General features: G+C 40.4%; 2 protein-coding genes across 11 annotated transcripts; both read left to right on the plus strand.

Moving 5' to 3' along the window:
- The first annotated feature begins 8625 nt into the window (after positions 1–8625).
- Positions 8626–23620, plus strand: Zfp455 (zinc finger protein 455). Of its 2 annotated transcripts, NM_173314.2 has the most exon segments (5): positions 8676–8746; positions 15296–15422; positions 15915–16010; positions 21749–23065; positions 23068–23620. In NM_173314.2, coding segments are annotated over 4 exon segments (1546 nt in total). In that variant the 5' UTR covers positions 8676–8740; the 3' UTR covers positions 23068–23620.
- Positions 23621–30023: 6403 nt separating this feature from the next.
- Positions 30024–58643, plus strand: Rsl1 (regulator of sex limited protein 1). Of its 9 annotated transcripts, none has more exons than XM_087634058.1 (6): positions 30043–30103; positions 32462–32520; positions 39489–39615; positions 40094–40189; positions 50504–53959; positions 57617–58643. In XM_087634058.1, the coding sequence occupies exons 3-5, from the start codon at positions 39492–39494 to the stop codon at positions 51895–51897; spliced, it is 1614 nt and encodes a 537-aa protein (XP_087490184.1). In that variant the 5' UTR covers positions 30043–30103; positions 32462–32520; positions 39489–39491; the 3' UTR covers positions 51898–53959; positions 57617–58643.
- Positions 58644–72089: the final 13446 nt, after the last annotated feature.

A 72089-nucleotide genomic window follows, 5' to 3' on the forward strand; every position in this document is an offset into this window, starting at 1 on the left:
GAATGCCAGCAGCAAACCACTGAACTGAGAATAGGTCCCCCGTTGAAGGAATCAGAGAAAGGACTGGAAGAACTTGAAGGGGCTCGAGACCCCATATGAACAACAATGCCAAGCAACCAGAGCTTCCAGGGACTAAGCCACTACCCAAAGACTATACATGGACTGACCCTGGGCTCCAACCTCATAGGTAGCAATGAATAGCCTAGTAAGAGCCCCAGTGGAAGGGGAAGCCCTTGGTCCTGCCAAGACTGAACCCCCAGTGAGCATGATTGTTGGGGGGAGGGCAGTAATGGTGGGAGGATGCGGAGGGGAACACCCATAGAGAAGGGGAGAGGAAGGGGTCAGAGGCATGTTGGCCCAGAAACCAGGAAGGGGAATAACAATTGAAATGTAAATAAGAAATACACAAGTTAATAAAGATGAAGAAAACAAAAAACAAAAAAAAAACCCTAAGACATGTGGGAAGCCTATGTCTTAAGTGATAAAGCCTAGTTCATCCTGATAACCTTACTAAACACATGATAGTTCATGCTGGAGTGAATTTTTAAAAGGTTTATACTTCCTCAGCTCTTAAAACACTTCTGTGCTGCCTAGTCTTATGTCAGCTTGACCCTCAAACTAGACCTGTCTGAATGGACTGAACTTCAACTGAGTAAATGTCTCCATAAGACCCAGCTTTAATTGTGTTCTTAGTTAGTGATTGATGGAAGGACCCAGCCCATTTTGGGTGGGGCCATCCCTGTACTGGTAGTCCTGTATTGTATAAGGGAGCAGGTTGAGCCCCAACTCCGGAAAAAAAAAAAGAAGAAGAAAGCAGGTTGAGCAATCCTTAGGGAACCAGCATCCCTTCATGGCCTCTGCATCCTCCCTTCAAATTCCTGCCCTATGTGAGTTCCTGTCTTGACTTCCTTCAATAATGGTCTACAATGTGGTGGTGTAATCCAAACCCTTTTCTCCCCAACTTGCTTTGGTATTAGTGTTTCTTAGAAGCAATAGGAACCCTAATTGACTGACTAAGGCAACATTCATTCTGACTACAAACTCCATGAGTGTGTGGAATACAGTAAAATGTTTGCTAACAATTCAGATTTTATCCTATTCGAAAGAATCCACAGTGAAGACTATTAAGTGAATTATTTTTTGAATGTCAGCACAAACATCTTACTTTCACTAAAAAGGGTAAGAATGTCATCAGATAACAGTAGAGACTTCTGTTCGCTGTAACCTCCCCACCAGTGTGTTCAACAATGTGGTTGAATATTTCAGGGATTGCGGAGTTTCTTTCCTCTATAACTGTATATATTTCAGGAAACTGTTGCCATGCTGTAACTTGGTCCTTTTGGTGCTGGAATCTGATTTGTGGGCTGTGGTAAAGTTTCTGTTGTTTTCCTCAATGGGGTCACTTGAAATCACTTATTCTCTGGGCGTGTGAGAAGCTCCATAAACTCACATTCTCACAACTCACAAGGTGGACTTTAGTGAGATTATCTACATTGGATCCAATCTAAGCTGGATGGGCATTGGTGTTTGCCTCTCCAGGGAAAAAACCACATTGTTGGTCATATTTGGTTTCAGAATGAAGAATCTCTCATTTCCTTTAAATTCTAAACAGTGTTTTTCATGACTTCAAGTGTCATGTCATAGAACTTGGCCAGATATTGAAATAATAACTAAACCATATGCACTCACTCAGAAGAAAGGATGTATTTGATTAGTGTGTATGTGATGTCAGTAATGAAACATTGTAGATGCAGTTCTTTACTATTGATATAGATCCAAAAAATGATCTCACATTTGAGTTGTTTAATTTATATGAACAGTTATATCAGGGTAATTAAAACCTAATAGTTAGCAGTCATTGATTTATAAATGATTAAATATCTCTAATGTGCCCAAATTTTGTCCTTAGTCATGCTAAGTACATGAACTTCATTAACCAATAGGAGGGATAGGCCAGTTTATATGTGCCATTTTATAGTTTTCTTTATATGCTATTAAAGTACATCCTAAAACATGTAACTTAAACAAGTTTAAAATAATCTCAGTTTGCTTAATATAACATAAAGTTTAAGACTGAGTGTAATTATATTTTTAAAAAGCTGGTTTGGGAAATAGAGGTAAAAGTATTATATTTATAGCACCTTTGCATGGCAGGGCATCCCCAAGCTCAAGAAACACCATTTCCCTTGGATGTGTCATAGACCCTATCAGAGGGAATTGCCTACTGGCCATATTCTAGAGTAAGCATATAAGGGGACACAAGACATCTGTTGATCCTGTCTCCCTTAGCTTCTAGGCCATATCATGAAAACCTCCCCTATATTTGTATACATATATACATATGTATATGTGTAATTATATATACATATATATATACATACACACACACACTATATATATATATATATAGTGTGTGTGTGTGTGTGTGTGTGTGTGTGTGTGTGTGTGTGTGTGTGTGTGTAAGATGAATAATTCCTCATGTCTCCTATGACCATGAGATGGATTTACTTCTCCAGTGGAGAAGTCCACCAATATCCTAAATTTCTCAAGCCTCAGAGAGGCAAATACCAATTATTCTGCCTTCAGTGTCTCTCTTTGTAACTTATTAGGATGCTGTAACAAGGGGAACCCTATGTCTAACTAACCCACTAGCCTAGTGCCATTGGATTTATATCATAGTTCAACTGGTTGTGACATTTCCCTGACATTCAAATTTGTTAGGAGTCCCAAGGAAAAGTTTAAGTGACATAAGACAGAGCTAGCCAAGAGAACAGTCAGCACCCAAGGCTAAAGTCTGGACACTCATTTAAACATCAAGCAGCAGTTGCCATCCAGTGAATCTACCATGTACAGCTAAGAGCAGAGCACTGCCTGGGGAGAAAGAACACTGGGCTATGAAAGTGCAGCATGACCAACCTCTTGGAGAGGTTGATCTTCCAGAGAAGATGGAACCTATTCTTCTGTCCATTCCCTTTGCAATCCTGGAGGCCAGAAGCTTGAGATATTCAATGTGGTGCTTGGCGATAGAGAAGACTATGGCTCTTCTCCCCTGTGGATTCATCAATATTGGCCATGCTTCTGTTTTACTTAGGGTTGTCATTGTTTGATAAACAATGCAAACCAAAGCAATTTGGGAAGGGAGTCATAACAGGGATCTAAACAGACCAACCTGATGGCAGGAGCTGATGATGCAGATGCCATGAAGAGGTACAGCTTAGTTGTTTGCACTTAAGGCCTGCCCAGCCTTAGAGCAACAAGGTGCAGCAGGTCATGGGTGAACCCACTTGAATAAACTGGTTCCTCCCATACTGATTTCTTGTTTAGAAAATGTCCTATAGCAGTGGTTTTCAACCTGTGGCAACTACTTTGAGGGTTAATAACCCTTTATATAGGATTCCTTAAGACCAACATGCATATCCGATATTGACATTGTGATTTATGACAGCAAAAGTACAATTATGAAGTAGCTACAAATTTTTTTTGTGCGTTTTGTGGGTCACCACAACATGAGGAATTATATTAAAATTCACAGCATTAGGAAAGTTGGGAACATTGCCTTATAGGTTTGCCTACAGTTGGATCTTATGGGGACATTTTCTCAATTGGGGTTCCCATCCTAAACGAATAGCTTGCATCATGCTGACATAAAACTAGCCACAATCATTTTCAATACAGCTAGCCACAGCAGTTCATTAGGACTTGTCTCATATTTGAAGGTTTACTAACTAACTGCTACATCTAATGACCAGGTCCTGTTTAACTAACTGGTTATTAAACTCTTGTCAATTGATAGCCTCAGGAAAAAATGAAACCAAGGGCCTAGTCCTTGGCCTTTCATAAAAATCAGATTTCTATAACTAAAAGAAGTGGGGGAATGAAGTGACTTGGGCTAGGTCAGGGTATCCTGGCATTATGCCTCATCCCTTTTGCAGTCTCTTCAAGCAAGTAATTTGTGTCTCCCATTTTCTGAGAAAGGTAGGAGTGGGTCTTCCTTACTGGGAGAGGATCAAGAAGTATACAAAAGGTCTTCTCAGAGAAATAGTCTTATATAATGTTACACAGATTGAAGGGTCCCGCCCTCTTTGCTTGAAAAACCACAGTGAAAAGAGAAAAAGAAACATAATGTAATACCTCAGTGTACATCTCTGATGTGAGTATAGATTTTCTTTTACTTGTAAAATCCTAGCTTTCCTTGCTGCCTTACTGAATTTCTCTGAGGTGTGACACTATACATGGTCATCTGTAGTCTGGACTGGCTTTAATAATCATTGTAATTTCACATATAATTTACTTACCACTTTAAAGTAAAAGTAGAATTCTAATGTTAAGAATGGTAGCTGTTAAAATTAGGTGGTAGAAAGATAGAAGATTCCTCTCTAGCAGCTAGTGTTCGTAGTAGACAATCAAGGTATGGTACGACAGGAGTAACAGTTGTCTTACTCAGCCTTGAACCCAGGGAGTAAAATAAATGTCATGGCATGATGTGGCATGGAGCAAAAGTGACAGCAAAGTTATGGGAGTGACCAATTATCTTCTGGTTGAATTTAATGATCATTCCAAAGGCTGTACATAATTAGTCTTTTTAATTGAGTGATTTGTACCAAAGGCCAGGATCGGTTTGGGAAGGAGTTTTGAGGAAGGGGTGTTCACAAGCAGCAAAACAAATGACTTGAAGTCAAATTGTGGGTATAAGCTGACAGCCTCTGTTCTGCTCCAGACAGCTTTCCAGATACAATGTAGATCTTTGCTTTGTAGCCTGCTTGAGATTGCTTTCTGGACAAGACAACTCTCTGTTCCAGAAAGCTCCCTCTTGTAGACAGGTCCCCCTAGAGGCAGTTCTCTTCTCGACAGTTCTCTTGTGATAGACAAATTCTAAAAGCTCTCTAAATAACATCTGGTTTTCTGACCAAAGTCAGAAACTTCTAAAAAAAAACTGTGTTCACTCTCCAAGCAGCATTCTTTGGCTAGAAAACAATTCTTGGAGGAGTTAGAGAAAGGATTGAAGGAGCTGAACACCCTCATAGAAGCAGGGGAGGCGGGATGGGATAAGGAGTTTATGAATGGGGAAACCAGGAAAGGGAATAACATTTGAAATGTAATTTAAAAAATATCCAATAAGAAAGAAAGAAAAAGTTCTAGCCCTCTTTGGATAGCAAATCTCTTGCAGACCAAAAGCCCAGTCTTCTATTTACATATCAATGGAATCGTCCACCTCAGGTTCCCTTTTCATTATCAGCATCCCCTGACCTCAACTCCCTGATTTGTAGAAAAGAACAGCAAGTAAATTCTTCTATTTTTTTTTATTTTTCAGCATTGCAAACGAATTTAGAGATATGCCTGCCTTTCTAAACACAGACAATAAGTTTAATTGGGTGAGATCCTATTCTGAGATTACCATTCCCACCATGCCTGGGCCCTGATCTAAACTCACTTGGGTCCAGGCTGACTTTGAACTCAGAAATCTGGTAGGAAGTAATTTGAGGTAAATGAACTTGGAGGAAATTTGAATAAAGCACATTATTCATGTATTAAATTCTGCCCAAGTGAATACCATTTTAAAAACTTCAATTTGGAAATACTCAAATTATCCTGTTTCAGCCAAAAATTACAGAACATGACTCAGGCTGTCACAAAAATCAAACAATGACAGCATCTTCCTAGGAAGCTACCATGAGCTTATATTTTAGTATTGGTGCTGCTCTTTGGGATTCAGGTGTTTTTCTATAATGTCTCTCCTGGGCTGCTTCCTCCTGGCCTATCCTTTCCTGCTCCTCTGTCTCCCCTTCCCTTGTCTAGCAGAAGTCTAACCCTATTCTCTCTTTTGCCCAGCTGTTGGGTGATCAGCTCTTATTAACAAGTCAGATGATAAATGTGGAGGAATGTTTATACACAATTGAGAAAGGAGATGCTTAAAATAAGCACTACAAGGCCATGTCTAGATTGCATCCCTATATGGGGGCAGAGAAATCAGCATATGAATAATACAAGGATAATATTTACACAGTGCACAAAAGCAATATGCCTACAACATACTGTACCCGCATGCAAATTTCTTCACATATATACATATAGTACTCTCTAGATGAAATACCTAGAGGAAGAACATGCAGTGTTTACCTTTCTAAGACTAAGTAATCTCAATATCATATATACTATGTCCATCCATTTTTCTGTAAATTTTATGATTACAGTTTCTCTGAGCTAAACAGCATCTCTTTCTCTCTCCCTCTCCCTCCCCCACCCTCCCCTCTGTGTCTGTGTGTGTGTGTAATACACACTTATATCTATTTTGATACAAATTTTTTACTTTTGGGAATAAAGGAGCAATAAATATGGGGACACAAAGACCTCTACATACAGTAAATTATGAGGTCTTCTGAGCATACTCTTAGGATTGAATTAGTAGGGACAGTGCAGAGACTATCACCCTGGGTCTAATAGAATGAGGTCATTATGGGTGTGAAGTATTGATCTGTAAGGTTCCAGTGTTCACTGCAGCACCCATATAGTATATGCTGTTGTAGTCTCAGAGGCTACTTTGGGTCTGTGGCTCTGTCTTAGTTAAGGTCTCCATTGCTGTGAAGAGAAACCATAACCAAGATAACTCTTATAAGGACAACATTTAATTGGGGCTTACTGGTTAAGAGGTTCAGTCCATTATCATCAAGGCAGGAGCATGGGGTTCAACATCTTCATCTGAAGGTGGCTAGTGGAAGACTGACTTCCAGGAAGCTAGGGTGAGGGTCTTAACGCCACACTGACAGTGACACCCCTCCTTCAACAAGGTCACACCTCCTAATAGTGCCACTCCTTGGGCAAAGTATATACAAACCATCACAGGCTCTAACCACAGCCTGGAGATAGTAAACTGCACTGCATCTGAAGTTTAGTACCGGCCTTTAGCAGGTTCACAGGATCTAAGAAATGGTCAAGGATTTGGCTTCATGTGATCACCTGGCTGTGTTGTGAGCAGCCCCACCACTCACACTGATTTCTGAGGCATCTGGAAGGAAATCATTGTTGCGGGCTACTTTCCTATGGCTGTGAGGGTGGATACCATTTCAAAATGTTTGTACTCTGTATACTCTTGTTTCCATAGTAAAACTTGAAGTCTTGTGTATTTATGTCTGAACTGCAAACTACACGTTGGAGAAATGACTGGATATGTGACCTGCTTTTATTACAGACACCTTTATACCAACAGATAAACAGTGGTAGTCTCTGTTGGACATAGGAAGCCTGTGAGTTGTTCTTACTCAATGCTTTCTTTGGTATTGATTTCCTTTTCAATGTTTGAGAGTCAGGGGCATTATTAATTCAGGACAGGAGATTTAGAGGAACCTTAGAGACACACATGCTTGGGTGTGACATGGGTATGCCAAATTTTAGCTTCAGAGTCAACTTTCTCAGTCTGTTTAAACAGCATGTATTCATGCATGTGTACTATTAGCAATACCCTGGGGCAATTGTTTCTATATATTTGAAAAGTAGAAACGCAAGAGTATACGAGCTTGTTGGGGCAGAAACTGAAAGATCCCCGAAGGGAGACCCTCACTCAAGTCTTGGGAAGTTGCAGACCCCAGACATACGAGAGACCAGTCTTGATGCAATACGCAGTGGCAAGGTATATTTCGGAGCTCAGGGTCAACACATATCCCACACAGGAGACAGAGGGGTTGACCCTGAGTGTCTGGGAGAAGGGTTATTTAAAGGAAGAAGTCACAAGCCCCAGGAGATGAGGGGACGTCAAAAGGAAATATAAAAAATGTCACAAGGGGAAACTCTCAAAGTCACAGAATTGTTCTTAATACTCTAGGGTTTGAATCAGGGGAAAGGTCAAGCCCTCATTCTCCTGAGAACAGATCTTGATTCCTGTCCTTTAGGGTAAATGTCAGAGTTGACGAAGCATTTGCATCTGATACACATCTGGTTAGGCTTAGGCCCCGGTTTCCTGGAATAATATCTGCAGGACATAATGGCTGGAACATTATCTGTAGGGCACAATGGGGGCTTGAACAAACATCACAGGGGCAGAACAGAACCTGTTACTCATTTACTACTCATGTCCGGTGACATCCGGAGGGTCAGTGAGTCAGCACCAGTCCTCCTGCATTTTTAACTATCTGTCTTCCTGAGTCAGATCCTGTTGCTGAGTTTTGAGCTAGTTTAAAACTCTATCTCTCAAAACCAAGCTAGCTTTGTATTTCCAGTCCATTTGTTAGAAGCCACTGAGGATCTAGAAGCATAGTCAGGCACGCAAAGGCTGGTTTCAAACATGATCTTAAAAGGTTAACCTTTCCTTCCCATATTCATTAGTGTATTGCTTTGTTATTTTAATTAAGTAAGTCAACATTTTTTTTCAGAAAGTAGTAATACTAAAATTACCACTAGAAATGACTTGTAAGCCAAATGTTTCTGTCAAAGGCTTGACTCATATCCATACTTCTGTTGTGGTTCTGGGGTCGGAAACCAAGCTCATTACCCATAGTTGTTATCCAGATAGAGCTTTGTCTTCCCACACTCCAAGGCGGGTTACAATCAGCAAATGCGGTGAAGAGAAGACTTGTACCCTGGGTTCCGGAATTTCCTTCGCACAGACTTCTGGGAGATGTAGTCTACACCACTGTGACCGCAAGGAGTCTTCCGGGAAATCCCGTTCTGACTTCAGGTCTGTACTCGTGGGTCTTTCTCAAAGTTGGCGGGAAAGCGTGTGCGGCTGTCCATTTCTGTTGTCCGATACATGGAGGTTGGTCCGGGGAGCAGCGTAGCCTGGGGTTCGGGGAGCCGGGCTCTGTCTCGGAGGGAGCAGATCTGGGGGTGAGAGGGCGGAAGAAGCTGCTTGGACTTGCTTTGCTGACCTGGCTGGGAAAGTTGAGGCTGCAGTTTTGGCCTGAGGGCGTTTGGGATTGTGCCCTGAAGGCTTCCTAGGGCACCGCGTGCAGCCCGCGTCTGCCTTGGTGCTCTGGTACACTGGAGCAGCTTGGTAGTGGGAGAATAGACAATAATGCAAGGGCCAGTATTGCAAACTAGTGGTCAATTGACTACTTGCTCCCAAGATAGTGCAGGAACTCTCAGACCTTCATTGCTCTAAGCACACTTCCCTGGCTGCCCCATTCTCACCTATATGATGTCAGATTCCTCAGTGTAAATGGTGTTTCTGCCGCCCCCCCCGCCCCCCCCCCCGTGTACTCTGTAGCCAGTTTTTAGTAACGGCCTTGAGGTTCGATTGTGTTTACTTTCTCTGTTAAAGAATTAAGAGGAAACAATCCTAGCCACAGCAGGTGGCATGCTGGGAAATTCTGGAACACAGCCGACAGATTTGCCTGAATCCACGAACTCTGAAAATCTTTGACTAGGGATGAAGAAACACATGCATTGGCACACAGACAGGAACCTCTATAAGGCAGAGTGGGAACTGGAGGAGCTCACAACATATTTCACCTTGAGGGCTGTGTTTTCTAAAACTTTTGACAGGACCTCCATCCCTAAATTGTAAAATTACAGTTGAGTAATTTTTAAAAAAGAGAATGTCTGCTTGGCCCACAATGGTTGTGGTCAACATGACATTATTAGGGCTTGAACTTATTGAGAAAGTTTATGAGCAGGGTATTAGGAGCTGGTGAAAAGCTCACATGACCATCTTTGTTTTAGGGGGTCAGGCTTTTGTGTCAGGTCAGCAGGGTGAGGGAGAACTCCCAGACAGGTGTGTATGGATGTCATTTAGAGTAAACAGAACTGTGATAGAAAAAAAACTTGAGCCTACTCTGAGGCACAACCCAGTCATCTCTGCATTTGTGAGGGGGTAGGGGGACAGGACCCCCTGGTCATCCCCTGCTTCATAGCAAACTCAAGACCAATGTAGGCTACCTCAGTCTGTCAGAAGACACTTTAACATACTTGATGCACATAAGAAATACTTTCTGTGGTTCATTTCATGTCTCCCAGTGAGTGTCATGGCAAATCCCTGCAATCAGCACTTTGGTGATTTACAATCTGCATGTGCTTCTCTTCTGCTGACACATCCCACATATAGTTTAAACTTTTTTCGATAACATACTGTTGTTAAAGACGTTAGATTTGGGTGATTAATTGCTTGCATTTACTGTGTGAGGAAGAATTCTGCTCTTTCCCCTGCTTGAATATTCTGCCTGTTTGCATCGAATTTCCACTCCTTTTGGACAGTAGAGTTTGTGTTAGATTCTGCCATGACCTGATGATGCTTTCTTCTGGTCTTTCCTGAATTCTTCCAGTTTCTTTCTTTCATATCTAAGCAGAGACTCCATAATTTCTTCATTTCCTTTGTGCAGTTCTTGACTGATGCAGGCTGCTGTGGTTTGTATCCCTGTGTCTTTTTCTGCCTTGTCACCTGGCACGCCTTCCCGTGTCCCTCCTCCAGAGGTTCAGCTGTGTGCAAAGGCTTCTTACACTTACCAGGAACAAAACGGCTTCTTCCACTGTCCCTCACATGTGTACTGCCATCTATAACAGTAAAGCAGACTGCTAGTGTGGGACACCTTCCTCTTGCACAGGTTTAAGCCCAGGTCCCCTTGGTGTGTAGTTCTCTCACTCTCCTCCCAGGGTTCCTTCATTGTATCCTAATGTTAGTACGAGGGGAGGAGTTCCTTGTCTTTACAACTCAGGCTTGAACCTTGCTGTGTTAGATAAGTAATAGCTTGGAAACTGGATAAGAGGTGTGCTGGGTGGTGACATTCAGATCCTGCTGATACATATGATTATGTCAGAGGCTATGAAGAAAAATTACAGAAGAGTCAAACAGTTGCCAAACACATGTGCAAGTAATAAACCTGAGCAATGCAGATCCTCATTGCATTGTCATTTTCTGTTATGAAAGTGTCTATCTTCATAGGGTCCTTCATAGTCCTTTTAAAATAAGGTGACATGTTATGAGTTAAAAGCTATGTCTGCTTGCCTGGTCAACTCTTTCGTATTCTGTATTCCATCATTCTCTTCTTTCCAGGATCTATGTAAAACTAAGTCATCAGAGTGCAAATTCATACTCTTTGATGAATATACTCCATTTACTGGTGCTTTAAAAAGACTCATAAACTATATATAGACTATTAAAATCCAAAAATACATCTAGAGCCCTAATGTATGGATCAAACATGGTATTTATTTTAAAAGTAAAATTCTCATTATATAATCCTTACTTTCCAAAGGGGGAAAAAAACCATCACCTTTGGTCTTTCACATTTTTCACATTTTATTCCATTTTCTGAGTCCTATAATTGCAAGATATTGTAGCTTGAAGCAAAAGGTAACGATTGTATTCTGCCACCTTTATGCTATTAAAATCCTGGGACAGAGACCTAGTGTGGGGGGCCATTTGCCTGCTCTTCTGATGCAGAAAGAGAGAGAAACCTGTCAGGCAACTTCATGGCAGGTCAGAACCTATGGGTAGACTTCCTGGCCCACTGAGGCATTGAAGGAGAGGAGGAGGTGCACCCAAGTGTCAAGGTGAGGAGATGAACATTGGATTGGCCACGGTGGAAGGAACAGGGAGGCCTCTGTTTAAGAACAGATGTATCGCGTGTATTTCTGCAATTGTTTCTGTTTCTTTATAGTGTTGCTTCCCATGGTACTATGAGGTATAAAAAGGCTGTGAAAATAAACTCAATGTTGCTGCCTGCTGCCTACCTGCTGCCTGCTGTGGTATTGACCTGCAGTCATCCCAAGTCTATTTCTTGGCTCTGCATCTCTTTTTTTTTTTGTTCTTTTTTTTCGGAGCTGGGGACCGAACCCAGGGCCTTGTGCTTCCTAGGCAAGTGCTCTACCACTGAGCTAAATCCCCAACCCCTGCTCTGCATCTCTTTTCTGCCTTTTCTATCTTTAATCCTCTCTCCCCATTCTCAGAGACTGTTTGACTCTCAGCACCACCTAGGAGTTGCTGCTTCGGGATCTGTGTTGTATGTATGTTGAGCCCTATGCAGTATTGACAGACAGGCTGGCTATGAATGGAGACTCCGTATTGTTTGGAACCTGATCAGGAATCCAGCCCTCTCTTTACATCTCACGTTGACTTCCCACCAATGTCCTGGACACTGATGGGAGGCGCAAGAGTTCTTAATATATCCACTCTGTCCATTTTGTTGCTCTAGCCTTCCTCTTGGACTGGCTTCCATCCAAGTAGAATATAAACATCGACCTCCCAGTTACTGTAAGAATATGTAATCTGTGTTAACGAGTGACAGTGTTCCTGCCTGAGGTCAGACATCATTTGCTTTCCTTCCCCATAGAAAGTGAATTTTGTAAGTCTCTAATTCCCCTGGAATGTTTGCTGTTAATTGTACTGGCTAAAATCCCTACTAAGTGGTATGTCAGGTCCACTGACCTCTGCCCACAGTGTCTCACAGGAGATTGTTCTCAAGATAGCAGACACTTGTCATAGCCAGTGCGGGGCAACATAGAGTGAGCCTCATAGTTAGTTCTCCTTTGCAAACATGCTCTGTTTCTCTCACAGAAAATTGTTTTCATCTTCACTCTGCTCTGGGCTCTCATCATTCTGGTTTTCCCACATACTTGGTGATCCTGTGGTTAAAAAGAGTGTAATCCGGTTTTTCTCATTTACTTGTCAAGACAGGAGGATACTTCTCTACTTACCGTAAAGACTCTTCTAAGACATTTCAATTTCTTTTCCCTTGAGAAACTTCTATTCACCAAAGTGCTTCATTCTGCTGGTGCTTTGGAGATGTACTGGCCTCCTCATCGATGCTGAACTCTGCTCATGAAACCAAAGACTATTTTTTTTCTGCAGTTGTTTCTTTAAAGAGAATATATTTCAGTTATCCTATAAAGTCTTGTGACAAAAGCTATTCCCTTCTCTCCACGGTGAAAACACCTTACATTTCAGACACAAGACTTGGGATTGCAGCTGGATCTGTCATGAAGATCTACAGAAGGATGCGTTGTCCATAGTGATTGAAGGTGCTTTGCCAGGTTCCAAGGGAGAGAAGCAATAAATAGCCTCTTATGGCAGTGGGCCACAGCAATGTCCTGTATGGCATTCTATCCCTAAAGAAGCCGCAGTGCCACTCAATATCTTGACATGAGTAGAAGCTGTCCAGTGGGACTTAAAGCTTCATTAGTAGAAGTTACATCATGCTTGGAAGCTGATACAGGTGACTTGTTAGGTTTAAATCTTAGAGGAGAACATACTAATGATATTTTACTAAAGCATCGTAAGTGCTAACTGCATTCTGAATACTTTTCCTTAGACCTACACATAAGTGTGCAGCTCTTACTGCTCAAAGCACTTCTAGCTGCCGCACAGAGAGCATCACAGAAAACCAAAACTTACCAAAAATGCAGAGAACTATGGATGATCTGTGATCTGACCCAATAGGTATGTCTACACTGCAATTTCTGCACATAATAACCAGGGGCTATTTCTGGAGCAGGAGCAGTTTGGTATGAGGACTAGAGGTCCATGTCAAAACCAGAGGTTTGCTGTGAGTCTGTGCCTCTTAGGAAGAGAAGGGAAGCTTGATAACCCACCATTTTGACTGCCTGAGCAATGACATCAGCACGTGGTGCCCTGCACGGAGAATCTCCTAACTAGATGAAGAAGTATGGGCATCTAAGTCCTGCTGAGAGAGGGAGAACTGATGTTTGCCAGATATGAGCCCACTTTGTGTTCCTCCAGTAACAAGGGTCAGTTCCGAAAACATAAATACAAGAGATGGAGAAGAGAATCAGCTGTTCTTATTTACATAGCTATGTGTAGATGTATATATGTATGTGGGTGTATGAAATAATAGTAGAGAAGAATATACTATGTATTTGTGATGGAGTGTTGGACAGGAGAGATATTGCAATGAGGAGATGGATGGGAAAATGATGTATTTAGTTTTTAATCAAAAATGTGTCAGAGAAAAAATAGTCTTGTCATTTGTATCAATGTGGGTGAACCTGGAATTGTGTTCAGACAGATGAAGCTAGACAACACATGATCTTATCAGTTTGTTAAATGTAACTCATAGAAGTAGGAGGTTTAATGTGTTTTCCCGTTGACTAACGACATGAGGAAGCCAAGGCTTGGGGACCTCTTGAACAGTGGATGCTCTGAACCAGCTTCTAGGGAGAAGCTCCCAGTCCTGTTGCCCCAAATGCTGGAGGTGTGTAAGGGTATATTTCAGAAGCCTGGAATATTGCAGAATATTTGGTCACATTGTGCACCCCCAAGATTATGTTGTTTACTGAAAAACCATGTGTCTGGTTGTAGTGTGACTCAGGCTTAACACACACCTTTAATCCCTCTGGCGGGAATACAGACATGCTCTTAGTACATGCCCTTAGTATCTTTAATCCCACACGACGAAGGTAATGTTGGTTTGTAGAAAGAAGCATCCATGTTTGAAAGTGATGTCTCATTGGGTAGCAGACAAAGTGATGAATCAGATTTTATAGAGTAGGCTATGTCCAACTCTCACGAGAAGAGAGAAGATAGGGAAGCTACTTCGGAGAGCAGGACAGAGAGAAGGAAAAAAAAGAAAGAGGCCTTTTACTGGGATAATTTTACAGAGACAGGTTGCAGGGAGAAAACAAGCTAGACACAGGTGAAGACAGAACAAACCATAGAATAAGTAGAAGCTAGGAGATTACAGTAGATTGACAGTATGAGGGCAAGCTTCGTAACATAGGAGAAGCTGAAAAAATTGCCAGACTGCATTAGTCAGCCTGGAGAGGATTTTGATTCACAATAGCTGAGTTTAATCAGCCAGTTAGAATTCAGGAAGAACTAGAAACAGTGAGATTACTCAGCAGCAAGTCTCAGAGACTGAAAATGTTGTAGGCCTAGACGAGCTTCCAGGACTAGGCCTTGGTTAGCAGTAAGCCTCAGAGACAACAATTACATCATGCAAATCAAAGTTACTTTTTATGTCAAAGGCAGTGATTGAAGAGGTGAGCTTATCCAAATTGAGAAAAACAATCCAAAGCTTACTCATGCAGTTACTACAAAATTGCCCATTAATACATAAATTGCTGATATTTTTACATTAATTAAAGGAAAAACAATGACTTTTTTTCAGTGTGACAATCTAGGACTGTATTGAATAAAACAAACAACACCCCCCCTCAATTCTGCCATTAGATACTTTTGAAATAATGAAAATAGCATCAACAATTATATTTTTCAGCTATGGCACACCCAGTGGATCTTGGTATTTATGTTATTAATGGTTTTTATCAATTTTATGAATGGTTTAATTAGTTTATATTATTAATGGTTTTAACTAATTAAAGGTGTGATCTCATTCATTGGTCTTTATTTCAGGAAATGCTGTCCTTCTGGGATGTGGCCATTGATTTCTCTCCAGAAGAGTGGGAATGCCTGGAGCCTGTTCAGTGGAATCTGTACAGGGACGTGATGTTAGAGAATTACAGCAACTTTGTGTTCCTGGGTAAACATTGATCTAAAGTGAATTCGTATCTCACCATCAACATGTAACTTCCTCACTTTGGACAATATCTCATGTTGTATTTCAACAACGAGTTTCCTATCCTTCACGTTAAGGAAAATCAGGGAGGTGGCTCTGTAGCTAAGAAACATTTCGTTGCTTTTCCTTCGTGTGTTTGAGATGTCTGTGTTGGAAGCATGCCTCCTTTGTTCTTGTGGGACTGTGAGAAATGCACCAGCATGCATGGAGCACGCTTGTTAATGAAATTGTTTCTCAATTCAGTTTAAATGTTTTCTCTTTAAGGAGAGTCAGAATCAGGATATTGTACATTCCTTTATGTATTGTACTGTGTGTGTCAGAAACCATTTAAGAAGCTAATTGTCTGCAATTACTTATTTTATCATCTCCTTCCTTATAAACACTGTACTGGAAGGGATATGTCACTTTCCAGTGGAAGAACACTTAAACAATCATGTTCTCGTTTCCTACAAACAGGTCTAACTTTCTCTAAGCCATTCTTGGTAACATTCCTGGAGCAAGGACAAGGGCCTTGGGATATGCAGAGACAAGCAGCCGCCGCTGTGCACCCAGGTGTGTAGGAATAAGGGGATCAGGGGACAGAGTTCAAATCCAAAGATCCATCAAAAAGCCAGATGTTCTCATGTGCCTGGAAATACGTATTATGAGAATCATTCTTTAGGCCTCTCCTTCATATCTCTCAGACATTTATGGTGGTTTAAGTCTCTCAGGATTTATATTTCGTAAAGAGTGGCCTGTGCATGTATTTACAAGGACTTCCAAGGATTTGCTTTTTGTTAGGTCTCTATTGTAATGTCGTACTCAGGGAAATGCCACACAGTACTGGTCAGTCTGGGAGTCATTTATTTGCTGGAGTTAAGGGTATATTCATGCTAGAAAGATCTCTGTACTGAAGTGAACATCACTTGGTTAATAAAATCAACACCACATTCCCATGACATAGGGGCAGGCAGAAGCAGAGGGAGGGCTCAACAGTTTCAGTTCTGTTGATTATGACAAATTGGGGTGAGGAGCAGTAATAAAGTCAGACTAACAGGAGTCACTTTGGACAGTTCATTTCTCACTGATCTTAAGGAAGAATCAAGACATTGACTTATTGTATAAGATGTTGGGCCAATATGTCCAGTTGTTTAACAGAGACTGTTTTTTTATTCATCAAGGTTTTACTATCAGTTTATTACCAGGGCCAGACTATTAGACCTAGGAAGAGAAGGATGAAAGAACTTTTAAATCCTTTAGAAGTTCATCCATGGATCCCCATCAAACAGTCAAGTAAACCGTGATCGTGTGCCTCTTTCATGGCTCCATTTTTTTTTTTAGGGAAAATATTTATATCGTGTAAAAGGACTAAGTTTCATTTAAGTATATGCACAGTCATACATCATTTAAAAAAATAAGAAAACTTTATTTCTAAATCCAATGTTCCCAGATACATCTGAGGTAGTGAAGTCTTTTGTGTAGAGTCCATTCATGGGTAGCCATTGTAGTTATCCTTATAGGAACTATTATGGTTAATTACTATGAGTCCACTGGGAGGAAGAGATCTCATGGGCCTTTCTCTAGGTCTCCTGTGTGTATATATCCACTGGCTTCCCAGTTTGTAATGGAAGCAGGGCTGAGGAGCTGGGATGACTCAGAATGACTGTGCTGAGTGAATGTTCACAGTCTACATCTCTTCCTCCTCAGGCCATATTGCTTTCTTTACCTGGCTGTGGTGGGTTCACATGTGGCACATGCACCTTAGTTGGAGAGAGTGCCCATAGTTCAGCCTGCTGTACTGACTGGCCTCTCCTGTATATTGTGTCACACTCTTCTGAGGACTGCTTACACAATCAGGCATTGACTTCACGGCTCAGGGATTAGCTTTGTTAGGAGGATGAAGGAGAATTGAAATCAGGGATAGGACACGGCCATTTGAGCTTCCATGTAGTTCCCAAACCATTTGGGTGGCAAGTGTTGGTTGGTACAGGGTTCCTCTGTATACTGTATCCTCAATGATCAATTCAAGAGGCATTGAGTGCAAAGTAATTGCAATGAGTGTCTCCATTTAAGATTTTTAGACTCTGGGTGCTGAGTCGAGAACCTTCTCAGCATGAGCCTGTCCTGTGAAACAGGAAGAGTCATTCCTTTTCCCTGCACATAAGGAGTAGGAGTTCCTTACAGTGGCTCACAGGCCAGAGGGAGTCAGGAGCAGTGCTGGCCAGTCCTGATCCCCATGCATCCCTATCATGCGAGGCTAGCATGCTGTTTACTCCGTAGGTCTGTGTCCCAGTGGACAGTGTGCTAATAGTCAGCGTGATCATCTATCCTGGATGTGTCCTACCATGTAAGTGTAGTTTAGTTTTAGCTATCTTCACTCAAGCATTCAATTTCAGTAGCCAGTTTGTAAACTACACCGATTTTGTATATTGTTCCATATTGAGCAAACTGTAAGGTGACTTTAAATTTGTTTGAGTTCCCTGTTTTAGGCTAAACTTTGTCATGTAGAGAAGACTGTATAATAGAACGTAGGTATTAGTCAGTCAGTCCAGTGTCATCTCTATAAAAGAATTACATTTGTATTTAGCATGAATACAAACACAATTTGGCCACATTGATTATATTTAATCACTCATTAGGTGACTGATTATTACCAACTATGGCTTAATTATATTTGTTGTAACATTTTACAGTGAATTAATGGCTCTCATCAGATTAGGATTTTAATAAATGAAAGTCATTATCTCTATTAAAAAATTTCACTCCTCAAAATTACAATTGCTGGGACTGGAGAGATGGCTCAGCAGTTAAAATCACTGGCTTCTCTTCCAGAGGACAAGTTCAGTTACCAGAACCCACTGCTTATCAGGGGATTTGACACCATCACACAGACATGTCTGCAGACACACCTGCAGGCAAAACACCAATACACATGAAATAAAAAATAAATTAATAAAAAAAATTCCAGTTTCTGAACTGAAAGTCTTTTATCCCTAAGTAAACTGTAACGAAAACACACTGGAGGAAATGGGGACATCACTTTCCTGATCCCTTTGTGGTGCACCTCTCCACAATCTAGATCAGTCCTCCAGATCGTCTATGTTCATTGTTTTATTTCATCAGAAAATAATAGAGAAAAGACAATAGAATGGCTGGCCTTTTCAAGAAACGCATGTAAGAATGAAAAGGTATACAAGTAATTATGATTTCTTGGCATGACACCATTTTCCACATGTGTAAAGCTTAAGAAAGTTAGCAACGACATAGTGACTAGACAGACATCTTTAAGTCAGAAGTGTTTGCTAACATGAAGAGAATTTTATAGCTTATGGACATAAATAAATTTTGAGATTAAATCTCCTTTCCCATAAAACCTGTGTTAAATAGTCAGACCTAAGGTCTTAGCCTCGTGATTTTGTGCTTTTGTCCCCTTCTTTATTTATATAGTTTGTATTATCTTAAATAAGTTAGCCCCTTTATTAGAGATATACCTTCAAACATGTATACTTTGCATCTTCTTAAAATGATTACATTGACCTACACGGAGAAAAATTCTATGTCAGCAAGAGATTTAGAGATGTCAATAGACTTGGAAGAGAGGTCACCTTTTGTAAACAACAAAGATGGAAAGGGGAATCTAGCAGTTCACTTTGTAACTGACTGAAGAATCAATTGAGACACCTCACTCCCTTAGGCCCATGCTTCTGGTCCTTTTTATATATGCCATTGGATTAAGCAATTCCAAATGAGACAGAAGAAGTTTAACAAATAAGCTTAACATTTGATGTAGCAAGATGTCCCACGGGTTATGGGTGTGAGGCAATATTTATTTTCATGTGGGCCATTACTGTATATAACAGTTTCCCCAGGTTGCTGACATCAATCCTTCAAACCAGTTTTAGGTTTTGTGGTCTGTATACCCTCCTGTCTTTAGGAAACCTTGAAAGCCCATGCAATTAATGCCTCATTACACACAACTAGCTGAGCGGAGGGACTGGATACCCAGGTGAGGGTTCAGTGACCTTGACTGTAGCCTCCTTTTTTGAAGGAATGTTAACATTTAACCAGCTCAGTTGTGATGATTTTTAGCACACACAGCTAGAAGATGGTAGATACTGTGCACCATCAGCTAAATAAAAGAAGATTGCAAGCAATCTACACATCAAGGGTAACCTGATGAATTGATAGAACATGAGCACATACTGGTAAATCATCCTGACTTGACAGATTCCAGGGAAATTTTTTAGAAAAATCCAAGCTTTAGATAGCATGTATGTAGACTTAACATAAGCACTAAGTTGATGGTTATAGCATTTCTCAGAATTTAGCTATGATTTTGGAGTTATGATTAAGAGACTTTAGCATTGTGGCTCTTCTGTCCATTTTAAGGATCAGCATTCCATTAGCTGTTCTTATTCTACACAGCTTTCTACCATGAGGTAAATCATAGCAGCCTCTACTGGAAACAGTTCACCTCTTAGCTGTTCCCCAGTGCTTGGTATCTTTTCCCAGGCTGTCCTGTTGTCCTTCTGTCTCTCACAGAGACAGGGAGCCAGTCTGATCAAGGACAGAGGCTGTGGGAGAAACCTGAGCCAGTTATGTTTGAGCTTGAAGTGGGTGGGGTGCATCCTATCTCTGGAACCAGGTGTTCAGTGAGCTAAATCAGCATATGACAATTTATAAAATCATTCTCTATATTCAAAAGCCATTATTTCTCTGTAAGACTGAACCTAGTTATGTACCTAAGCATAACTTGTTCTGTGTCTTCAGTCGTGGGCAGAGCATCTCAGAAGCTCAATATGTATTTTCCTCTTATAAAGACCCCAGTGTTAAGAATAATATATGGATTCTATGAGCACAGACATATTGGCTGTTGTGGATCAGTGTCTAAGCTTTACACATATAAGTCCATGTATCCTTGAAAAGACACATTTACAGAAAGAGACCGTGAAAACTAGACATTTGAGACACTCAAAGTTCTAGAGGTAAAAGCAAGGGTATCTAGATTTGGTGGCGCAGAAACAAAGGGTGACATCAGTCATAAGGCAAAGGAGTCCCCAAAACACAGCAAAATGTCTTATCTCCATGATTTGTGCACCCAGTATAAAGGAGCCAACCTTGCTAGTCATCTCTAGTTTCATACACAAGCAGTTGTAGTCAAAGGATTCTCCCCACAGAAACACTGGATTCAACCCCTTATCCATGGTTACCTTGAGTACTAGCTCTACAGACTCCCTAGTCCCCTAGGAGGTATGAGTCCCTACTTTTGCCCACTGTGCAGCTCCTGGTCTGGTGGCTACTGCAGTAATCTGTGTTTCTCTTCCATTTAAATGCCCTATTCATTGCTTCTCTCCACTCAGTGCTCAATGGTTATTTACGCTTGTAAATTAATTAGTCTTAGAAATAAGTAACCTTGTTGCTAAGCCTGGTGCCCCAGTGCATTAATTGAGGCACTTGAGAGGCGGAAGCAGGTGGATCTCGGAGTTCAAGGTCAGCCTCATGTACATAGCAATTTCTAGGACATCCAGGGGTACAAAGAAATCCTGTGTCAAAAACAAAACAAACAAACAAAAAACAAAACAAAACAAAACAAAAAAAACCTAAAAAAGCAAAAAAAAAAAAAAAAACCCCAAAAAAGAAAACAAACAAAAGAAACTAATAGGTAATTGAGATAACTATTCATTGATACATATGTTACCCCAGCAAAATTTTTGTTATTCATAGGCAAACCTGAAGTTTATTATTATGTCTTGATATCTCTCAAGTATATCTTTTTCAGTCCTCAATATAAAGCATAAAATACTGTCCCAGATCCATAGGATATATGATTTAGTCTTGATGTAGAAAGTCTACTTCTTATACAAAATATCTTTTATACCTTCCAAAATAAAACTTTATACATAGGATAAAAATTTGATGTTCATCCCATCTCATACAATCACAATTAACTTTTTTTTTCCATGCTTGGCTACTTTGTAATTTTATGGATGTGTAGCCTTATAATACCCATTGCTTGAAAGGCTTATTTCTGGTAGCAAAATGCCCTTAGAACTTATTAGTTATTTAACTTTGATTAATATACCATTATTTCTTTGTTCTGTTTGATTGTGATCTTACTCCAGTAAAATTACACAGTTACCACTCACAGTATATGTGAATTTTTCTCAGTGCCTACAGGCATTGAAATATACTGCAAAGTTTTATTTATGGTTAAATATGTGTGAGGTAATATCTTCATTTTAATAAATAAGCCATATAAATATAAAGAACATTGCTTAACTTTTATTCATATCTCAACTTTGGCTCAACAGGAATAGCACTCAATGATCCTAACTGTTACAGCAAGACCACTAACTGTAAATCACTCCTTATTAAACGACGAAAACTTCATATAGGGGAGAAACCCTACAAGTGTGAAGAATGTGGTAAGGCCCTTGGTTCTCTTAAAACACTTTCTATACACCAGAGACTTCATACTGGAGACAAACCCTACAAGTGTAAAGAGTGTCATAAGGCCTTTAGTACTCGCTCAGCACTTTTTATACACATGAAAAATCATACTGATGAAAAAACCCACAAGTGTGAAGAATGTGGCAGATTATTTTACTATCCTTCAATGCTGAAACAACATCAGAGAATTCATTCTAGAGTGAAACCCTACAAGTGTCAAGAATGTGGAAAAGCTTTTACTGATCCTTCATTCCTTAAGAAGCATCAAAAAATTCATTTTCGAAAACATACCTACCAGTTTAAAGAATGTGTCAAAAGATTTTCTCCTCCTATACACCTTCAGGAACAAATCCATACTGGACAGAAACCTTTCAAATGTGGAGAATGTTTTAAAGCCTTTCATAATCACTTAGCCCTTAGGAAACACCAGACAGTTCATTTTGGAGAGAAACCTTACAAGTGCGAAGAGTGTGGCCGATGTTATTCCACATCTTTCTACCTTAGAAGACATCAAACAATCCACTCTAAATACAAGTCCTACAAGTGTGAACATTGTGGCAGATGTTATTCCTCAACTTCCTGCCTTAAAAGACATCAAACAATTCACTCTGAAGACAACCCCTACAAGTGTGAAGAGTGTGGCAAATATTTTTCCTCATCTACCTGTCTTAGAACTCATCAAACAGTTCATTCTGTGGACAACTCCTACAAGTGTGATGAGTGTGGCAGATATTATTCCTCATCTTTATCCCTTACACGACATCAAATAATCCATTCTGAAGACAATCCCTATAAATGTGAAGAATGTGGCAAAAGGTTTTCTTGTTCTGCAAGCCTTCAGGAACATCAAACAATCCATACAGGAGAGAAACCATACGAGTGTGAAAATTGTCACAAAGCCTTTCGTCATCACTCATCCCTCAGGAAACATAAGACAGTGCATACTGGAGAGAAACCTTACAAGTGTGAAAAGTGTGGCAGATGTTTTTCCAGACATTCCTGCCTTAGAATCCATCAAGCAATTCATTCAGATGGCAATCCACACAAGTGTGTGGAATGTGGTAAAACCTTTGTTAATGTTTATCGCCTTACTCGACACATGAAAGTTCATACTAGAGAGAAATCCTACAAAGATCTTAAAAAGTGTGTCCTTATTCAGGCCTTAAAAGACATCAAATAATTCATACTGAATAAAATTTTGTGACTGTGTGGAGTGTGGTAAAAATCTTTCCTAATCCTCAGACCTTATCCAACTCAAAGCAATCCATAGGGTAGACTATTAAGTGAATTAGTTTAGAATGTCAGCACAAACATCTGACTTCCACCAGCAAAAATGCTGAGAATGTTACCAGAGAACAGTAGAGACTTTGCTTTAACCTCCCAATCAGGTTCAATAGTGTGCCTGAATGTTGCTTGATTTTATGAGTTTCTTCTGTACCTATAGATATAAAACGAAATTGTTACCTTTTCATAACATGGGTCTGAGATCTGGGTCATATTATAGTTACTGGTGTTTTTCTCAGTAGGATCACCCAAGCTCCTCTAACAATGTTTCTCCCGGGCAGGTAAAAAGCTCTATAAACTTAAATTTCTCTTCTTTAATAAAATGGTCTGTTCTGGTTTTAACCTAGGTCGAATGGACTTAGTGTTTCTCCAGGAAAATCTAACCAGAGCACATTGTCAGTCATATTTAGTTCCAGAATAAAGAATCTTTATTTCCTTTAATTTCAAAACTGTTTCTCATCTTTTCCCACCTTTCATGTCAGAAACTTGGCACTGAATTGAAATATGGCCCGAAGCCACATGCACTCGCTTAGTAGAAGGGATGTGATTAGTGGATATGTGATGTCAGTCATGAAACATAGGTTCAGTTCTTGCTTTGTTACTAATACAGATCCTAAGAAGTCCTCTCAAACGTAAGTTTATTACTTTGGGTAAATAGTTATGTCACAGACAATTAATACCTAAACGTTAACAATTATTAATTTTTAAGTAACTAAATGTCTGTAATGTACTTAAAATTATAGTTTTCATCATGCTAAGTACAAGTAAAACTTATTTATGGAGACAAGATAGGGTGAAGAGACTAATTTTTATCTCTCAATCTATAGTCGTCTATATGTGCTATTGAAGGACATCCTGAAACACATACTTCAATACAAGTTTAAAATAAACTTAGTATATTTAATAAAACATAAATTTTAAAATCAACTGTAATTATATTTTTAAAAAATCTTGGTCTGAGAAATAGAGTGCTAGAGCTAAGATGTTAAGTTTACAAGATGCTCAGATGGCAGGACATCCCCAGGCTCCATAGTACCTATTACTCCTTTTGGATGGGAAACAGACCCTATCAGAGAAAATTGCATGCTAGCTACATACCCTAAAATGCCATGTTTGTAATATGAAAAGTCTGAAAGTCTGGTACTCTTGTCTCCCTGCTACACCTTGCCTCAAAATTGGGCCCTGATGAGTTAGTTAACTGGTTGCTAATTTTTTTTTCAAATGCCAGGTTTCTTCAGGAAAAATGAGACCAAGGGTCCAGTCCCTGCCCCTTCATAAAATTTAAGGATTTGAAAAGAAGTAAAAGAACTGGAGAATGACATGACTTAGGCCAGGTCAGGTTATCCTCACACAGTATCTCATACCCTCAGGTGCCTCTTCAGGGAAGTAAATCGAATCTCCCATTTACTGAAAAAGGAATCCTTATTATCTGCTGAAAGAGGATCTATGTTGTTGTAAAAGTATAACAATAAAAAAGTATAGTTGTCTTTTACCCGCTAGGTCCGCACTGTGGTGCCCCAAGATATCTCCTAGATATCTTGGCAGAAACACATCCCAGCCACACACTTTTCTACACTGAAACCCTCACATAAAAGAACACACAACACAATAATCTTAGATCCAATTGGTAAGATATAATTGCCCACTTAAACATATAAAGCCCGGTACCATCCATTCCTTGAGAACATTAATAACAACCTGTAAATACACAGAGCAGAATCTTAACATTACCTGCCATCTTGTCCTGCCACGGCTTCTCTCCTCTCTCCTCCAGTCTCTGTTCTAGTCTCCTCCTCTTCCTTCGAACTTATCTCCCACCCATCCTTCCTTCTCCTCCGATGACAGGCCTCGGAGCAGTGGAATTAGCATCAAAATACAGATAACTTCAGGGCAAACCACAACAGATCTATATGTATAGAAAGGATCTCTCTTGAAAATTGGCCATTATGTTGTGTTTTTTAGGTGTAAGGGTCCCACTTCCCAGATGTGGAAGGGTACAGTGAAAATACTAAACAACAACAAAAACTAAGCAAACATAACAGAACCCATGGGTGTTATCTCTTGTGATGTGAGTGCAGCCTTTTGACTTTTAAAATTCTACCCTCACTTCCTTCCCTAGTAAGAGCCTTTTTGGGTGGAAGCACAGTCTTGCTCACCTACATTCTTAAATGGCTTAATAATAAGGAAGATTTGTAACTTCCTCACATGGGTTATTTCATTTACCAGTTTTTGAAGTAAAGATTTCTCATTTTATGAACAGTGGCAGTTCATTCATACCATCAAGTGGTACTAACTTAGAAGCTTCCTGTCTACTGGCTAGCTTTCATAGTGGAGGCACAATCTAGCTATGCTACCATGGTAATAATGTGATAAACCATCTTACCCAGCCGTGAACCCAGGGAGTAGAATAAATGGCTGGGCAAATTAATGTGTTCATGGAACAATAGTCACAACAAAGTTATGGGAGTGACCAATTATTTTCTGGTTGAATTTAAAGCTCATTCCACGAACAGTAACTAAGAACTGGTGATGGTGGGGGTTGGGGATTTAGCTCAGTGGTAGAGCGCTTGCCTAGCAAGTGCAAGGCCCTGGGTTCTGTCCCCAGCTCCGGAAAAAAAAAAGAAAAGGGGAAAAAAAAAAAAAAAGAACTGGTGATGGTAATCAGATGATAAGCCTGTTTGGGTCTAGGTGAAATGCCCTAGGGAGAACCTACTCCTGTTATTCTTATGCATGACTGGGAACTAGATGAACCCAAGCTCTTATCTTTGTACCCACAGATTCAGGCACCTTCTACCACACACCAGAAAATTCAATTGTGTGGTAGGTGGAGAATAATCCGGAGACTCACAATTGGTCCAAGTGTGGAGAACAATTTGTGGAGGGCACTGATCTAGATGCATTACCTATATCATACTGCTGATGCCAAAACTCAGGGATCTCTGAGGGAGCAGAGATAGAAAGAAGATCATAGCCAGATACAGTGATGTCTACAGTGAAAGCATATTTGCTAGAAATGTCAGGGCTATTTCAATCATGTTCACACTGTGTCTAACACTACTTGCACAGCATGTGTACAAGCTAAAACCAGCCATGCAACAAGCATGTTGCCTAAGGGCCTCATAATGTCTCACCCCAAGTGGAGGAGCTATGCCTCTTGCAGGAGACATTTAATCTGAGGGGATCCCAGTCTCCTGTTGATTGGCCTCCACCCCTACACAAAGAGGGAGCACTGAGTGGAATAAAGAAATTAAGAAAGTTGAAAGACATTGGAGCATAAATTGTTATAAAGGGTAAAAAATTAATTTGAGGTGAAGGAATGTGAATATTTTAATAAAACACATTATACGTTTATTAAATTCTCCCCCAACAAAAACCACAAAAGCCCACATACACATGGAAGTTGAATAGAACTCTACTCAATGATAACCTAGTCAAGGAAGAAATAAAGAAATGAAGACTTTTTAGAATTTAATGATAATGAAGGCACAACATACCCAAACTTATGGGACACAATGAAAGCTGTGCTAAGAGGAAATGTCATATAGCTCTGAGTGCCTCCAGAAAGAAACTGGACAGAGCATAAACTAGCAGCTTGACAGTACACCTAAAAGCTCTAGAACAAAAAGAAGCAAATGTACCCAAGAGGAGTAGACTGCAGGTAATCAAACTCAGGGCTGAAAACAACCAAGAACAAACAAAAGAGCTATACAAAGAATCAACAAAACCAGGAGCTTGTTTTTTTAGAAAATCAGCAAGATAGATAAACCTGTAGCCAGACTAACTAGAGGGCACAGAGTATCTAAATTAGCAAAATCAGAAATGAAGAGAGAGATATAATAACAGAAACCAAGAAAATTAAAAAAAAATCATCAGATCCCACAAAAGCCTATTGTCAACAAAACTGGAAAATCTGGAGGAAATGGATATTTTTCTAGACAGATGCCAGGTACCAAAGTTAAATCAGGATCAAATAAGCCATCCAAACAGTTTCATAACTCCTACAGAAATAGAAGCAGTCATTAAAAGTCTCCCGCAAAAAAAAAAAAAAAAAAAAAAAAAAAACCCAGGACCAAATGGGTTTAGTGTAGAATTCTATCAAACCTTCATAGAAGACCTAATAGCAATACTGTCCAAACTATTCCACAAAATAGAGACAGAAGAAACACTACCCAATACCTTCTATGAAGCCACAATTACACTTATACCTAAACCATAAAGACGCAACAAAGAAAGAAAACTTCAGACAAATTTCCCTTATGAATATTGATGCAAAAATACTCAAAATTCTCAGGAACCAAATCCAAGAACACAATAAAAATGATCATCCATCATGATCAAGTACTCATCTCCCAGGGGTGCAGGGATCGTTCAATATACGGAAATCCATCAAAGTTCATTGAAAGGATTGAAGGAACTGAAGGGGTTTGGAACTCCATAAGAACAATATCAACAACCTAAAGCTCCCAGGGACTAAACCACCATCCAAAGAGTACACGTGGACAGACCCATGGCTCCAGCTGCATATGTAGAAGAGGATGGCCTTGTAGGCAGCATCCTACAAGACTTAGAGTGGTCTGCAGGCCTGCAACCTTCCTGAGCTGTGTTCCTGTTCTAATCCCTCAACCAAACACCAGTCAGCAACCCAGTAAACTCAGTGATTCATGAAGATAGAGACTTTGCTGTGTCTGGTATTAGAGACTGATCTGAGGTGAGCTGATAGTTCTCTTCTCCATTGGAAAATCACAGAACAGTTTCTTATTAGTTGTGGTGAGACAACTAAAGCAGTTTGATTTCCTGCTTGTGGTTGAAGATCTGAAAAGTCATTCCTTTGCAGCAAGTCTAGCAGCAAGTAGGTAGGCATGGCCCTGAGCAGGTGTAGACAGCTTACACCTTGATCCACATTTGAGGCACATACAGATAATGGGAATCACATGCTATGGTTTAACCTCAAAGGCTATTCCCGTGACATTTGTCTTGTGACAAGGACACACCTCCCAATCCTTCCCAAATATCTCCCAACAACTGGGGCCCAAGTATCAGTTGTATGAGACTGTAGGATGCCATTCTCATTCTAAGACCTCAGTGACATTAGAGTTATAGACAGTGTGAAATCTGCTATACTTGTTATAGATATTAACTCCAATATGGGCAAACCTGGTATTTTGTCCTGAGTCAATATTAATGTGATCTGAGGCAAGCGCACATCCATGGAGTCCCTGTTTTATGGAAGTGCAATTTCATTTGAAATTTTGGTTTCATTTCAAAGCCATTGTGGGAGCTTCATGCTCAGAACTACACTTCTAGGAAAGTTCTCCAGAGTCAGCACACAGAGACAAAGGGAACTGTTTTGGGGCTTGACACGGTCCCAAGATGGAAGCAGAACTGAACAGCACTGTTCACATTGTACTAGTTGTGGAGGCTCTGAGTTGCAACATGTAGTTCAACATGGAGCTTTGCAGCAGTGTTAAGAGAAATGCTTCACCATGCAATTAGCAGGATGCATATTGTCCCTTTCAACATCTTTGTGGGATCCCACTTCATGAAACACACAGGTGACAGCTAAGTGGACTTGTAACCTCACCATAGACACATGCTAGAACCATCGGAAAATTTAGACTTGGACTATTTGTACTTCAGACCACGAAGATTAAGATTAGTTTGACATTGTTCTTTGACATTCAAATGATGCTTTTAGCAACCACAGACCCAATGCATGTGATCTTGTAGGAGTTGGGTTTTCATAGCACATTTCTACCTAACTTGATCATATCCTTCCTTTTCGGGTGACTATTCCTCCCTTGTGGAATAGGTGGGTTTCCACTGGTCCATGACATGTTGAAGTAGTAATCTTGTAATCACTTTGAGATAGGCAATTGATTGAATTACGACATCAAGAGACTTTGGGCTTTGACTGTTTTAGGACTATTAAAGCCTATAGTCATGTTGAGAAATGAATTGTCCTTTTTAGAAAAAGATGAAAGTGAAACTCTCTGAGGCTTCCATGGTGATCCAGAGATGTATTTTATGGTGTACTTTAAGGTATTTGATTGTAAAATCACAATATACTTATTTGATTTTATTTTTAAAAAATTGTCATTTCTCTGTCCTGATTTTGAAGAACTTAAGTAAGTTCAAGGCAAATGGTTTGACTTTCAAAATACTGTCACATAGGAACACTTGCAGATCAGAGAAGCAAAGCGAAAGGGAATTGAACAAGACAGATCTATCAAGACCTCTGTAGAGAGAATTCTATCAATGGATAATAGACCAGTGACAAGTACACATACCAGTGTGATCTCAGAAGCTGTGTCCCTCCATGTGTAATCGTAGCAGGGGAGGTAACAACAACAACAAAACATTCCCAGTGGTATATTATATCTGTGTTTGTGAACAAACAGTTGGAGACCGTTAAAATTTTTGTAGAGCTCACACTAAAACTCAACTTCCTACATATATTAACGTTTGAAAGTTCTAATATTGTTACATGATCTATACAGTCTTTGTGTTCTGACCAACTTAACCACAGTATATGGATCCCAATATTCACACAAAAACTGTCTTTCGAGAGGTGGAACCTGATACATGTATATCTCATGCAGAGTGTTAGAACACAGGAACGAGTATTATTGATTTATTTGCAATACTGAGTATTAACACAGTCTATAGTAGAGTCAAGAGCTTTAAAGTAGGTTAAGTAACATAGTAATGACAGCAGAAATAAGAATACAAATCTAAGAACCAGGTAAAACGGATACTCAGGTTCAGGAATACCTTCGCACAGACTTCTGGGATATGTAGTCCAAGCGACTGTGATATCGCGAGGATCCATCCACGCGATCCCAATTTAAGTTTCGTTTTTTTACAAGTGTGTCTTCCTCAAAGTTTTGCGAGGGTCCTGTGTGGCTGTTCATTGTGTAGCCTCTGTCATGAAGGTTGGTCCAGGAAATAGCACAGCCTGGGGCTTTGTGCTAGCAGCGGGCGCTGGGCGGGGGGAGGGAGGCAGGTAGACCTTTCGCTGAGAGCAGACCTGGGCTGGGTTGGAAGGCGGAAGAAGCTGCCAGTTTTTGTTCTGCTGAACTGGCTGGGTCACGTGAGGTTGCAGTTCTGGACTGGGAACAGGGCGGTTGGGTTGTTCCCTGGGGTATGGTTTCTTTAGGACACCGCGAGCAGTCGGAGTACGCCTTGGACTTTTAGAACACCAGAGGAGTTTGGTAGCGCGGGAGTAGATAATCGGGCACGGGGAAGGATTGCAAGCTAATGATGGTGAGATGACTACTTGCACATGAGGTAGTGTTGGGAACTCTTTGAGCAGCTTTGCTGGGAAGCATGCTCCACCAGCTGCCCTATTGTCACATAGATGCTGTCAGATTCCTCAGTTTCTTTTTTTTTTTCTTTTTTCATTTTTTTGAAATTTTATTTACTTATTTATTTTTCCATCTTTATTAACTTGAGTATTTCTTATTTACATTTCGATTGTTATTCCCCTTCCCGGTTTCCGGGCCAACATCCCCTAACCCCTCCCGCTCCCCTTCTCTATGGGTGTTCCCCTCCCCATCCTCCCACCATTACCGCCCTCCCCACAACAGTCACGTTCACGGGGGGGTGGGGGGGTCAGTCTTGGCAGGACGAAGAGCTTCCCCTTCCACTGGTACTCTTACTAGTCTATTCATTGCTACCTATGAGGTTGGAGCCCAGGGTCAGTCCATGTTATAGTCTTTGGGTAGTGGCTTAGTCCCTGGAAGCTCTGGTTGGTTGGCATTGTTGTTCATATGGGGTCTCGAACCCCTTCAAGTTCTTCCAGTCCTTTCTCTGATTCCTTCAACGGGGGTCCTGTTCTCAGTTCAGTGGTTTGCTGCTGGCATTCGCTTATGTATTTGCTGTATTCTGCCTGTGTCTCTCAGGAGAGATCTACATCCGGTTCCTGTTGGCCTGCACTTCTTTGCTTCATCCATCTCATCTAGTTTGGTGGCTGTATATGTATGGGCCACATCCTTCTTGAGTTTCATGCGTTCTGTGCATCTAGGGTAATTCGAGCATTTGGGCTAATAGCCACTTATCAATGAGTGCATACCATGTGTGTTTTTCTGTGATTGGGTTACCTCACTCACGATGATATTTTCCAGTTCCAACCATTTGCCTACGAATTTCATAAAGTCATTGTTTTTGATAGCTGAGTAATATTCCATTGTATAGATGTACCACATTTTCTGTATTCATTCTTCTGTTGAAGGGCATCTGGGTTCTTTCCAGCTTCTGGCTATTATAAATAAGGCTACTATGAACATAGTGGAGCAGGTGTCTTTTTTATATGTTGGGGCATCTTGTGGGTATATGCCCCATAGAGTCATAGCTGGATCCTCAGGTAGTTCAATGTCCAATTTTCTGAGGAACCTCCAGACTGATTTCCAGAATGGTTTTACCAGTCTGCAATCCCACAACAGTGGAGGAGTGTTCCTCTTTCTCGACATCCTCGCCAGCATTTGTTGTCACCTGCGTTTTTGATCTTAGCCATTCTCACTGGTGTGAGGTGAAACCTCAGGGTTATTTTGATTTGGTTTGCCAGAATTTTATTGAGTATCTTTGCGTCGATATTCATAAGGGAAATTGGTCTGAAGTTCTCTTTCTCTGTTGGGTTTTTGTGTGGTTTAGGTATAAGAGTAATTGTGGCTTCATAGAAGGAATTCGGTAGTGCTCCATCTGTTTCAATTTTGTGGAATAGTTTGGATAGTATTGGTATGAGGTCTTCTATGAAGGTCTGATAGAATTCTGCACTAAACCCGTCTGGACCTGGGCTCATTTTGGTTGGGAGACCATTAATGACTGCTTCTATTTCTTTAGGAGTTATGGTGTTGTTTAAATGGCTTGTCTGTTCCTGATTTAACTTCGGTTCCTGGTATCTGTCTAGGAAATTGTCCATTTCCTGCACATTTTCAAGTTTTGTTGAATATAGTCTTTTGTAGTAGGAGCTGATGAGTTTTTGAATTTCCTCTGATTCTGTTGTTATGTCTCCCTTTTCATTTCTGATTTTATTTATTTGGACACACTCTCTGTGTCCTCTCATTAGTCTGGCTAAGGGTTTATCTATCCTGTTGATTTTCTCAAAGAACTAGCTTCTGGTTCTGTTGATTCTTTGTATGGTCCTTTTTGTTTCTACTTGGTTGATTTCAGCTCTGAGTTTGATTATTTCCTGCCTTCTACTCCTCCTGGTTGTATTTGCCTCTTTTTGTTCTAGAGCTTTTAGGTGTGCTGTCAAGCTGCTGACATATGCTCTCTCCTGTTTCTTTCTGCAGGCACTCAGAGCTATGAGTTTTCCTCTTAGCACAGCTTTCATTGTGTCCCATAAGTTTGGGTAAGTTGTACCTTCATTTTCATTAAATTCTAAGAAGTCTTTAATTTCTTTCTTTATTTCTTCCTTGACCATGTTATCGTTGAGGAGAGCATTGTTCAACTTCCATGTATATGTGGGCGTTCTTCCCTTATTGTTATTGAAGACCAGCTTTACCCGTGGTGGTCTGATAGGATGCATGGGATCATTCCTATCTTTCTGTATCTCTTGAGGCCTGTTTTATGACCACGTATATGGTCAATTTTGGAGAACGTACCATGAAGTTGTGAGAAGAAGGTATATCCTTTTGTTTTAGGATAGAATGTTCTATAAATATCTGTTAAGTCCATTTCATTCATGATTTCTCTTAGTCTGTTCATGTCTCTGTTCAATTTCTGTTTCCATGATCTGTCCATTGATGAGAGTGGGGTGTTGAAATCTCCTACTATCATTGTGTGAGGTCCAATGTGTGCTTTGAACTTTAGTAAGGTTTCTTTTACGTATGTAGGTGCCCTTGTATTTGGGGCATAGATATTTAGGATTGAGAGTTCATCTTGGTGAATTTTTCCTTTGATGAATATGAAGTGTCCTTTCTTATCTTTTTTGATGACTTTTGGTTGAAAATCTATTTTGTTCGATATTAGAATGGCTAGTCCAGCTTGCTTCTTCAGACCATTTGCTTGGAAAGTTGTTTTCCAGCCTTTCACTCTGAGGTAGTGTCTGTCTTTGTCTCTGAGGTGTGTTAACTGTAGGCAGCAGAATGCAGGGTCCTCATTGCGTATCCAGTTTTTTAATCTATGTCTTTTTATTGGGGAGTTGAGACCATTGATGTTGAGAGACATTAAGGAATAGTAATTGTTGCTTCCTGTTCTATTTGTATTTGGATGTGAAATTATATTTTTGTGCTTTTCTTCTCTTTGTTTTGTTGCCAAGACAATTAGTTCCTTGCTTTTTCTAGGGTGTAGCTTGCCTCCTTGTGTTGGGCTTTACCATTTATTGTTCTTTGTAGGGCTAGAGTTGTAGAAAGATATTGTGTAAATTTGGTTTTGTCATGGGATATCTTGGTTTTTCCATCTATGTCAATTGCGAGTTTTGCTGGATACACTAATCTGGGCTGGCATTTGTGTTCTCTTAGGGTCTGTACGACATCTGTCCAGAATCTTCTGGCTTTCATCGTTTCTGGTGAGGAGTGTGGTGTGATTCTGATAGGTCTGCCTTATATTTTTTTTTTTTTTTTTTTTTTTTTGGTTCTTTTTTTCGGAGCTGGGGACCGAACCCAGGGCCTTGTGCTTCCTAGGCAAGTGCTCTACCACTGAGCTAAATCCCCAACCCCGCCTTATATGTTACTTGACCTTTTTCCCTTACTGCTTTTAATAGTCTTTCTTTGTTTTGTGCATTTGGTGTTTTGACTATTGTGTTGAGGGAAGAATTTCTTTTCTGGTCCAGTGTATTTGGATTTCTGTAGGCTTCTTGTATGTTTATGGGCATCTCTTTCTTTAGGTTAGGGTTGTTTTCTTCTATGATTTTGTTTAAGATATTTACTGGTCCTTTGAGCTGTGAGTCTTCACTCTCTTCTATACCTATTATCCTTAGGTTTGATCTTCTCATTGAGTCCTGGATTTCTTGTATGTTTTGGAACAGTAGCTTTTTCTGTTTTACATTATGTTTGACAGTTGTGTCGATGATTTCTATGGAATCTTCTGCTCCTGAGATTCTCTCTTCTATCTCTTGTATTCTGTTCGTGATGCTTGTATCCGCACTCCTTGTCTCTTCCTTTGGTTTTATATATCCAGGGTTGTTTCCATGTGTTCTTTCTTGATTGCTTCTATTTCCATTTTTAATTCCTTCAACTGTTTGATTGTGTTTTCCTGGAATTCTTTCAGGCTTCTACTTGTTTATGTTTTCCTGCGTTTCTCTAAGGGAGTTCTTCATGTCTTTCTTGAAGTCCTCCATCATCATGATCAAATATGATTTTAAATGTAGATTTTGCTTTTCTGGTGTGTTTGGATATTCTGTGTTTGCTTTGGTGGGAGAATTGTGCTCCGATGATGCCATGTAGTCTTGGTTTCTGTTGTTTGGGTTCCTGCGCTTGCCTCTCGCCATCAGTGTTACCTTGTTCTGCTATTTCTGACAGTGGCTAGACTGTCCTATAGGCCTGTATGTCAGGAGTGATGTAGACCTCTTTTCCTGTTTTCTTTCAGCCAGTTATGGGAACAGAGTGTTCTGCTTTCTGGCGTGTAGTCTTTCCTGTCTACAGGTCTTCAGCTGTTCCTGTGGGCCTGTGACCTGACTCCACCAGGCAGGTCGCTTGCAGCAGAAAAGTTGGTTTTACCTGTGGTCCTCGGATGAAGGTGCTCTTGGCGGGCTGCTTTTGAGCTCTTGGTGAGGGCGGCAACCAGGAGAGCCTGTGCTGCCTTTTCCCTGGGCCCCTGTGGATGGCGTTAGGTTTTTTCCTCTGGAGTCAGAAATGTGGGCAGAGCGTAGTCTCTTCTGGCTTCCCAGGCGTGTCTGCCCCTCTTAAGGTTTAGCTCTCCCTCCCACGGGATTTGGGAGGGAGCTTTTGTTCGGGTCCCTTCAGATCCGGGCAGGTTTGAGAAATATTTTCTATGCTTCATTTAATGTCTTTCAGTGTGCCAAATCAATGGCGTCCTACAAACTACATGTCCTTCTCTTCTGCTGACACATCCCACATATAGTTTAAAGTGTTTTCGATAGCATACTGTTGTTAAAGATGTTACATTTTGATGATTAATTTTTTACATTTTCTGTGTGAGGAAGAATTCTGCTCTTTCCCCTGCTTGAATATTCTCTTATTTGCAGCAAATTTCCACTCTTTTTGGATAGTACTGTTTGTGTAAGATCCTGCCATGACTTGATGATACTTTCTTCTGGTTTTCCCTGATTTCTTCCAGTTTCCTTCTTCCATATCTAAGCTGAGACTCCATCATTTCTTCATTTACTTTGTGCATTTCTTGACTGCAGCAGGCTACTGTGTTTCCCATCCCTTTGTCTTTTTCTTCCTCTTCCTCTGGAATACCTTGTTGTGTCCCTGTCCCAGAAGTGCAGCTGCTTACAGATGCTGCTTACGTTTAACAGGAACAAAACCACTTTCCCCACTGTCCCTTACATGGTACTGCCATCTCCATCCAGTGAAGCAAACTGCAAATGTGGGATCCTTTCCACTTACACAAGTTTGAGTCCAGTTCCCCTGGGTATGTCATTTCCTCTCCAACCTCCCAGGCTGCTTTCACTGTTTTCTTTACCCCACACCCCAAGACCGTTTTTTCTGTATAGCAAGTGACTGTCCTAGAACTATTTGTAGACTAGGTTGTCCTCGAACTGAGACATCTGCCTGCTCTGCCTCCCATGCAGATATTGAAGGCAAGGCCTCCTTCATTGAATCCTAATGTTAGGATGAGGGAAGGAGTTACATGTCTACAACTCATGCATGAACCTTGCTGTGTTGGACATGGCATACCTGGAAAACTCTGAGGGGAGCTGTGCTGGGTGATGACATTCAGATCCTGTTGATGTATATGATTATGTCACAGGCCATGAAGAGAAATTACAGAGGATTGGAACAGGAGCCAAACACCTATGCAAAGATTCAAACTGAGGAGTGCCGATTCTTATCACATTGTCATTTTATGTTTTAAAAGTATTTGTCATAGTGTCCTCCATAGTCACTGTCAAATGTGGGGACCATATCAATTTTCAGTTGAAAAGTATGTCTTTTGTCCCTGCCAATTCTATAACATCTGGATTACATTGCTCTCTTGATCCCAGGAACAATTTAAAAATAAATCAGATTGATCAGCATGAGTGTCCCCATTCTTTATCGGATGCACTCCCTTACCTGGTGCTTTAAGAAAACTCAAAACAGTATATAGACTATAGAAAATTCAAACCTCCATCTAGATTTCTAATATATAGACCAAAGCATGTGACATTTATTTTGAATGTAATATCCAAATTATATGATCTTCCTTTTCTCATTCTATTCTCTAAGTCATAATATTTCATAATGTGGCTTAAAGCAAAAATTAATGATTATTTCATGCTGGATATAGAGCTGGGACAAAGACTTAGGATTTGCTGCTTCTTGATGGGTGGTGTATATTCTAAACTCTATGCTATGTAAAGAGTAGATAGGCTGGTTTTGAAAGGAGGGTCGCTATTGTTTGGTTCCTGGTCAGCAATTCTGCCCTCTTTTTGCATCTCATGTTGACTTCCCACCATTGTACTGCTAGCCTTGGCTGTTGTCTTACTCTCTGAAAAGGTAACCTTGGGGTACATTAACAGGAGATGTTAAGAGTTCTTAATCCATCTCCTCTGTCCATTCTATTGCTGTAGCTTGCCTTTGGGGCCAACTACATTCAAGTGGAGCATAGCTATTACTTCCCAATTCTTGTGAGCATATGTAGCCCTTGTTAAGGTGCCCTTGTTAAGCATATGTAGGGTGACAGTGTTCCTGCCTCAGTTCAGACATATTTGCATTTATTCCTCATAGAAAGTGAATTTTGCAAGTGTATTATTTCTTTGAATTTTTGCCACCAATTGTATTAGCTAAAATCCCTTCTTATGATATCCTGGTGAAAGGCCTACCACCCACTACCCACAACATCTCACAGAAGATTGGCACCCTGACAGCAGATACTTTCCCTTATAGAACAGTATCCCTTTGCACTCGGCACTAGTATGGAGTGGTCCTGGCAGTGCAAGTTAGTTTTCCATTGGGAACCTGGGCTAGCTATCTTAGAGAGCACTGTTTCCTATTTTCACTCTACTCTGGGCTCTTGCCACTCTTCATGGTGATAAATTTCCCCTGCTTTTGGGGGTCTCATATTTTAAAAAAGAGGGAGAGGAATCTTCAGGGTTTTTTTTTTTTTCTTCACACACTGGTAAAGGTAGGAATGTCCTATGTTAGCTACAAAGGTGTTTCAACACCATTTGGTTGCTTTTCTCTGGTGGAATTAAAAGGTATTTATTCCCAAATTACTCTGGTATGCTTGAAGATGTAGATTTGAAGATGTATTGGCCTTCCCTTTGCTGCTTAACTCTGTCCTATGTTAAAAGACACTTTTAGTGCAGCTATTCTATTCTTACAGAGTATGCTTCCACTGCATCAGAAGCCTTGGGAGCATGGTTCCTCCTTTTTACTAGTGCTGAAAACACCATGCACTTCAGACACAGTACTTTGAGTCTCACCTAAAACACTTCTTACCTAAGGACAAATTGTCATAGTACTGGAGGGTGATTTTCAGTCTTCGAAGAGAGAAGGGAGAACCCTAAAACAGGACTGCCTGAACAATGAATGACAGCAGTAATATACCTGATACCCTGTAGGTGGGAATCTCCTAGGACCTCATTCCTATAGACCTCATTCTTCGCTGGAATGTACTTAAAAGCTGCTGAGAGATGGGGAATGTCTACGCTAAGGATGAAGCCACTCACTGTTCATCTGGTGCAAAGGGGTCAGCCCTCAAAACCTAGGTACAGGCAAACATGAACAGAATTAGCAGTTCATATTTATATAGTTATGCATATATGTAATTAAGGAAGATGCCATATATTTGAGATGGAGTACTGGGGAAATGAGAGGAGTTTGAAAGGGGTGGGGGGTGTGATGTAATTATACTTAAATTACACAATTTCTCAGGAAAACAAACCAAGCTTCTCAGTTGTGATAAAACTGGAAATTCTTTCAGCAGAAAGACCATACGATTGCATTCATAATTAAGTATAAAGGGTTATAATCCCATCAGCTGTCAACATCAGGAAGTTGAGAGTGGATCACACTAGGTGCTGGGGAACAGTGTGCTGTAAGGGAGACCTATGTTCACAGTACTGTTGTCCCAGATCCTGGATGTGTGCAGGCATCATACAGTGTACATTTCAGAAACCTGGAACACGGTGTTTGAAGAAATAGGCATACCAGAACCGTGAGAGACTATCCAAAGTTGACTCATGAAATTATCACAAAATACCTCATTCATACTGAAGTTGCTGAAATCTTTCATATAGTCATAAAAGGAAACATAATGTAGGATGGTTCTCACCGGTCATCCTGGGTTTTTCTCAATAAGACGTGAAACACAAAAAAATCATTTTTTATATTTTAAATTATTCTTTAATCTTTTTTTACAGTCCAGACTTTATCCCTCTCCCGCTCCATCTTCCTCCCACACCTCCATAAATTCTTAAATTAAAAACATTTGAAAGAAGAAAATACATTTCTTAGCTCCTGCACATTGATACTCAGGTGTCATATGTACAAAACGTGATTTAGGAACATCATGAACGCGTCAATCAATATCTGTCAGGTAAAAGGTAGGAAGGAAAAATGACCAAAGAGCAGGGTCATATCTGTCCCAAGTTCGCATTTTTTTCACGTGTTCACATACTTACATTTTGTAAGTAAGTTCTTCTTTTATTGCTTTACTCCTTGCCTCGCCAATCTCCTGTCCCTTGTCACTGTGCTTTTTGTCACTGCTGAACTCTGAACAAATCCAGAAAGCCAGAGCCACTTCATCAGAGCCTATTTTCATTTGATTTCACATTCGTGCGTCTACCTGTTTTGTATTGACAAGTACCTTCTCCCTCACGAGGACGTTCTCCAGTAGGAGTGTGTGTTTGTGTGTGTGTCCGTGTTCCTGTGTGTGTGTATGTGTGTGTGTGTCTGTATGTGTGTGTCTGTGTGTGTGTGTGTGTGTGTGTGTGTGTGTCTGTGTGGTGTAATGTGGGTGAACCACCTGCCCAGGATGGGCACCACCCGTAATGGTGTGTACCATCTCATTAAGAAAATGCCATAGGCTTCCCTACAGGACAGTCTGATGGAGGCATTTTCTCAGTTACACTTCTTTTCTAACATGACCACAGCTAGAGACAGGTGCACAGGAGAACAAATGAGCCCAAATGCATCTTGGTATTTATATATGATCATTCATGGTTTTAATTAAAAACGTGGTATCATTTACTGGTCTTTATTTCAGGATATGCTCTCATTCTGGGATGTGGCCATTGATTTCTCTCCAGAAGAGTGGGAGTGGCTGAAGCCTGCTCAGTGGAGTCTGTACAGGGATGTGATGCTGGAAAATTACAGCAACCTTGTGTTCCTGGGTGAGCATTAAATCCATAGAGAATTCGTATCTCACCATCAACATGTACAATGTCTAATGGAAGATGTTCTTTTGACCAGTGAGTTTGATACCATTCATCTTCAGAAAAATTAGGGAAGTTGTTCCATAGCTAAAAAAGATTTCCTTGTTCTTCTCTCTCTTTTTAACCTGTCTGTGTTGGAAGCATAGCATCCTGTAGTCTAGTGGGACTGTTGGAAATGCACTGGTATGAGGCATGAACCACACTTGTGAAAGCCTTTCACAATTCAGTTGTAATGATTTTCCCTTTAACGTAAACTCAGAATCTGGACACTGCAAATTCCTTCACATGTTTATTGATCCCGTCAGAAACCATTTAAGGAAGTAATTGTCTGCAGTCATTTATTGCAACATCTCTTTCCTTATAAGCACTGTATTGTAAGAGACATGTCAGTTGCCAGTAAAGAACACTTAACCTTGTTCTCTTTTCCTCCAAACAGGTCTTGCTGTCTCTAAACCACAGCTGGTGACATTTCTGGAGCAAAGACCAGAGCCAATGGATGTGAAAAGACAAGAGGCAGCTACTGTACATTCAGGTCTGTAAGACTGAGGTGATCACGAACACAAAGGCACAAAGATTCAATAGAAAGGCAGGATAATTCCTTAGGTCTCGCCTTCATGTCTTTGTTGTGAAAGAACACATCTTTCAAGCATATGTGATAGTTATAGTATAGTATATACTATATATATAGTATACTATAGTATATAGTATATATAGTATAGTATAGATATAGTATATACAAGCATAGATTACTGTGCTTGTATTTACTGTGACTTTCAAGGTTTTTGTTTTGTTGAGTCTCCATAGTAACGTTAGACTCAGGAAATGCAACTTAGTGCTGGTGAGACTGAGAGTCACTGATTTGCTGGGGTTGGGAGCAGGCTCATGGCAGAAAGATCTCTACACCAAAGTGAGACATGATTGGGTTTATAAAGCCAATTGCATAGTTCCATTACACAGATGCAGGTAGGGGCAGGTAGCTCAAGTTTCAGTCTGTTATGCAGTTGGATTAAACTGAGAGAAGCCGAAGACACTTAGGACAGTTCATTTCCCACTATTCTTAGGCAAGGCTCAAATCACTGAATTATTTTCTGAGGAGTTGCCTTGAAAACTAGGTCCATTAACTAAAGTGTAGATTTTTTTATTTTTCAACAAATTTATGCAACCAGGTAATCATGCGAATCCAGATTATTAGACCTCAGAAGAGAAGGATAAAATGTTCCATGAGTCCTGTAAGGTATTCAGCCTTGGATCCCCACCAAACCAGCTATACTGACAGAATTATTGACCTCTCTTTCATGGAAGTTAATAGATTTAGGCCTTTTACAGAGCTGTGAAGGCATATTCTTTTTCTAGAAAAGTATAGAGTCTACATGGAGTAATTGTTCCTTAAATATATCTCAGCATAAGTCTTTCAAAAAATCAGTTATTTATTTATAAAATTACTGTTGACAGATATATCTGTGAAGTGTTTTGTTGCAAAGTCTAATCTTGGTTTCTATCATGGCTAGCCCTGAAGGAAGCATTATGGTTAATAATACTGGTAGTCAAAAGGGAGGAAGGGATCTCATGGACCCTTCTAAATGTCTGATGTTTAATTCTTTAAATTTCTTCCATGTGTGCACAGAGCCATTGTTTTCCCGGTTTGTAAACAGAGTGGGGCTTAATAAAATCCCAGGTGTCTGTGGAATGTGTCTCAGAGAGACTGCTCTGGGTGAGCTTTCTTAGTCCACATCTCCTCCTCCTCAGGCCATATTGCTTTCTTTACCTGGTTGTGGTGGGTCTGTGGCACATGCACCTTAGTTGAAGGGAGTGCCCCCAGTTCAGCCTGCTGTGCTGACTGGCTCTGTGGCAGAGCCTCTGTCATATGCAGTCTCACACTCTGATGAGGACTGCTTACAGAATCAGACATTGACTTTTCAGCTCAGTGATTAACTTTAATAAGAGGAGGAAGGAGAATTGAAATCAGGGACATGGCATGGCCATTGGAAGTTGCATGTTAGTTCCCATACCATTTGGGTGACAAGTGTTGGTACAGGTTTCCCCCATACACTGTATCCTCAATGATCAGATCAAGAGACAGTGAGTGCAGAGTAATTGCAATGAGTGTCTCCATTTTAGACTTTTAGACTGTGGTTGCTGAGTCAAGAACCTCTTCGGCATGAGAGGCTCCATCCTCCTGTCTTGTGAAACAGGAGGTGTAATTCATCTTCCCTGCACATAAGGAGTAGGAATTCCTTGTCTGGCTTATAGGCCAGTGGGAGTCAGGAGCAGCAGATGTTGGCCAGTCCTATTCCCCATGTGTCCCCATCCTGTGAGGCTAGTACGCCGTTTACTCTGATATGTCTGTGTTCACTGGAGTGAAAGTGTGTTACTCTATCCTGGATGTGTACTGCCATGTAAGCGCACCATAGATACAACCCTTTACCCAACTACTCAACTTCAACAACTAATTCTTTAAATAAAGCTGATTTCTGAATATCATTGCATATTAAGCAAACTTTAAGTTAACTTTAAATTGGTTTGAGTTATCTCCTTTAGGCTTAACTTGTAAAACAGGTACAGAAGCCTATATAACAAGATATAGACTGTTCTGTCCCTCTAATAGTGTTTCTTTAAATGAATTTCTTTTGTATTCAGCACGACTGTAAACATATTTGGTTATATTAAGGATATTTACTCACTGGGTTACTTATTAACTATTATGTCTTAAGTATTTTAGTTACAACAGTTTACAATAAATTAATGTCTCTTATAAGATTAGTATTTTATAAATGGAAGTAATCTATCCTTGTTCAAAATGCGAATCCTACATTGTACTCATATACATAAAATAAATTAATGAGTGGTCTTAAAAAGACCCATTTCTTCAATTTAAAGACTTTCTAATAAAAATAAACAATATAAAACAGTTGAATCCTGAAAATTCCAATTTTGATCTGAGGATGTTTGACAATAAAATAGAAGTGAGATGTAAATTCAGTCCTTGGAGGAACTTGTAACCTCATTATCTACATCCCTTTATGGTATAACTTACAAATCTGAATTTACTCAGCTGATCATCTACGTTTAGTAGCTTGTTTTGTCAAAGAATACAATCAGAGGAGAGAAAAGTAAGGCTGACCTTCGTGAAGACACCTGTAAGAACAAGAAGGTGTGTGATTAATTATCACACAGGTCTTGTCATGACCCAGGTTCTTCAAATTGCTAAAGTTTAAGCAAGTCACCAAAGACACGGGTGACTAGATAGACATCTTTAAGTCAGTTTTTGGTAACATGAATGGACCTTCAAAACTTTAGGGACTTTTGACTGTTAAGTATATTATTTTTCAGTGTCATTCTCTATAATTTGTATATATCACAGTCATACCTCCTGTCACTTGACTTAAAGCCTTCTGGCTTTGCTAGCTTTTATTTATATATTTATATAATTTACCTTATATAAAATAACTTAACCCTTTTTTTTCCAAGTTCATGCTTTATTTTCAATTGTTTTACTCATCCTGAGATAGAAATCTCACATGTCAGCAAGCGCTTAGATATTTAAATTGCCCAGGACTATGCAAACAGAGCCAAGAAGGGGAAGTATAAAACAGGGGTTCAATCTGCTGACCAACGAATCAATTGAGACAGCTCATCCGTTTGGACCCAATATCCAAACTTTTCCATATACATGCCTTGATTAAACAATCTCAAGTAAGATACTATAACATTAACAAGTAAATTGATCATTTGTTCTAGAAAATTTCACAAATAGGAAAGTTATTAAACAAGATAGTTTTATGGGGTCTCTTTCCCAGTATGTACCCATTACTAGGTAGATACATCCACTCAATTTTAATTTTCCTGGTCTTTATACCCTTAGTGTCTCCAATAAACTTTGAGATCCTATGAAATTAATGCCTCATTCCATTCAACTAAATGGAAGGAGTAACTGGATACTCAGGCTAGGGTTCGGTGACCTTGCCTGTAGCCTCGTCTGTTGGAGGAATATTAATAAGTCAATGTGTGGTTATTTTTAGAAGTCACATCTAGATTTATGAAGATTGTAGTAGTTCATCTTAGGCGATATTGAGTAACATCAGCTTGATAAAATAAGATTGAATTCAAACTACACCCAGGGAGTAATATGATGAATTAATATTACCTGTGCACATGCTAGTATACCATTATGACTTGAACATTTCCAGGTAAATGTTATAGACAGCATAATACAATCTTTAAAATTTAGAGAGCATGTAGATTTATTTTGATCGTCATTACATTGATTAAACACTAAACATCTAAGGAACTTAGCTGACTATGATTTTGCAGTTATGATTGAAAGATTTTAGACAGAGTATCTCTTTTATCCCTTAAAAGGATGTGAACTCCATTAGTTGTTCTTCTTCTATACAGCTTTCTACCCTGAGGTAAATAATAGCAGCTTCTATGGCAAACAGTTCACCTCTTAGCTATTCTCAGGTGTGTGATGTCTTTTCCTGACTCTTCTGTTGTTGTCCTCTTGCCTGTTACAGGGCCAGGGAGCCAGCCTGAGGAAGGACTGGGGCTGTGGAAGAAAATGTGAGACAGTTAGGTTTGGGTTTGTCATGGTTGGTGCATTTCCTATTTCTAGAGCCAGCTTTGTTTTGAGCTAAAACATTGTCTTATGATTTAAAAAAATATTATCTGTATTCTAAACACATTTACCTCTCTATAAGACAGAACATAGTTATTTACACATCCGTAACTGGTTTGTGTGTCTGCAGTTGTTGGCAGACAACACAGTCATTCTGTATGTATGTATTTTTCCCTTTTATAAAGATACCAAGCTTTAGGATAATATGATGCTAGGTGAGGGACAGGGACATGTAGTTCTTTTGTGGGTCAAACCTCTATCTTTTACACCTTTAACCTATGGACAGTCAGACAGGAAACCATAAAATTCAGACCTCTAAGGAACTTACAAAATGGTATACATGAAAGCAAGAATATCCAGGCTTTGTGGGGCAGAAACAAAGGCTTACGTTAGCCATAGGTTAAAGGAATCCCAAGGACAGACAGAATGTCAGAGGATGCATTCCTGGGAACACAGTAGAAAGGACCTAGTATAACTTGTCTCCACTCTCCTGCTGCACAACCTGTTTCCCCTAAGGAATCTCCCACAGAAAAGCTAGCTACAATTTCTTGTTCACAGCGAGCTAAAGACCTGAACCTACATGTTGGCTAGACACTTGGGATGTCCGTGGATTTGCACATTCCCACAATGCAGCCCCTGGTCTAGAGTGTCCCCATTTCCATTGTGTTCTTGCGGCAGAGGTTGTGCTGCCCCTACTGGGATCTAATCATATATGAATGTGCCAGTGAGATTATATATCTTGATCCCAGCAGCCAACACAGAGCTTTCCGAGTGTGAGACTAGGAGTTGACTAGGTCTGGGTTCTTGAGAATACCATCATGGGAGAACTTAGTGCTGGGGACGAATGAGCACACTGAAGAAGAGGACATGGTATCTTTTCAGACCCACTAATGTAACCTCAGAAAGTAGGTTGGCAACACTCGTGGAGCACAGGCTAGAGGACAGAGAAACACTGCAGGTCTCGGTTGCCTTAAAGACAAAGTGAGCTCAGACAGTGGCCTGATTCTCTGATCAGCAAGGAGGGACAGGAAAGGGACAAAAAGTAAGGTGCAGAACAATAGAGAAGGCAGCATAGACAAAGTGGGAGATGCAGTCACTCTTTAAGCATCCGCAGAAATGGTACAAGACAAGGATTTAACAGAAAATTTTATTCATTCCTTCTTCAGTCAGTATCTTGAGTCTTAGATAAAATTTCCGGGGAGAAGTTCTCATCAGGATTTACACCCACTACCTGAAACTAGACCACACAGAAAAATACAAAGAAGACAAAGATTTCACCAAAAGTCTCCAAGTAGGACTTCTGCCACCAATGCTTTCACTCTCAGTGGAGGAACCTAAGAAGTAGTCTTTATCAACATTCATATCCTTACCAGAATCAATTCCAGGCAGAAATATCTATTCATTCCTTTGAAAAAACATATTCTGTCCTTATTAGGAAATACAGTGGTCATTCTGGGAATCCAGTCCTGGTATAAGATTGCTGGTGCCTTGGGTCATATCAGGGCAACTCTGCTGTGCCAATCCTCTAAGCCTGGGTGACTCAGACGCACTCTGAGTCCTTTAATTGGTAGAACCTTGCAAGTGTGTTCAAATGTTGCATCTGCAGGAGATATAGGGGAATACTTCTCAATGCCTGTCTAAGAGTCATGTATTTGCTGGCTTTGGAGAGAAGGTTCACAGCAGAAAGAAGCCTTTTCCCTGAAATGAGGCATGATTGGATTATAAAGCCTAACTCCAAATTATACCAGACTAGAGGCAGGAAAGAAGCTTCACATTTCACAAGTTTCAGTTCCAATATTGGAACAATTTGTCTTATGCTGTAAAACAGTGGATATTCCAAAGTTTAAGGTGACAGTGTGTGAGAACATTTTCTCAGCAGGATAGTTGAGCTGGGGCTGCAGTTGGATAAAACTCAGGCAATATGGTGTCACATTTGGCAGTTCAGTAACAGACTTTTGGCTGTTTCTATGTCTCAGAAAATTGCATACATTTCTAAACAGCAAGGTGTGAAACAGTCAGGCAATAAATTCACACAAATGTTTCTTTCATATCACTTACAGTCATATTAATGAAAGTCATTCCATTTGTATTCCTTATACATGAAGAAAATACCTTCTCATTTTCCCTTATCATCCACACAGTAATAATGATTTCAAATGCATATTCTTTGAGGAGATATAGTCAAAAGTAAAACTGTCCTTAACTAGGAGAATTCATTCAATAGTTCATCAATAGGCTTTCAGAAATCTGCAGTTCCTAGATTCTTTTTGGTTTAATTTCCAGTTTGGTATCCTGTCTTAAAATTTGACAGGGAGCATTGCCGATTAAGTGTTTCTGTACATGTAATCTATATATTTATGTAGGTCCAATATACAATTATAAAATAAACCTGCACAGTGTAAGATAAAATTTTCTATGAAGTCTAGTTGTGTGACCTTGAGCACTGATGTTTCAATTTCATGTGAATCTCAAGTCTTGAATGTCTGTGCCTTGTTTACTGTCTCTCTCATTCATTACTCAATTGTTATTTAATATTATAAAAGAATAATTCTTAAGAATTAGGTTAATGCTATTCATCAACACATATTGTTGACTTTAGTGAAAATTATTACATGAATTAATGTGTGTCTTTGTATTTTCAATGGCTAATTGTATACCAGCAGAGATCTATGAGCTGGCAGAATTTTTGTATTATTATTTCTATATGCCATCACTGTTTCCTGTATTGTGAATGTTTGCTTTTGACACCTGCCAAAGGAAATTTAAGTGGTGTTGTCTCACTACTGATCAGTTACCATAGAGATCTGGTGGACAGGAAGTACGAGAAAAGAACTTCCGGTGAGAGGATATTGAGGGAATGTGAAGAGAAGCAGGAGATTCAGAAGGAGACATGGAAGTGATATAACACAGACCAGAGCAAAGCAGGGAAGTAGAGGTGTCCCCAGGACTAGTTGTTGACTAGAATAGTTGGTTTAAGTTTAAGCAGTACCTGAGAGGCTTCCCCAGTGAAAGACCTAGGCTTTGATCTGCATTAGAAGTCTCCCTGTCATCATATAAATTGCTAAAAAAATCTGAGAAAGCCTAGGAACAGAAAGTTCTGTTATTCAGAGGTGAATGTGAATTCTTTTCATAAATTCATAACCTTCAGGCATATATTTTCACGTCATTAGAATAAAATGTAAAATGCCATCTAAATGCTTGACTTGTATTTATTTTTCTGTGGACCCTTAGCTAGTATATATAACAGTTTCCCCAGTTGCTGACATCAATCCTGCAACCCAGATTTAGTTTTTGTGGTCTGTATATTCTACTGTCTCTAGGAAACCTTGAAAGCTCATGTAATTAATGCCTCATTCACAACTAGCTGAGAGGAGGGACTGGATGATACCCAGGTGAGGGTTCAGTGACCTTGACTGTAGCCTCCTTTTTTGAAGGAATGTTAACATTTAACCAGCCCAGTTGTGATGATTTTTAGCAAGCATAGCTAGATTTATGAAGATGGTAGTTGTTCAGCTTAGTAGATACTGTGCAACATCAGCTAAATAAAAGAAGATTATAAACAATCTACACATCAAGAGTAACCTGATGAATTGATATGACTTGAGCACATACTGGTAAATCATCAGGACTTGATAGATTCCAGGGAAATTTTTTAGAAAAACCCACCATTTAGATAGCATGTATGTAAACTTAACATAATCACTAAGTTGATGGTTATAGCATTTCTCAGACTTTAGCTATGATTTTGTCATTATGATAAGAGACTTTAGCTGTCGGCGCCAGCACTGACACGGTACCGAGAATCGGGCGAAAGCCTGCGGGATGAAAGAAACACACACACACACATGCAGGTTATTGTGTCAAGCCAGGAGAGGAAGAGAGGAAGAGAGAGATTGAGAGAGAGAGGGAGAGAGAGAGAGAGAGAGAGGAAGAGCAGAAGAGAGGAAAAGCGGAAGAGCGGAAGAGTGGAAGAGTGGAAGAGTCTCCTGTAGCTTTATTTACCACTTATATACCCAAGTTCTCCAGGTAGAAAATATCTGGGAAGCACAGTGGGAAACCCTGGCTCGTGACTACCTGGCTCATGACTTCGGTTACAAAAGACCAACTACGAGACCTGAATTAATTAGGGAGAAATCCGAGAAGACCAGCCTAAATCTCAAGGATAAAGGCTGAGGAAGCAAAAGGCAGAAGTAAATTGACCTCCACCCAGGTGTGGTCCAGGTGTGTCGGTTCCACATGCATCAGCCGGGCTCAGCAGGGGTCATGCAGTGGAGACACCGGGTGTTTACTACTTGGTCTTTTCTTCCTGTGCTGTAAATACATGGGACAGGCCTCTGTCCAACAATCCGATGACTTTATGGCAGTAATCTTAACTGTGGCCATACAGTTACAAAGCGGCCAGGCCCAAATCCAATATGGCTCACTACATTTAGCCTTCTGTCTCTTTTGTCCATTTTAAGGATCAGTATTCCATTAGCTGTTCTTATTCTACACAGCTTTCTACCATGAGTTAAATCATAGCAGCCTCTACTGGAAACAATTCCCTCTTAGCTGTTCCCCAGTGCTTGGTATCTTTCCCCAGGCTGTCCTGTTGTTGCCTTTCTACCTCTCACAGAGTCAGGGAGCCAGTGTGATCCAGGATAGAGGTCGTCGGAGAAACCTTGAGTCAGTTATGCTTGAGCTTGAAGTGGGTGGGGCTCATCGTATCTCTGGAACCAGGTGTTCAGTGAGCTAAATCATATAAATCAATTTATAAAACCATTCTCTATATTCAAATGGCATTATTTCTCTGTAAGACTGAACCTAGTCATGTACCTAAGAATAACTTGTTCTGTGTCTTCAGATGTAGGCATAGCATCTTAGAAGCTCAATATGTATTTTCCTCTTATAAAGACCCCACTGTTAAGGATAATATATGGATTCTATGAGCACAGATATATTGGCTGTTGTGGATCAGTGTCTAAGCTTTACATACATAAGTCCCTGTAGCCTGGAAAAGACATATTTATAGAAAGAAACCATGAAAACTAGACATTTGAGGAATTCAAAGTTCTATAGGTGAAAGCAAGGGTATTTAGATTTGGTGGAGCAGAAACAAAGGCTGACATCAGTCATAAGGCAAAGGAGTCCCCAAAACACAACAAAATGTCTTATCTCCATGATTTGTGCACCCAGTATAAAGGAGCCAACCTTGCTAGTCATCTCTAGTTTCATACACAAGCAGTTGTAGTCAAAGGATTCTCCCCACAGAAACACTGGATTCAACCCCTTATCCACGGTTACCTTGAGTACTGGCTCTACAGTCTCCTTGGGATGTGTGAGTCTCTACTTCTGCCCACTGTGCAGCTCCTGGTTTGGTGGTTACTGCAGCAATCTGTGTTTCTCTTCTATTTTGTGCCCTATTCTCCACTCAGTGCTCAATGGTTATTTAATTTTGTAAATTAATTAATCTTAGGAATAGGTAATTTTATTGCTAAGCCTGGTGCCCTATTGCATTAATCAAAGCACTTGAGAGTCAGAAGCAGGTAGATCTCTGAGTTCAAGACCAGCCTCAGATAAACATACCAATTTCTAGTACATCCAGGGTTACAAAGAAACCCTGTCTCAAAAAACAAACAAACAAAATCAACCAACCAAAAACATTAATGGGTGAACCTGAATTTTATTATTATGTCTTGATATCACTCAAGTATATCTTTTTCAGTCATCAATATAAAACATAAAGTACTGTCCCAGATCCATAGGATATATGATTTAGTCTTGATGTGGAAAGTCTACTTCTTATGCAAAATATCTTTTGTACTTTTCAAAATAAAACTTTATACATAGGATAAAAATGTGATATTCAATCCAGTCTCACCCAATCACAATTAACTTTTTCTTATGCTTGGCTATTGTATAATTTTATGGATGTAGCCTTATAATATGTATATTGGGTTAAAGGCTTATTTTTGGTAGCAAAATGCCCTTACAACTTACTTAGCTATTTAACTTTGAATAATATACCATTATTTCTTTGTTCTGTTTGATTGTGATCTTACTCTAGTAAAAATAGTTACCACCCACTATATATGTGAATTTTTCTCAGTGCCTTCAGGCATCAAAATATACTGCAAACTTTTGTTTACGGTTAAATATATATGAGGTAATATCTTCATTTTAATAAATAAGCCATATAAATATAAAGAACATTGCTTAACTTTTATTCATATCTCAACTTTGTCTCAACAGGAATAGCACTCAATGATCCTAACTGTTACAGCAAGACCACTAACTGTAAATCACTCCTTATTAAACAACGAAGACTTCATAAAGGGGAGAAACCCTACAAGTGTGAAGAATGTGGTAAGGCCCTTGGTTCTCTTAAAACACTTTCTATACACCAGAGACTTCATACTGGAGACAAACCCTACAAGTGTAAAGAGTGTCATAAGGCCTTTAGTACTCGCTCAGCACTTTTTATACACATGAAAAATCATACTGATGAAAAAACCCACAAGTGTGAAGAATGTGGCAGATTATTTTACTATCCTTCAATGCTGAAACAACATCAGAGAATTCATTCTGGAGAGAAACTCTACAAGTGTGAAGAATGTGGAAAATCATTTTGCTATCTTTCAATGCTGAAACAACATCAGAGAATTCATTCTGGAGAGAAACTCTATAAGTGTGAAGAATGTGGAAAATCATTTTGCTATCTTTCAATGCTGAAACAACATCAGAGAATTCATTCTGGAGAGAAACTCTGCAAGTGTGAAGAATGTGGAAAATCATTTTGCTATCTTTCAATGCTGAAACAACATCAGAGAATTCATTCTGGAGAGAAACTCTATAAGTGTAAAGAATGTGGAAAATCCTTTTGCTTTCTCTCATTCCTTAAAGATCATCAAAGAAATCACTGTGGAGAAAATCCCTACCAGTATGAGGAATATGTAAAAATATTTTCTCCTCCTGTACACCTTCAGGAACATGAACAAATCCATATTGGAGAGAAACTCTTCAAATGTTCAGAATGCCACAAAGCGTTTTGTAATCACTCAGCCCTTAGGATACACATGAGAGTTCATACTGGGGAGAAACCTTACAAGTGTGTACAGTGTGGTAGATGTTTTTCCTTCTCTTCTTGCCTTAGAAGACATGAACACATTCACTCTGAAAACAAACCCTACAAGTGTGAAGACTGTGGCAGATGCTTTTGCTCATCTTCATCCCGCAGACGACATCAAACATTCCATTCTGAATGTGAAGAATGTGGCAAAAGGTTTTCTTGTTCTGTAAGCCTTCAGGAACATCAAACAATCCATACAGGAGAGAAACCTTATAAGTGTGAAAATTGTCACAAAGCCTTTCCTTATCGCTCATCCCTTAGGAGACATAAGACAGTTCATACTAGAGAGAAATCGTACAAGTGTGAAAAGTGTTCTAGGTGCTTTTCCTCATTCTCATCCCTTGTACGACATCAAGTAATTCACTCTGAAGACAATCCACACAAGTGTGTGGAATGTGGCAAAGCCTTTGTTAATGTTTATGGCCTTACTCGACACATGACAGTTCATACTGGAGAGAAATCCTACAAAAGTCTTAAAAAGTGTATTCTTATTCAGCCCTTAAAAGACATCAAATAGTTCATACTGAGTTAAACTCTGTGACTGTGTGGAGTGTTGTAGCAGTCAATATTAAAGAAGAATCTACCAGCTCTGGAAGGAGACATGGCATCTGTGGGGCATTTCATTTTAATCAGTGTAGTTTTGCAACCCAACTTGCTGAGTTTTTAATTTCCATCCCACCTGACTCTGGCTACTCTTTGGGCCCTGCTGTGATCTCGCCGCCATGGCTAGCCCCACATTGCTGCTGGCTCATCTCTGGCCCCAACAGCAGCCACCCTCTTGTGACTCTTTGCTGTGAACTCTATTCACAGCCCCAGCATTGGCCTCCTGTGGTTATAGTTACAACTCTCAATAACCCATTAAAATCAAAACTCAATAGGTTTGTAATTTATCAATAAAATTTATATCAGTAAGTCCTCATATCACAAAACATCCACAATAAACTCTGAAACAATTAATGTTAATATAAACTGCCCAACTAGATAAGACAAATTAAACTATAAAAATTCTTCCCTTATGAAATATTCGTAACTACCTGTGGCCAATTGAGGCCACACAGATCTGAGCCATCCTTCTCTTTCTCCATCTTGGTTGTTCTCCCTCTTTCTCCTCTCTCCTTTCTCCAAAACTCTGTGCCCACCTTACTTTTTCACTGCTCAGTCACAGCCCTTGCCTTATCTTGTGTTTGCCTCACCTGCATATAGATGTAATCAACAGAGTGTGGTAACAATCTTTCCTAATCTTCAAACTCTGTGCACCTCACACCAATCCATATGGTAGACTATTAAGTGAATTAGTTTGGAATGTCAACACAAACATCTTACTTCTACCAGCACAAATATTGAGAATGTTACCAGAGAACAGTGGAGACTTTGCTGTAACCTCCCAACCAGTATATTCAATAGTGTGCTTGAATATTGCATGGATTGATGAATTTCTTTCTTCTGTACCTATAGGTATAAAATGAGACTGTTACCTTTTCATAACATGGGTCTGAGATCTGGGCCATGCTATAGTTACTGTTGTTTTTCTCAGTAGGGTCACCAAAGCTCCTCTAATAATGTTTTTCCTGGGCATGTAAAAACGTCTATAAACTCACATTTCTCTTCTTTAGAAAAATGGTCTGCTTTGGTTCTAACGTAGGTTGAATGGTCGTTAGTTTTTCTCTCTCCAGGAACAATCTAACAGAGCATATTGTCAGTCATATTAGTTCCAGAATGAAAAATCTTTATTTCCTTTCATTTCAAAACTGTTTCTCATCTTATTCCAACTTTCATGTCATAGAAACTTGGCAGTGAATTGAAATATGGACCAAAGCCACATGTACTCACTCACTAGAAGGGATGTATTTGACTAGTGCAAGCACAAGAAAAAGCAACAGAAACCAAGACTACTTGGAATCATCCGAACACAGTTCTCTCATGATGGCAAATACTGGATATCCCAACACACCCACACCCACATAGCAAGATTTGGATTTAAAATCACATCTCATGATGATGATAGAGGACTTTAGGAAAAACATAAATAACTCCCTGAAAAATTACAGGACAACACAAATAAACAAGTAGAAGCCCTTAAAGAGGAAACACAAAAATCTCTTACAGGATTACAGGAAAACACAAACAGGTGAAGGAATTTGTAGAGAGCTGCGACATGCCGCGCCTCAAAGATGGCGCTGGTTTCCACCTTCCACCCTCCCAACAGTGAGCGCTCCTTGCAGTAAACAAGTCCTTATTTGGCTATGTCTGCCTGGCCCACTAGCTTCCGCATAGTGACAGCCTATCTACATGACCCACATGGCTTGCTAGGAGTGGCCAGTGCTAGCTATTTAAGTGTGGTGCAGGGCGTTCCCCAGGGGGAGAGAGCCAGAAGAGAGAGAGGCCAGAAGATTGAATCAAGGTCCCTGAATAAAACTGCTTGAAGAAGATCTCCTGTGGTCGTGTCTTCCTTGCTGGTCGAGGTTGGGCGCAGCAAGTGGTGGCCTGTACGGGGAATCCTCGAATCCACTGTAAAGGGACTCAACTCTCTCCGAGATCAGAACTTCTTGCAGTCAGGGCAGCGCTGGAAAGCTCTCAAGGTAAGGTGGAACAATAAGGACCGCGGGAAATAAGCGGCTATTAAAGTCTCAGGGTAGTGAGCAAGTAAAGTTCGCGGTAACAGCGAACCGAAAGTAAAGTTCGCGGTAGCAGCGAACCGAAAGTAGCAAGATGCGTGGTGAATTTAGCCGTAGCAGCATAGAAAGTTTTTGTCATGGGGACCTCACAGTCTCATCCAATTTTTCTGGCTCTTCAAGAGCTGTTTGAGCAAAAGAAACTAAAAATAAAAAGAAGCACCATAGAGAGATTTTTGAGTGAATGCGAAGCCATTGCACCCTGGTTCGCAGCCTCTGGTAATCTCACAGTGGCGAGCTGGGACAAGTTAGGGAAAGACCTTGATTTTGCCCAGGAACAGGGGACTCTAAGACCTGGGGTCCGTACAGTATGGCGCTTAGTGCGTAGCTGCCTTGAGGACCAAAAATGTTGTCAGGCAGCTATAGAGAAGGGGCAAGCTGCCCTAGAAACACTTCAAGAGGAGAGGTCAGAAAAGCAGCAAAGCGAAAAGGAGACAGACTCAGAAAAGACAGATACAGAGGAGGAAACAGATGAAACAGATTCAGAAGAAGAGTTACAAGAGTTGATAGATCAAATGTGGAAACAGTCTCTAAGGAATAGACAGAAGAAGAAAAGGAAAAAGCCTAAAATGGTGGAGGAACCTCCTGGGCAGTTCCCCTCGGCTCCTCCTCCCTGCAATGTTGTAGAGGGAGGAAGTAGAGTTTCGGGTAGTACATTCTGCCCAGAAGTGTGGAAGGCAGTCCGCACAGAACTACATCTGGCCTATCCTGTTTATGTGGATGCTAATCAACAAAGGTATCATGAGCCTTTAGACTTTAAGGTGATCAAGTCCCTGGCGGAATCAGTCAGGATATATGGCATTATGGCCTCATTTACCGTAGCTCAGGTTGAGGCCTTACACAGATTTTGTATGACTCCTAGTAATTGGACTAACCTTGCTCGGGCCTGTCTTAGTCTGGGACAGAATTTGGACTGGAAAGCTTTTCTTATTGAGTTTGCTAATTTGGCAGCGGGGGGCGGCCAGGCTGCTTGGGATAGGGATATGCTGCTGGGTCAGGGACGCTTTGCCAATGCTCAGACAGGGTATCCAGGACAGGTTTACCAGCAGATTAATGAAGTTGCAACAAAGGCATGGAAATCCTTACCTAATAAGGGAGAAGTGAGTGGAAACCTCACCAAGATCCTTCAAGGACCTATGGAGCCATTCTCTGACTTTGTAGTCCGATTAGTAGAAGCAGCGGGGAAAGTCTTTGGAGACCCTGATACTGCTATGCCCTTGATTAAACAGTTGGCCTATGAACAGTGCACAAGGGAATGCCGAGCCGCTATCACTCCTTACAAGAACAAGGGACTTGAAGTTTGGATAAGGTCTGTAGAGAAATAGGGGGACCTTTGACTAATGCTGGACTTGCGGCTGCTATCCTCTCTACCAGCCTGTTGGCCTGTTGTAGTGATTGATATAAAAGATTGCTTTTTCTCCATACCTCTTTGTCCAAGGGATAGTGAAAGATTTGCTTTTACTGTTCCATCGTGCAATCATGAAGAACCTGATCAAAGATATGAATGGGTGGTTTTACCACAAGGTATGGCCAATAGCCCTACTATGTGTCAACTTTTTGTGGGCAACGCCATCGCCCCATTAAGACAGAAGTTTCCTGCACTGAGATGCGTATATTTTATGGATGATATTCTTTTAACTGCAAAGAATGAAGAGATTTTAGATTTAGCATATGGAGATTTAGTTAAATTGCTAGAAGGTAAAGGATTGATTATTGCCCCTGAAAAGGTACAAAAGGGCAATCTTGTAAATTATTTAGGAACAAAAGTAAGCCCTTATATCATTATCCCCCAAAAGGTTGAATTGAGGAAAGATAACCTTAAGACTCTTAATGATTTTCAAAAATTATTGGGAGATATTAATTGGGTCAGATGTTATTTAAAATTACCAAATTATGAATTAAAACCATTGTATAATATTTTGGCTGGGAATTCGGCCTTGGATTCTCCTAGACAATTGACTGATGAAGGAAGGGAAGCTTTAAAGAAGGTTGAAAAAGGATTACAAGGCGCAATGTTACATCGATGGAAGGAGGGTGCAGACATTGTGCTATGCATTCTAGCCACCTACATGCAGCCCACAGGATTGTTGTGGCAAGATGGCCCTCTGCTTTGGGTTTATCCCAGAGCTTCTCCAGCTAGATCAGTAGAGTATTATCCTACAGCAGTTGCACGATTAGCCCTGAGTGGGATTCAACAGTGCATACAATATTTTGGTGTTTCCCCAACCTCGATCATAGTGCCCTATACAGGTCAGCAGATGAAGATCTTATGTGGCACTGTGGATGATTGGGCTATATAACGCTGTGGATTCCATGGAGAGATAGATAGTCATTATCCAAAACACCCTCTGCTATCCTTCTTTAAGGATATCTGTTCCTAAGGATATTTTTCCTAAGGTTACCTCCAGTGTTCCCATACAGGGGGCCCCAAACATTTTTACAGATGGATCCAAAAATGGCTGTGGAGCCTATATGGTTGACCATTAAGAGCCAATTTTGTGTCAATATCAACCGGCTCTCCACAAGTAATTGAACTCAAGATTGTGCTGGAAGTGTTTAAAAATTGTTCTTTTGCCTTTAATTTGCTCTCTGATTCATCATATGTTGTTAATGCAGTGAAGATATTAGAAGTGGCTGACCCTATTAAAATTAGCAGCACGGTATGCCAGCTGCTGACGGAACTTCAGGAATTGATTTGGGAAAGAGGTCACAAGTTTTTTGTCCAACATATTAGAGCTCATACAGGTTTGCCTGGTCCTCTCAGTGAGGGAAATGATCTTGTGGATAGATGTACCCGAATGGAGTTTATCTTCTTAAGCTCATCATTGGATCAAGCCCGACAGTTTCATCAACAATTTCATGTGCCTACCAAAACCTTACAGCAGAAGTTTCATCTGTTGCAAGCAGATGCTTGACAGATAGTTTTAGGATGTCAACAGTGTGTCACTTTCCATCATCCCCCTAGTGTGGGGGTTAATCCCAGGGGCTTACTGCCTCTAAAGATTTGGCAAATGGATGTAACTCACACATCTGGATTTGGGACTCTAAAATACATTCATGTTTCTGTGGATACCTGCTCAGGTGTCATTCATGCTACCCCTATGAGTGGGGAAAAGGCACACAATGTTATTGGACACTGCCTAGAAGCCTGGGCTGCTTGGGGAAAGCCTCAACACTTAAAAACTGATAATGGCCCAGCATACACTGCCCAATCTTTCAAATCCTTTTGTAAACAGATGGATGTGCAGTTGAGCCATGGTCTGCCTTATAATCCCCAAGGTCAAGGTATTGTTGAGTAAGCACATCGTACCTTGAAGGAATGCTTAATTAAACAAAAAGGGGGAATAGCATGGCAGAACTCCTAAGGAACAGATATCCTTAGCCCTTTTTACTCTTAATTTTTTAATTTTGGATGATGATGGCCTTTCTGCCGCTGACCGACATCAGTGTTGGGCGGACACATTGAAAGGTTACGTGAAGTGGAAAGATGTGCTCACTGGCTTATGGCATGGGCCAGACCCTGTGTTGGCGTGGGCAAGAGGGTCTGTTTGTGTGTTTCCTCAGGACTGGCAAGATCTGTTGTGGGTCCCTGAAAGATTGACCACGAGGTGCAACAAAAATGAAGATCCTGCTGTTGCTGACACTTCTCGGTGTGACCCAAATGCTGGTCAAAACGGAGCCCCAGTGAGGGATACTACCGGTGTTCCCGAGACTCATGCAGATACGTCATGACCTTTAAGCCCACTCCTCTAATTTGTCTAAACAGTTGTCAAGTTATTTTTTAGGTAATTGGACTGGAGAATTCGATTTCTTAAAGGATCAGCTACGTGTAGCCATCGTGACCGTGAACTCCACATGTGCAGATGCTGGACTGGCTACGGGATTGTCATCTTGGATTGCTGCTGCTATGAATTATCTTAGAGAGTGGGTGGGTATGGGAGCCCTAGCTGGATTCTTGCTGCTGGTCTCCCTAGTGAACCTGTGGTGTCTCTGTAGAATGAGGTTTGTTCAGAGGCAGCACGTGGCTATGGTGGTACAGACATTTGCAGCCATTGAAGCAGGACAGTCCCCTCTAGCCTGGCTTACGGTCATTCAGAAGACCTAGTTGCACCTCGCCCCTGAGTATATGTGAGTGACCTTGCCCAGCGACGGGCAACTTCCCTTCTACCTAAGGCACGGAACCTTGTAGGCGATGAGGTGTCCTACAACGGGTTTAATGAAGGGATGATCCTCAGACAGGGGGGGTCGCCACGCTCAGCGGTGCCTTTGCTTGCTTGATTCATTAAACAAAAAGGGGGAACTGTAGAGAGCTGCGACGTGCCACGCCTCAAAGATGGCGCTGGTTTCCACCTTCCACCCTCCCAACAGTGAGCGCTCCTTGCAGTAAACAAGTCCTTAGTTGGCTATGTCTGCCTGGCTCGCTAGCTTCCACATAGTGACAGCCTATCTACATGACCCACATGGCTTGCTAGGAGTGGCCAGTGCTAGCTATTTAAGTGTGGTGCAGGGCGTTCCCCAGGGAGAGAGAGCCAGAAGAGAGAGAGGTCAGAAGACTGAATCAAGGTTCCTGAATAAAACTGTTTGAAGAAGATCTCCTGTGGTCGTGTCTTCCTTGCTGGTTGAGGTTGGGCGCGGCAGGAATTGAACAAAGCCACCCAGGACCTAAAAATGCAAATAGAAACAATAAAGAAATCACAAAGGGAGACAACCCTTGAGATAAAAACCTAGTTAAGGGATCAGGAGTCATAGATGCAGGCATCATCAACAGAATACAAGAGATAGAGGAGAGAATCTCAGGGGCAGAAGATAACATAGAAAACATTGACCTAATATTCAAAGGAAATACAAAAAGCAAAAAGCTTCTAAGCAAAACATCAAGGAAGTCCAGGACACAATGAGAAGATCAAACCTAACGATAATATGTATAGAAGAGAGTGAAGATTCCTAACTTAAAGGGCCAGTAAATATCTTCATCAAAATTTTAGAAGAAAACTTTCCTAACCTAAAGAAAGAGATGCCTATAAACATACAAAAAGACTACAAAACTGCAAACAGATTGGACCAGAAAAGAAATTCCTCCTGTCACACAATAGACAAATAATAACACCAAATGTACTAAACAAAGGAAGGATATTAAAAGCAGTAAGAGAAAAAGTTCAAGTAACATATGAAAGCAGACCTACCAGAATTACACCAGACTTCTCTTCTTTTTAATTTATGAGTGCACTGTGGCTGTCCTCAGACACACCAGAAGAGAACATCGGATTCCATCACAGATGGTTGTGAGCCACCATGTGGTTGCTGGGATTTGAACTCAGGACCTCTGGAAGAGCAGTCAGTGCTCTTAACCACTGAGCCATCTCTCCAGCCTTACACAAGTCTTCTCAACAGGGACTATGAAAGCTAGAAGATCCTGAATAGATGTCATACAGACCCTTAGAGAGCACAAATGCCAGCCCAGGCTACTATATCCAGCAAAACTCTCAATTAACATCGATGGAAAAACTGAGATATTCCATGACAAAACCAAATTTACACAATATCTTTCCCCAAATCCAGCCCTAGAAAGGATAATAGATGGACAACTCCAACACAAAGAGGGAAACTACACCCTAGAAAAAGCAAGAAAATAATCTTCTTGGAACAAACCCTAAAGAAGACACAAGCATAATTCTTTTTTTCTTTTTTTTTTTTTAACTTGAGTATTTCTTATATAGATTTCAAGTGTTATTCCCTTTCCCGGTTTCCGGGCAAACATCCCCCCCCCTCCCCTTCCTTATGGGTGTTCCCCTCCCAACCCTCCCCCCATTGCCGCCCTCCCCCAATAGTCTAGTTCACTGGGGGTTCAGTCTTAGCAGGACCCAGGGCTTCCCCTTCCACTGGTGTTCTTACTAGGATATTCATTGCTACCTATGGGGTCAGAGTCCAGGGTCAGTCCATGTATAGTCTTTAGGTAGTGGCTTAGTCCCTGGAAGCTCTGGTTGCTTGACATTGTTGTACTTTTGGGGTCTCCAGCCCCTTCAAGCTCTTCCAGTTCTTTCTCTGATTCCTTCAACGGGGGACCTATTCTCAGTTCAGTGGTTTACAAGCATAATTCTACCTCTAAAAACAAAAGCAACAGGAAAAAAAATCACTATTCCTTAATATTTCTTAACATCAATGTACTCAATTCCCCAATAAAAAGATAGAATTAACAGACTGAGTATATAAATGAGACCATGAATTTTGTTGCATTCAGGAAATGTACCTCAGTGACAAAGACAGACACTACCTCAGAGTATGAGGCTGGAAGAAAAATTTCCAAGCAAATGGTTCCAAGAAACAAGATGGAGTAACCATTCTAATATCAAATAAAATTGACTTTCAACCAAAAGTTATCAAAAAAGATAAGGAAGGACACTTCATATTCATCAAAGAAAAAAATCCATCAAGATGAATCCTCAATCCTGAATATCTATGTTCCAAATGCAAGGGCACCAACATTCATAAAAGAAATCTTACCAAAGCTCAAAGCATACATTGCACCACACACAATGCTAGTAGGAGACTTCAATCCATAACTCTCATTAATGGACAGATTATGGAAACAGAAACTAAACAGAGACACAGGGAAACTAACAGAAGTATGAACCAAATGGATTTAATAGACACCTATAGAACATTTGATACTAGAACAAAATAATATACTTTCTCAGTACCTCCTGGTACCCTCTCCAAAATTGACCATAGAATTTGTCACAAAACAGGCCTCAATAGATAGAAGAAGACGAAAATAATCCCATGCATCCTATCAGATTATCACCGACTAAGGATGGTCTTCAATAACAACAAAACAACAGAAAGCCCACATACACATGGAAGCTGAACAACCCAATGGCAATTTTTTCAAGGAAAATTTTTTTCAGTTTTTAGTGAAAATGAATGCACAACATACCCAAACTTATGGGATACACTGAAAGCAGTGCAAAGAGGAAAACTCAAAGCTGAATGCCTCCAAAAAGAAACTGGACAGAGCTTACACTAATAGCTTGACAGCACACCTAAATGCTCTAGAACAAAAAGAAGCAAATCCACCCAAAAGGAGTAGACTGTAGGAAATAATGAAACACAGAACTGAAACAAACCAAGTAGAAATAAATAAATAAATAAATAAATAAAACTATACAAAGAATCAACAAAATCAGGAGCTGGTTCGTTGAAAAAAATCAACAAGATAGATAAACCCTTAACCAAGAGTAAATAGAGGGTCCAAAGACACTATCAAAATTATCAAAATCAGAAATGTAAATGGAAACAGAACAGAAACTGAGGATAGTCAATAAATTATCACATCCTACTACAAAAGCCTATATCCAACAAAACTGAAAATCTGGAGGAAATGGACAACTTTCTAGACAGATACAATGTACCAAAGTTAAATCAGGATCAGATAAACCATCTAAATAATCCTATAACCCCCAAATAAATAGAAGCAGTCATTAAAAGTCTCCCAACCAAGAGAAGTGAAGGACCAGATGGGTTGAGTCCTGAATTCTCTAAGACTTTCAAACAAGACCTAATACCCATAATCTACAAACTATTCCACAAAGTAGAAACAGAAGGAACGCTACCCAATTCGTTCTTTGAAGCCACAATTACTCTTATACCTAAACCACACAAAGACCTTACAAAGAAAAGAACTTATGAATATTGATGCAAAGATACTCAATAAAAATCCTTGCAAACTGAATCCAAGAATATATCAAAACAATCACTCATCATGATCAAGTAAACTTCATCCCAGGGATGCAAGGATGGTTCAATATATGGAAATTCATCAATGTAATCCACTATATAATCAAACTCAAAGATAAAAACCACATGATCATTTCATTAGATACTGAGAAAGCATTTGGAAAAATTCAACACCCCTTCATGTTAAAAGTCTTGGAACAGTCAGGAATTCAAGGTCCATACCTAAACATAGTAAAAGCAATATACAGTAAACCAATAGGCATCATCAAATTAAATGGAGAGAAACTTCAAGCAATCCCACTAAAATCACGGATTAGACAAGGCTGACTACTATTTCCCTACCTATTCAATATACTACTTGAAGTCCTAACTGGAGCAATCAGATAACAAAAGGAGGTGAAGGGATAAAAATTGAAAAGGAAGAAGTCAAAATATCACTATTTGAAGATGATATGACAGTATATTTAGTGACCCTAAAAATTCCACCTAATAAACAACTTCAGCAAAGTGCCTGAGTATAAAATTAAATCAGTAGCCTTCCTCTACTCAAATAAACAGGCTGAGAAAAACTATGGAAATGACACCCTTCACAATAGACACAAATAGCATAAAATACCTTGTTGTGACTCTAACCAAGCAAGTGAAAGATCTATATCATAAGAACTTCAAGTCTCTAAATAAAGAAATTGAAGATTTCAGAAGATGGAAAGATCTCCCATGCTCATGGATTGGCAGTATTAATATAGTAAAAATGGCCATCTTGCTGAAATCAATCTTCAGATTCAATGTAATCCCCATCTAAATTCCAGCTCAATTCTTCATAGAATTAGAAACAGCAATTTGAAAATTCATTTGGGATAACAAAACACCCAGGACAGTGAGAACTATTATCACCAATACAAGAACTTCTGGGGTATCACCAACCGTGACCTCTAGTTATGTTACAGATCAGTCATGATAAGAATTGCCTGGTACTTGTACAGAGATATGCAGGTAGATCAATAGAATAGAATTGAAGACTCAGAAATGAACACACACACCTATGGTCACTTGATCTTTGACAAAGGAGCTAAAACTAATAAATTGAGAATAGGACAGCATTTTCAATAAATGGTGCTGCTTCAACTGGAAGTCAGCATGTAAAAGAATGCAAAATGACCCATGCTTATCTCCTTGTACAAAGGTCAAGTCGTAGTGGATCAGAGACATCCACATAAAACTAGATACACTAAAACTAATAGAGGAGAAAGTGGGGAAGTACCTCGAACTCATAGGCACAGGTAAAAATTTTCTCAATAGCACACCAATGGCTTATGCACTAATTTCAAGAATCTACAAATAGGACCTCATAAAATTGCAAAGCTTCTGTAACGCAAAGGATATTATCACTAGGATGAAACAACAACCAACAGTTTGGGAAAAGATTTTTACCAATCCTATATCCGATAGAGCTCTAATATTTAATATACACATAGCATTGAAGAAGATAGACTACAGAGAATCAAATAGTCCTACTATAAAATGGATAAAGAGCTAAACAAAGAATTCTCACCTGAGGAAACTGAATGGCTGAGAAGCACCTAAGGAAATGTTCAACATCAGTCATCAGAAAATGCAAATCAAAAGAACCCCGAGATACTACCTCACACCAGGCAGAATGGCTAAGGTCAAAAACTCAGGTGACAGTAGATGCTAGTGAAGATGTGGAGAAAGAGGAACACTCCTCCATTGTTGGTGGGGTTGCAAGCTGATAAAACCACTATGGAAATCAGTCTGGTGGTTCCTCAGAAAATTGGACATAGTACTACCTAAGGGCCCAATTATATTAATCTTGGGTATATACACAAAAGATGCTCCAACATATAACAAGGACACATGCTCCACTATGTTCATAACAGCCTTATTTATGATATTCAGAAGCTAGAAAGAACCCAGATGTCCTTCAACAGGAATGGATACAGAAAAGATGGTATGTTTATACACTGGAATACAACTCAGCTATTAAAAACAATGACTACATGAAATTCTTAGGCAAATGGGTGGAACTAGAAAATATCATCCTGAGGGAGATAACCCAGTCACAAAAGAACACACATGGTGTGCACTCACTGACAAGTGGATATTAGCCCAAAATCTTGTAATATCTAAGGAAAAATATATAGATCATATGAAACTCAAGACAAAGGAAGACCAAAATGTAGACTCTTCATTCCTTTTTAGAAGAGAGAACAAAATATTCATGGGACAAAATACAGGGACAAAGAGTGGACAAGGGACTGAAGAAAAGGTCATCCAGAGACTGCCATACCTAGAGACCCATGCCATATACAGCCACCAAACCCCATCACTCTTGCTGATACCAAAAAGGCCTTGCTGACAGGAGCCAGATATGGGTGTCCCCAGAGAAGCTCTGCCAGATTTGTACTGATACAGATGAGGATACTTGCAGCTGACTATTGGACTGAAAAGAAGGTACCCAATGGAGGAGTTAGAGAAAAGACTGAAGGAGCTGAAGGTGTTGCAACCCAATAGGAAGAACAACAATATCAAACAACCAGACCCCATCAGAGCTCCCAAGGACTAAACCACCAACCAATGAGTACATATGGAGGGACCTATGACTCCAGCCACATATGTAGCAGATGATCGCATTGTGCAGCATCAGTAGGAAGAAAAGCCCTTGGTCCTGTGAAGGCTTGTTTCCCCAGTGTAAAGGAATGCCAGGGGATTGAAGTAGGAATGAGTGGGTGGGAGTGGGAGCATCCTCATAGAAGCAGGGGGAGGGCAGAAGGGGTATGGGAGACGAGGGGAAAAGGGATATTTGAAATGTACATAAATAAAATATCCAAGAAAAATAAAATTAAAAAATAAAATATTAACACAATGAATATTAGTTTCTAGAGTGTCAAATATGCTAAAACTGAAAGGCCAGTAGGTCTTTGTAGATTTGAAAGAGATTTTGGTTCCATCTGAACCTGAGAGAGTATTGTAAGAGAGGAGGAAGTGTATTCTGAGTGAGCATGGAACCTGAAAAAGCTGTGCAATCTCACTGTGACTACACTGGGAGTTAGAACACGTTTACGAACATCTGGAATTCTACTACGCCTACTAAGATACAAATTGAAGAGGGATGATTGTCAGTGACCCATCTGTATCCCTACATTTTTGATAGAGTGGTATCTTGGTTATGGCTAAGGAAATGATTGTTTCTGTCTTAAAACAAAGCAGACACTGACATGATGTCACAGGTTGACAAATGAAGATACAGTCTCATGTATAATAGTGTTATATACACATATACCCCAAACTGAAAGGATTCCCTCAGAAATAACTGTTAGTGGGGAAAAGGGGAAACTTCAGTGAGGCTACAACACAATTTATTTGGATGTAATGGAATATATAATGTATACAGTATATAGAGAAATTAAGACTGGAAAAAGGTATCTGGGGAGAAGAAGCAGAGGGTGATATTGAAAATTGTTTGTTCTAGAAGCCTTAAAACATGGTTTATGAACAACACAGTCCATGTAACTATGGAAAAAGAGTAGAGGGCTGGAAGATGTTTAAGTGAACATGAATGGAGTCAAGACAAGACGGACCTCAGACATTTAAGTACTATCTCATGACCACATTGACCTGTGGGGAATATACAGACTCCCATTCACCTGGATCATATAAAGGCCATGTTCCAAAGTAAGGTAGGGTAAGGAAGATAATTATATCTGAAACTCACTTGTAGACACCAATATCTGATGAGGTCACCCCAATCTCAGTTACCCAGGATTATTAACTATTTACATGATGAGTTCATGAATCATCCAGGAGACAAACTTCTATTAATGTCTCTTAGAATTTTGTGGTAGATCATCAAGGAAAGAAGACCCTCTCTAAACATGTGTGTCTCCACACTTTAGGAGTAGGCCTGCAACAGTAAAGCAGTGTTGAATAGAAGCATTCATTGCTCGCTAACTCATGAATGTGTTTGTGACTTAACCAACAGCAATCTCCATTTCAAGGAAACATCCCATTCTGGAGGTGGGCTTCATAACTTTTAGAAAGTAAGCTTGTGGATAGGCATAGGGAATTCAGCGTTCTTTATAAGACTCACAGGAGCTTCACTGATGAAGCTGATATACACATAAGGACTATAGGGGGCGAGATCTCTATCAACACTGAAGCATCTTATAAGACTTAGAGTGGTCTGCAGGCCTTCGACCTTCCTGAGCTCTTACCCAGAGTCCAGTCAGATGTTGCTGCCTTGAGTCATCTGTGTTCCTGTTCTAATCCTTCAACCGAATGCCTGTCAGCAACCCCAGTAAATTGGTGATTCATGAAGATAGAGAATTTGCGGTGTCTGCTATTAGAGACTGATCTGAAGTGAGCAGATAGTTCTCTTCTTCATTGGAAAATCACAGAACAGTTTCTTATTAGTTGTGGTGAGACAACTAAAGCAGTTTGGTTTCCTGCTTGTGGTTGAAGAGTTGAAAAGTCATTCCTTTGCAGCAAGCATGGCAGCAGTCAGTCAGTCATGGTCTTGAGCAGGTGTAGGCAGCTTATACCTTGATCCACATTTGAGGCACATACAGATAATGGGAATCACATGCTATCGTGTAACAAAGTCTACTCCCAGTGACATTTGCCTTGTGACAAGGGCACACTTCCCAATCCTTCTCAAATATCTCCCAACAACTGGGGCCCAAGTATCACTTGTATGAGACTGTAGGGTGCCATTCTCATTCTAAGACCTCAGTGACATTAGAGTTATAGACAGTGTGAAATCTACTATACTTGTCATAGATATTAACTCCAATATGGGCAAACCTGGTATTTTGTCCTGAGTCAATATTAATGTGATCTGAGGCAAGCGCACATCCATGGAGTCCCTGTTTTATGGAAGTGCAATTTCATTTGAAATTTTGGTTTCATTTCAAAGCCATTGTGGGAGCTTCATGCTCAGAACTACACTTCTAGGAAAGTTCTCCAGAGTCAGCACACAGAGACAAAGGGAACTGTTTTGGGGCTTGACATGGTCCCAAGATGGAAGCAGAACTGAACAGCACTGTTCACATTGTACTAGTTGTAGAGGCTCTGAGTTGCAACATGTAGTTCAACATGGAGCTTTGCAGCAGTGTTAAGAGAAATGCTTCACCATGCAATTAGCAGGATGCATATTGTCCCTTTCAACATCTTTATGGGATCACATTTCATGAAACACACAGGTGACAGCTAAGTGGACTTGTAACCAATTAGACACATGCTAGAACCATCGGAAAATTTAGACTTGGACTATTTGTACTTCAGACCACGAAGATTAAGATTAGTTTGACATTGTTCTTTGACATCCAAATGATGCTTTTAGCAACCACAGACCCAATGCATGTGATCTTGTAGGAGTTTTATTTTTTTCTTTATTAACTTGAGTATTTCTTATTTATATTTCGATTGTTATTCCCCTTCCCGGTTTCCAAGCCAACATCCCCCTATCCCTTACCCCTCCCCTTCTATATAGGCTTCCCCTCCCCATCCTCCCCCGATTACCGCCCTACCCCCAACAATCACGTTCACTGGAGGTTCAGTCTTGGCAGGAACAAGGGCTTCCCTTTCCACTGGTGCTCTTACTAGGCTATTCATTGCTACCTATGAGGTTGGAGCCCAGGGTCAGTCCATGTATAGTCTTTGGGTAGTGGCTTAGTCCCTGGAAGCTCTGGTTGCTTGGCATTGTTGTTCATATGGGGTCTCGAGCCCCTTCAAGCTCTTCCAGTCCTTTCTCTGATTCCTTCAAAGGGGGTCCTGTTCTCAGTTCAGTGGATTGCTGCTGGCATTCGCCTATGTATTTGCTATATTCTGGGTATGTCAAGAGATCTACATCCGATTCTTGTTGGCCTGCACTTCTTTGCTTCATCCATCTTATCTAGTTTGGTGGCTGTATATGTATGGGCCACATGTGGGGCAGGCTCTGAATGGGTGTTCCTTCTGCCCCTGCTCTAAACTTTGCCTCCCTATTTCCTGCCAAGGGTATTCTTGTTTCCCTTTTAAAGAAGGAGTGAAGCATTTGTGTTTGGTCATCGATCTTGAGTTTCATGTGTTCTGTGCATCTAGGGTAATTCAAGCATTTGGGCTAATAGCCACTTAGCAATGAGTGCATACCATGTGTGTTTTTCTGTGATTGGGTTGACTCAGGATGATATTTTCTAGTTCCATCTATTTGCCTATGAATTTCATAAAGTCATTGGTTTTGATAGCTGAGAAATATTCTACTGTGTAGATGTACCACATTTTCTGTATCCAATCCTCTGTTGTAGGGCATCTGGGTTCTTTCCAGCTTCTGGCTATTATAAATAAGGCTGCTATGAACATAGTGGAGCACGGGTTTTAGAGTTGAGAGTTCATCTTGGTTGATTTTTTTCTTTGATGAATAAGAAGTGTCCTTCCTTATCTTTTTTGATGACTTTTAGTTAAAAATCAATTTTATTCGATATTAGAATGGTTACTCCAGCTTGCTTCTTCCGACCATTTGCTCGGAAAGTTATTTTCCAGCCTTTCACTCTAAGGTAGTGTCTGTCTTTGTCTCTGAGGTGTGTTTCCTGTAGGCAGCAGAATGCAGGGTCCTCATTGTCTATCCAGTTTTTTAATCTCTGTATTTTTATTGGAGAGTTGAGACCATTGATGTTGAGAGATATTAAGGAATAGTGATTACTGATTTCTGTTATATTCATATTTGGATGTGAGGTTATGTTTGTGTGCTTTTCTTCTCTTTGTTTTGTTGCCAAGACGATTAGTTTCTTGCTTTTTGTAGGACATAGCTTGCCTCCTTATGTTGGGCTTTACCATTTATTATCCTTTGTAGTGCTGGATTTGTAGAAAAATATTGTGTAAATTTGGTTTTGTCTTGGAATATCTTGGTTTCTCCATCTATGTTAATTGAGAGTTTTGCAGGATACAGTAACCTGGGCTGGCATTTGTGTTCTCTTAGGGTCTGTATGACATCTGTCCAGGATCTTCTGGCTTTCACAGTCTCTGGTGAGAAGTCTGGTGTGATTCTGATAGGTCTGCCTTATGTGTTACTTGACCTTTTTCCCTTACTGCTTTTAATATTCTTTCTTTATTTTGTGCATTTGGTGTTTTGACTATTATGTGATGGGAGGAGTTTCTTTTCGGGTCCAAATATTTGGAGTTCTGTAGGGTTCTTGTATGTTCATGGGCATCTCTTTCTTTAGGTTAGGGAAGTTTTCTTCTATGATTTTGTTGATGATATTTACTGGTCCTTTGAGCTGGGAGTCTTCACTCTCTTCTATACCTATTATCCTTAGGTTTGATCTTCTCATTGAGTCCTGGATTTCCTGTATATTTTGGACCAGTAGCTTTTTCCGTTTTACATTATGTTTGACAATTGTGTCGATGGAATCTTCTGCTCTTGAGATTCTCTCTTCTATCTCTTGTATTCTGTTCGTGATGCTTGTATCTACAACTCCTTGTCTCTTCCTTTGGTTTTTTATAATCAGGGTTGTTTCCCTGTGTTCTTTCTTCATTGCTTCTATTTCCATTTTTGTGCATTTTTTTTCCTTTTTCTTTTTTTTCGGAGCTGGGGACCGAACCCAGGGCCTTGTGCTTCCTAGGCAAGCGCTCTACCACTGAGCTAAATCCCCAACCCCTTCTATTTCCATTTTTAATTCCTTCAACTGTTTGATTGTGTTTTCCTGGAATTCTTTCAGGAATTTTTGTGATTTCTCTCTATAGGTTTCTACTTGCTTATTTATGTTTTCCTGCATTTCTCTAAGGTAGAGTTCTTCATGTCTTTCTTGAAGTCCTCCAGCATCATGATCAAATATGATTTTAAATCTAGATCTTGCTTTTCTGGTGTGTTTGGATATTCAGTGTTTGCTTTGGTGGGAGAATTGTGCTCCAATGATGCCATGTAGTCTTGGTTCCTGTTGCTTGGGTTCCTGCGCTTGCCTCTCGCCATCAGATTATCTCTGGTGTTACTTTTTTCTGCTATTTCTGACAGTGGCTAGACTGTCCTATAGGCCTGTGTGTCAGGAGTGCTGTAGACCTGTTTTCCTGTTTCCTTTCAGCCAGTTATGGGAACAGAGTGTTCTGCTTTTGGGCGGGTAGTTTTTTTTGTCTACTCATCTTCAGCTCTTCCTGCTGGACTGTGTCCTGAGTTCACCAGGCAGGTCGCTTGGAGCAGAAAAGTTGGTCTTACCTGTAGTCCCGCGGCTCAAGTTTGCTAGTGGAGCGTTGCTTTTGAATTCTCCATGAGGGTGGCAACCAGGAGGGCCTGCGCTGCCTTTTCCGGGAGCCCCCATGCACTGGTGTTTTCCTCTGGAGTCAGAAATGTGGGCAGCGTGTAGTCTCTTCTGGCTTCCCAGGCGTGTCTGCCTCTCTGAAGGTTTAGCTCTCCCTCCCACGGAATTTGGGTGCCGAAAACTGTTGATCCGGTCCCTTCAGATCCCGGTGGTGTCTGGAGCACAGGGGACCTGCAGCTCCAGTGCCCCTATCTTCCGGTTCCCAGAGGCCTTTTACAGTTTCCTCTTGAGCCAGGGATGTGGGCAGGGGTTGGCAGTATTGGTAGTCTCTTCCGCTCTGCAGTCTCAGGAGTGCCCACCAGTCTGGGCGGTGAGCTCTCTCTCCCACGTGGTTTAGGAGCAGTGAGCTGTGGGCGGGTATCAGAGAGGTTGGGAATCCCGCTAAAAACCGGAAGTGTCCAGTCCCAGAGGAATTTTGCCTCTTTAGTGTCCTGAGACCACCAGTCAGGTAGCTTGGAGCAGAAAAGTTGGTCCCGCAGCTCAAGTTTGCTCGTGGGGTGTTGCTTTTGAGGTTGCAGTGAGGGCGGCAACCAGGAGCCGCAGCTCATTTTCTTAAACTTCAGTCTGTGATCTAGCTATTTCCTACCCTGCTTATCTCAGCAAAGCACACAATAAACTGTTCCTCCTATTCTGGTCTGAAAGCAGAGGCTATGCTCCACACACAAATCCATTTACTGTTACTACAATTGTCAGTTAAATACGTGACACAAATTGGTAATTTTAAAACTCTGTGATGGTAGAGCCCTTTAATAATTTAGTTTTAATTTTAGTCAAATAGACAATAAGGAAAATGCCCTTTAGAGCTACAGTCTCAGATAAAGGCCACGTGAAGCAACAGTGAGAGAGATAGTCTCACTGGGTCTTTTTATAAGGCTGTAGGTACACCTGTTCTAGAACTAATATGCCTTCTTTGGAAAAAAAAACTCCATGAACTTAAGAAATTATTCGAGAAAAAATTCTTTAAGAATAGCATGCATTCCTCATTGATAAGTGGCTATTAGCCTAAATGCTTGAATTACCCTAGATGAACAGAACACATGAAACTCAAGACGGATGATCAAAATGTGAATGCTTCACTCCTTTAAAAGGGGAACAAGAATACCCTTGGCAGGGAATAGAGAGGCAAAGATTAAAACAGAGACAGAAGGAACACCCATTCAGAGCCTGCCCCACATGTGGCCCATACATATACAGCCACCCAATTAGACAAGATGGATGAAGCAAAGAAGTGCAGGGTGACAGGAGCCGGATGTAGATCTCTCCTGAGAGACACAGCCAGAATACAGCAAATACAGAGGCGAATGCCAGCAGCAAACCACTGAACTGAGAACAGGACCCCCGTTGAAGGAATCAGAGAAAGAACTGGAAGAGCTTGAAGGGGCTTGAGACCCCATATGAACAGCAATGCCAACCAATCAGAGCTTCCAGGGACTAAGCCACTACCTAAAGACTATACATGGACTGACCCTGGACTCTGACCTCATAGGTAGCATCGAATATCGTAGTAAGATCACCAGTGTAAGGGGAAGCCCTGGGTTCTGCTAAGACTGAACCCCCAGTGAATGTGATTGTTGGGGGGAGGATGGGGAGGGGAACACCCATAAAGAAGGGGAGAGGGAGGGGCTGGGGAATGTTGGCCCGGAAACCGGGAAAGGGAATAACACTCGAAATGTAAATAAGAAATACTCAAGTTAATAAAAAAAAAAATAGCATGCATTCAGCTCTGGGTAATGCAAAAAATGGGAATTAGTCTACAAAAGATTTTAGAATCTATATAAACAAAGCAAGTACCCCAGGTAATACGTTGAACAATAGTGAAAGAAGACTGAAAGTCTAACTGCTTCAGCAGATGGAAGACGGATACAACAAAGACATTCCCAGAGGATTTGTTAGTTATGCCAGGGGCCGGGAAGAGCAGATTAGTTTCCAGTGGCAGGGGATGAGAAAGAGTGGAAAGTAGAAGGAAGTAAAGATAAAAACTGCAGTGGGGAAGTCTT

The sequence above is a fragment of the Rattus norvegicus genome, chromosome 2 (genome assembly GCF_021556685.1).
Source record: "Rattus norvegicus strain SHRSP/BbbUtx chromosome 2, alternate assembly SHRSP_T2T, whole genome shotgun sequence".
NCBI classification, from domain to species: domain Eukaryota; kingdom Metazoa; phylum Chordata; class Mammalia; order Rodentia; family Muridae; genus Rattus; species Rattus norvegicus.

Bases quoted from the DNA above. Each gene is read 5' to 3' on its own strand.
- Zfp455 (XM_087617046.1), top strand. The intron at 15,423-15,914 runs GTAAACATTGAT...TCCTACAAACAG, and splicing joins CAGCAACTTTGTGTTCCTGG to GTCTAACTTTCTCTAAGCCA.
- Rsl1 (XM_087634046.1), top strand. The intron at 39,616-40,093 runs GTGAGCATTAAA...TCCTCCAAACAG, and splicing joins CAGCAACCTTGTGTTCCTGG to GTCTTGCTGTCTCTAAACCA. The intron at 40,190-50,503 runs GTCTGTAAGACT...TTGTCTCAACAG, and splicing joins GGCAGCTACTGTACATTCAG to GAATAGCACTCAATGATCCT.